Source organism: Macaca mulatta, chromosome 19, assembly GCF_049350105.2.
Source record: "Macaca mulatta isolate MMU2019108-1 chromosome 19, T2T-MMU8v2.0, whole genome shotgun sequence".
In the NCBI taxonomy this organism is placed as follows: Eukaryota; Metazoa; Chordata; class Mammalia; order Primates; family Cercopithecidae; genus Macaca; species Macaca mulatta.
Window position 1 is genome coordinate 1,497,307 of NC_133424.1, and position 66,347 is coordinate 1,563,653.

Here is a 66,347-nt window from a genome sequence, read left to right on the forward strand (position 1 = left end):
CCGTTTCCAATCGATGTTCACGCCCTGGGTTCGATCACGGCCTCAGAGTTGAGCAACAGGACAGAATTTAGGGAAGCTGGGGGAGGGAGTCCGGGGGGCGGAAGGGAGTCTGGTCCCTTTGGACTTCTGTAAGTGTGAAATCGTTTCCAAATGAAACGTTACAAAGGTTTTTTTTTTTTTTTTTTTTTTTTTTTTGTCTCCAAGTTCATTCAATGCTTCTCTCTATGTCACTGTAGGTTTAAACTGTTCAGTTATAAATAAATACTATTATCCTCTGTCCTGGGCTTTCCCCCGTTCCTGGCACCGCAGACATGGGGGCTCTATTGTTCTCTGGGGTGGGGCCATCCTGGCCATCGCAGGCCCTGCCAGGAGCTCCCTCCAAGTCGTGACAACCACAGATGTCTCCATACCTCACCCAGGGACCCCTGGGGGCAGAATCACCCCAGGCTTAGTGGATTCCACGGACGCCCTAGAGACTCTGCGTCCCATGATCCTCTGCCCTGCCGAGGTCCCAGGAGGCTGCACACATTGAAATCCGCGCCCTGAGTGGGGAGGGAGAGAGGAGGTGAATCCCAGGAGCTGGGGTCCCCCTGGTTTACGCCGTACGCCCCGTCAGGAGTTTATTCTGGTGTCTGGTGTGACCGGGGGCAGACTCCATTTTTTATTTTTATTTTTATTTATTTATGTTTTAAGATGGAGTCTTGCTCTGTCACCCAGTCTGGAGTGCAATGGCTCGATCTCGGCTCACTGCAACCTTCGCCTCCCAGGTTCAAGGGATTCTCCTGCCTCAGCCTCCAGAGTAACTGGGACTACAGGCGCCCGCCACCACGCTCGGCTAATTTTTGTATTTTTAGTAGAGATGGGGTTTCGCCATGTTGGTCAGGCTGGTCTTGAACTCCTGACCGCAGGTGATCCACCCACCTCAGCCTCCCAAAGTGCTGGGATTACAGGCGTGAGCCACCACACCTGGCCATTTTTTTTCCGCAAATAATGAACACAGGGTTTCTCCCCTGGGCACTGTGGACATCGGGGCCGGATCCTTCTCTGGGGCGCTGTGGACACTGGGTCCGGATCCTTCTCTGGGGCGCTGTGGACACTGGGTCCAGATCCTTCTCTGGGGTGGGCCCGTCCTGGACACTGCAGCGTGCTCGGCATCATCCTTGGCCTCCACCCACTCCATGCCCGGAGCCCCCGCTCGTCGTGACAGCCACAGGTGTCCCCAGACCTCGCCCAGGGTCCCCTTGGGGCAGAATCACCCCTTGATTGAGAATCGTGGCCTTAAAGGGGGAACAAAACCCCCAGACAAAAGCTGGCAGGAGGATGTTCGCTGGGGCTTCAGGCACTGAGGTCACACGTGGGCCCCTGCCCTCCCCAGCTCCGCATCCTGTCCCCTGCGCCTGTCGGTTTCCAGCTCACCCACCCACGGGACACGGCTGTCACGGCCCGCTTTGTGGGGGCCACAGGGACCTCATCAGGGAGGCATCTCCTTGTGGGTGGCACGTGGGTGTGTGTGGCGCTGAGGGCTGTGGCCATGTTGCCCACCTGGCCAGGGACCCCCGACTTGGGTGGGTGAGAGTCAGCCTCCCTGCCCCCACGAAGTTCAGGACCTTGAGTCCAAAGCCCCCGCGTCCTCCCTGGAGTCCGTTCTGACTCCCAGGCTCCCAAGGCAAAAGGAGGAAGTGGGGACCCAGCCTGGGCGTTGGGCAACCCAACAGCCTCTGCCATTGGGCTATAAGAGGAGCTTGACCGTGGGTGCACCCTGGACCCCACCATGGCTCCCAGCCACCAGCCCCCCAGCCCTGCCCTGGCGTCCGTGCTGCTGGCCTTGCTGCTGAGTGGTGAGTGAGCCACGTGCCCGCCCGTCCAGCCTCCGTGGCCTGGTGGATTCTGGGGAAATATCCACCACGAGGTCCATCCAAAGCCCTCCTGGCACAGCTGGGGAAACTGAGGCAGGGTCAGGGGAGACTCCACTCACTGCTCGGGACCACCGCTTGCAGGGGCGGGGAGGACAAGGGCAAGGGGGACCCCCGGCCGTTTGACTCAGTTGCCCATCTGTACAATGGTCTAAAGCCAGTCCTTTCCTCCTGGGGAGCTGTTTTGAGAATTACCTATAACAAGCGAATTCCTGGACAGCACCCGGCCTTCAGCAAACGCTCAGTGAATATGCATGAATGAATGAATGAGTGAGTGAGTGAGTGAAAGGGTCAAGGAGTTAGTGATGCCGGAATCAGGGGAAAAAGAGAGCATGGGGCCCCTCAGGTCCCTATCCTGAGGGCAATTTTCCTTTTTTCTTTCTTTCTTTTTTTTTTTTTTGAGACAAGAGTCTCACTCTGTCGCCCAGGCTGGAGTGTAGTGGCGCCATCTCAGCTCACTGAACCCGGGAGGTTCACGCCATTCTCCCGGGTTCACACCATTCTCCTGCCTCAGCCTCCCGAGTAGCTGGGACTACAGGCGCCCGCCACTATGCCCAGCTAATTTTTGTATTTTTAGTAGAGAAGGGGTTTCACTATGTTGGCCAGAATGGTCTCGATCTCCTGACCTCATGATCCACCTGCCTTAGCCTCCCAAAGTGCTGGGATTACAGGCATGAGCCACCGCGCCCGGCCTTTTTTCTGTTTTTTTTTTTTTTTTTTTTTTTTTTGAGACAGAGTCTCGCTCTCTCGCCCAGGCTGGAGCGCAGTGGCCGGATCTCAGCTCACTGCAAGCTCCGCCTCCCGGGTTCACGCCATTCTCCTGCCTCAGCCTCCCGAGTAGCTGGGACTACAGGCGCCCGCCACCTCGCCCGGCTAGTTTTTTGTATTTTTTTTAGTAGAGACGGGGTTTCACCGTGTTAGCCAGGATGGTCTCGATCTCCTGACCTTGTGATCCACCCGTCTCGGCCTCCCAAAGTGCTGGGATTACAGGCTTGAGCCACCGCGCCCGGCCCTTTTTTCTGTTTTTTGAGACGGAATCTCACTCTGTTGTCCAGGCTGGAGTGCGGTGGTGCGATCTCGGTTCACTGCAACCTCTGCCTCCTGGATTCAAGCGATTCTCCTGCCTCAGCCTCCCACACAGCTGAGATTACAGGTGTGAACCACCACACCTAACTTTTTTTTTCCTTGAGACGGAGTCTCACTCTGTCGTCCAGGCTGCAGTGCAGTGGCGCCATCTCGGCTCACTGCAAGCTCCGCCTCCCGGGTTCAGGCCATTCTCCTGCCTCAGCCTCCCGAGTAGCTGGGACCACAGGCGCCGCCACCACACCCTTCTAATTTTTTGTATTTTTAGTAGAGACGGGGTTTCACCGTGTTAGCCAGGCTGGTCTCGATCTCCTGACCTCATGATCCACCCGCCTCGGCCTCCCAAAGTGCTGGGATGACAGGCGTGAGCCACCGGCCTGGTCTGCGTCTTGGAAGCTTTCCTGACCCTCAGGACTGAAAACAGCCGCCTGTTTTTTGTTTTTTTTTTTTTTTGCGCCTTTGCAATAACCCCCGGCCCGGGCGCTGGGTCCTCCCCACCAGCCGGCAGGCGCTGAGAGGGTTGCAGACGGGGAGACCCCCGGGGCTGCTCTGCCATCCCCCCTTCCCCTGCAGCCTGGGGGCTCCCTGACGCCTGGACTCCCCCGCAGGTGCTGCCCGGGCTGCGGAGATCGTGGGCGGACGCGAGGCGCAGCCACACTCCAGGCCCTACATGGCCTCGCTGCAGATACAGAGGGTCCTGGGCAGCCACTTCTGCGGGGGCACCTTGATCCACCCCAGCTTCGTGCTGACGGCCGCGCACTGCCTGCAGGAAATGTGAGGGTCCCCTCCCCAGCGCCGTCCGTCCGCCCCGGCCTCTTCCTCCAGCCCCGGCCGGGCCGCTGTCCCTCTGCCCGGGGAGGACCCGGCTGAGTCCCGGCTGCTGACCCCAGGCCCCTCGCGCGTGGGCAGCTGTGGGAGCGGGGAGAGCCGGGGCAGCGCTCTGGGGGTCCCCGGGGACAGGGTCGCCGCGGGAGGGGGTCTGTGGCTGCTCCGCCGGCCTCGGGAAGGGCCCGGTGCGGGGCGCAGCGCGTGTCCAGGGCGCCGAGGAGTGACCGCGCCACCCCCGCAGCCCCCACCACCTGGTGAACGTGGTGCTCGGAGCCCACAACGTGCGCACGCAGGAGCCCGGCCAGCAGCACTTCTCGGTGGAGCAGGTGTTTCAGAACAACTACGACGCTGAGAACAAACTCAACGACGTTCTCCTCATCCAGGTGCGCGGGCAGGGCCGCCAGGGAGGGCTCCGGGGCCCCCATTCCTTCAGCAAGCATTCATTGAGCACCCACTGTATACTGGGCCACGACCGAGGCCGCTGCAGCCTGGGTCCGGTGGCACTGGGGGGAGAGACCGCTCTGTGGACACCAGGCCCCTCCTCCTCCCCGCCTCTCCCCTGGCTGTGCCTCTGCCCGGTGTGCTGTTCCCCCAGAAACCCAGGTACCCTTGCCTCCTCTGGCATCTCCCCTGACCCCACTTGAAGTGGCAAGGACAGCCACAGCCCTCCCCGATTCACTGTTCTCCACTGAACCGTGTGCTCCTCTCAGTCACCCAGCGCTCCTGGCCTCCTCTCACCCGGAAAGACCATCTCCCCAGGTCAGAGGATTTTTGTCTGTGTTGTTCACTATCAGACTCATATGGCTTAGAACAGGACCGGGCATACAGGTGGTGCTCAGTAAGTGCTTGGGGCTGGGCACTGTGGCTCATGCCTGTAATCCCAGTACTTTGGGAGGCCGGGATGGGAGGATCACTTGAAGCCAGGAGTTTGAGAGCAGCCTGACCAACCTAGTCAGACCCCATCTCTATAAAAGACTTTTTTTTATTTTTTTTATTTTTTTGAGACAGAGTCTCACTCTGTCATCCAGGCTGGAGTGCAATGGCTCGGTGTCGGCTCACAGCAACCTCTGCCTCCCAGGTTCAAGCGATTCTCGTGCCTCAGTTTCCTGAGTAGCTGGGATTACAGGCACGCACCACCACGCTTGGCTAATTTTTGTACTTTTAGTGGAGACGGTGTTTTGCCATGTTGGCCAGGCTGGTCTTGAACTCCTGACCTCAAGTGATCTGCCCTCCTGAGCCTCCCAAAGTGCTGGGATTGTAGGCGGGAGCCACCACGCCCGGACTACAAAAGAAAAATTTAAAAATCAACTGGTCATGGTAGCATGCGCCCAGCTACTCATGAGCTGAGACGGGAAGATCACTTGAGCCCAGGAGGTTGAGGCTGCAGTGAGCTGTGATCGCGCCACTACACTCCAGCCTGGGCGACAGAGCAAGACCCCAACTCACCAAAAAAAAGTGCTTTGAAGATGAATGAATGGGCTGGGTGTGGTGGCTCATGCCTGTAATTCCAGCACTTTGGGAGGCCAAGCCGGGCAGATCACCTGAGGTTGAGAGTTTGAGACCAGCCTGATCAACAAGGGAAACCCCATCTCTACTAAAAATACAAAAATTAGCCGGGCGTGGTGGCGCATGCCTGTAATCCCAGCTACTTGGGAGGCTGAGGCAGGAGAATTGCTTGAACCCAGGAGGCAGGGATTGCTGTGAGCCGAGATTGTGCCATTGCACTGTCGTCTGGGCAACAAGAGTGAAACTCTATCTCAAAAAAAAAAAAAAGAGAAAGAAAGAAAGTGAGTGAGTGAATGGCCGGGCACTATGGCTCACGTTTGTAATCCCAGCACTTTGGGAGGCTGAGGAGGGCAGATCACTTGAGGTTGGGAGTTTGAGACCAGGCTGGCCACCTCACCCAACGGGAGGGCTCCGGGAGGTTGCAGTGAGCCGAGATCGCGCCACTGCACTCCAGCCTGGGTGGCAGAGCAAGACTCCATCTCAAAAAAAAAAAAAAAGAAAAGAAAGAAAATGAATGAATACAAATCCCAGCACTTTGGGAGGCCGAGGCGGGCGGATCACGAGGTCAGGAGATCGAGACCATCCTGGCTAACACGGTGAAACCCTGTCTTTACTAAAAATACAAAAAGAAATTAGCCGGGCGTGGTGGCGGGCGCCTGTAGTCCCAGCTACTCCGGAGGCTGAGGCAGGAGAATGGCGTGAACCTGGGAGGCGGAGCTTGCAGTGAGTCGAGATCGCGCCACTGCACTCCAGTCTGGGTGACAGAGCTAGACTCCGTCTCAAAAAAAAAAAAAAAAAAAAAAAAGAAAATGAATGAATACAACAGTGACAACTGGGACAAAGGGGGTCGTGGGGCCCAGGCGGAGGGAGCGGCGTGCCGTGCGTGGCATTTTGAGGCGGTGGGTGTGTGGGAGGGTGGCCTGGGCGGCCACCGTGGCGTGGGAGCAGCGTCTCACTGCCATCTGCCTTCTGCCCCAGCTGAACCGTCCGGCCAACCTCAGTGCCTCCGTGGCCACAGTCCAGCTGCCACGGCAGGACCAGCCAGTGCCCCACGGCACCCAGTGCCTGGCCATGGGCTGGGGCCGAGTGGGCACCCACGACCCCCCAGCCCAGGTCCTGCAGGAGCTCAATGTCACTGTGGTCACCTTACTGTGCCGGACACACAACGTGTGCACTTTCGTCCCTCGCCGTAGTGCCGGCATCTGCTTTGTAAGTAACATCGCTCCCCGTGGCGATCCGGGCTGCCCTGAGGGGAGGAGGGCGGCGGTCAGGGTTCCACGCCACCTCCTAGCTGTGTGGCTTCATGCTGTGCCTGTCTCCGGACCTGGAAGGCAGGCACACCCAACACCCAACGGGCAGGCTCGGCGGGCTGGGGCACTCACATTGCACCTGGCTTCCTGGGTGGGTCTGGGGGTCCCTTGCCCCCCACTCCCCCCTAGGACCACAGGAAGGTGTGGGAGACCCATATGCCCTCACCTGGCGGCCCCTTCCAGAATCCAGGAGTCCAGGTATCCAGCGGGAGGCCCATAAATGCCCAGTTCCTACAAATGACCTCAGCCCCTCCCTGCTCACACTTTTTTTTTTGTTTGTTTTTGAGAGAGTGTCGCTCTGTTGTCCAGGCTGGAGTGCAGTGATGAGATCTTGGTTCACTGCAACCTCCATCTCCCGGGTTCAAGGTATTCTCCTGCCTCAGCCTCCTGAGTAGCTGGATGCATAGATGCCTGCCACTGTGCCTGGCTAATTTTTTGGTATTTTTAGTAGAGACGCAGTTTCTCCGTGTTGACCAGGCTGGTCTTGAACTCTAGGCCTCAAGTGATCCACCCATCTCGGCCTCCCAAAGTGCTGGGATTACAGGCGTGAGCCTCCGTGCCTGGCTGGTGCTCACACATGTTAAAGAAAATTCCAGAACAGCAGCGGCGGCTCACACCTGTAATCCCAGCACTTTGGGAGGCCGAAGTGGAAGGATCGCTTGAGTCCAGGAGTTTGAGACCAGCCTGGGGCAGGACGGCATCTCTACAGATAATTTAAATATTAGCCGGGTGTGGTGGTGTGAGCCTTTAGGCTCAGCTACTCAGGAGGCTAAGGCAGGAGGATCGCTTGAGCCAGGCAGTTAGAGGTTGAAGTGAGCTATGATTGTGCCACCGTGCTCCAGCCTGGGCGACAGAGCGAGACCCTGTCTTGAGAGACTCGGGGAGGCTGAGGCAGGAGAATCGCTTGAACCCGGGAGGCAGAGTTTGCAGTGAGCCAAGATCACGCCACTGCACTCCAGCCTGGATGACAGAGCGAGACTCTGTCTTAAACAAAACAGAACAAAACACAACAGAACAGGAGGAAGGAAGGGAGGGAGGGAGGGAGGGAGGGAGGGAGGGAAAGTTCCAGATTGGAAGCATTTGATTCTGAAACAGCTTGTGGTCACCCCAGCACCCGTCCTGGCTGCCTGGGGCCAGCCTGGGTGACTGACCATCCCCCATCCTCCAGGGAGACTCAGGTGGGCCCCTGATCTGTGATGGCGTCATCCAGGGAGTAGACTCCTTTGTGATCCGGGAATGTGCCACCGGCCAGTTCCCCGACTTCTTCGCGCGGGTAGCCCTCTACGTGGACTGGATCCGTTCCATACTGCGCCGCGTGGGGGCTGAGGGCCGCCCCTGAGCCGCCCCCACAGCGCTGGCCGGGACCCGAGCCCGGCTGCAAACCCTGGAGGGGGATCTTTGGACAGAAGCAGCTCTTCTCCGAACACTGCCTCCTCCACCCGGGTCCGGGACGGCCTCACCCGTCCCACCACACTGCCTCCCTCGGGGCTCCGGGAGACAGGCCGGCCCTGCACCTCTCCCCGCCGTGACCTCAATAAACGTTGAAACTCCCCCCGGCTCCTGTCTGTCCTTCCCACATAGGGAGGGGAGGGGAACTGCCCAGAGGTCCCCAGGGTTCAAGTCCCTGAGTCCCAAACTCAGGATGGGGGGAGTCGGAGGGGGGATGGGGGCCCAGCTTGCAGGGGGTCTCTCTCCTGGATGCTCGTGGCTGTGGGTTCTAACCCGGCCCCATCAGAGCGGCCCTGGCAGGTTGTTATTCATCTCCGTGCCTCGGTTTCCTCATCTGGAAAATGGAGTCACCCGGCTGTGGGTTCTAACCCGGCCCCATCAGAGTGGCTCTGGCAGGTTGTTATTCATCTCCGTGCCTCGGTTTCCTCATCTGGAAAATGGAGTCACCCCAGACGTTTTCTAGAACTGGCGAGAAGCCCATGTGGGCCCTCAGGGCTCCCACTGTGTCCCTGCCGGCTCAGGGGCTCCTTGAGGAGGCGGATGGGGATGGGGGAGCACCCTGGAGGGCTTCCTGGAGGAGGCGGCAGTGCCAGAGCTGCAGATCAAGGTGTGAACAGAAACATCCTAAGGGCCACCAGGCAGGGGGCACGGTCTGGGCAGAGGCCTGAGGGCGAGAGGCCAGGGAATGGGGAGGAGGGCAGGCAGGGGAGGGGTGTGGGTGCAGGGGAGGGGTGATGGGGTTGGAGCGCTATTTCTCCTAGGATGGGTAGGCAGGGGAGGAGTCCCCTGGTGGAAGCATGAGGAATAAACTGGGGGGTGGCCAGAGGGGCGGTCCGAGGCAGGGAAGAGGTGGGACTCACAGTCCAGCTCAGACGGACAAGTGGCCACGAGAAGGAGGCATTAACCACGGAGAGGGGACGACCTGCTTCAGGACACACATAGCTCCTTGCTGTCCTTTGTCTTTTTTTTCCTTTTTTTTTTTTTGAGACAGTCTTGCTCTGTCGCGCAGGCTGGAGTGCAGTGGCCTGATCTCGGCTCATTGCAACCTCCACCTCCCGGGTTCAAGCGATTCTCCTGCCTCAGCCTCCTGAGTAGCTGGGATTACAGGCATGCGCCACCAGACCTGGCTTATTTTTATATTTTTAGTAGAGACGGGGTTTCACCATGTTGGCCAGGCTGGTCTCGAACTCCCGACCTCAGGTGATCCACCCGCCTCGGCCTCCCAAACTGCTGGGATTACAGGCGTGAGACACTGCAGCCGGCCTACTTAATTATTTTTGAGACAGGGTCTCACTCTGTCACCTAGGCTGGAGTGCAGTGGTGCAGTCTTGGCTCACTGCAGCCTCAACCACCTGGGCTCGAGTGATCCTCCCACCTTAGCCTCCCAAGTAGCTGGGACCACAGGTGCCACCACACCCAGCTATTTTCTTATTTTTTTGTAGAGACGGAGTCTGGCTGTGTTGCCCAAGTGGGTCCTCAGTGACTCTTTACATATGAACACCTCCAGGTTGCTGTAATCTTAGCACGCTCCTGGCCTCCCGGAAGACCCCACGTCCCCCTTGGAGTCTATACCCGCTGTGACCATAACAACCCTACCTTCCCTGCCACAGTTAATGGTTAACAAGCTCTCAAAGGCAACATTTTCTTTTTTCTTTTTTCTTTTTTTGAGACGGAGTTTCGCTCTTGTCGCCCAGGTTGGAGTGCAGTGGTGCGATCTCGGCTCACTGCAACCTCCGACTCCCGGGTTCAAGTGATTCTCCTGCCTCAGTCTCCCGAGTCGCTGGGATTACAGGCATGCGCCATCAGGCCTGGCTAATTTTGTATTTTCAGTAGAGACGGGGTTTCTCCATGTTGGTCAGGCTGGTCTCGAACTCCCGACCTCAGGTGATCCACCCGCCTCAGCCTCCCAAACTGCTGGGATTACAGGTGTGAGCCACCGCGCCCGACCAGACAACACTTTCTTAGCTAAGAACTTTACGAACGTTAATTTATTTCACCCTCGTGATAGGTTTATGTGATGGATCCTATGATTATAATTTTACAGAGGAGGAAACTGAGTCGTGGAGTTTATTTCAGGGGCCTGAAGCTACACAGTGGCCAAAAGGCCACACCAGAACCAGGATATGAACCCAGCGTCAGCACACTTAACAATAACTGCACATGCGAATGTGGTATACAGCTGGTGCTCAATAAATGCAGCTGACGCCAAGTCTGATCTCCCTGCTTGAGGCCAAGCGCCCCCCCCCCAAGATATGGCCGCCCCCATCCCCGACTTGAAACAGGGCTGTGTATACAGCAGGTGCTTACTAAGTGCACCACGGTGATGTTAAGGCAGCAAGGTGGGAATCCTGCCAAAAGGGGAGGGGAGGAGGCAGGGTAGTGTGTGTCTGATTACGCTGAGGACAGGACAGACGTGGATGGAGTGCCTGCTGTGTGCCAGGCTCTGGGAGGGCAGGACCATTGTCCCTCTAACCTGAGAGCTATGGGAGTCCACTTGTCCTTGGTCACGTCAGGACTCCAGCCCGGCCCAGGCTCTGTGTGTCCCCGGGTGCCCTCGCCCCGCCTGTTCCTGGAGTCAGGCCCGTTGGTTCCCTTCCCCTCCCCTTGTCCCGGAGCCAGGAGGACGTTGGTTCTTGCAACAGCCTTGGCCCAGCCGTTGCAGCTGGAACATCGTGGGGGGGATGGGAAGAGGAACGGGACCCGGAGCCTGGGGCTGGGTCCTGGGAATCCCATCCCCGTGGCTGGGGCTCCAGCTCCCCTGCCAGTTCCTCCAGGCAGAAGCCCTCAGGCTTGGGTGAACATCCTCATTCCAGCCTCCCGGCCTGGGCAGGAATTCTCTCTCCAGCACCCCTGCCTGCCGGTCCCCTGCCTCAGGCGGGGAGGGCTTCGGGGAAGCTCACCAAGGCAGAAGGGCGGGAGAGACCGTCAGAGCCTCAGTTGCTGTCCAGGGACTGACCGTGAGCCTGGGTGAGAGTGAGTTCCCCGTTGTGGGTGACTGCCAAGGACGGGATGGAAGGCCCGGCCCTGAGAGTGAGCCCTGAGGTTCAGGGAGCAAGGCTGGAGTGAGCCAGCTCCAGATCTCCGTCCAGCTGTGGGTCCCAGAGACCTGGGTTAAACTTGCAGCTCCTGGGGAGGCCCTTGACATGCCTCAGTTTCCTCATCCCAAACAGGAACCCTGAGAAGGATCAGGGAGGTGCCTGTTGCACCGTGAGTGCCCGAAACAGCTGCATGTGGCTGGTATCACAGGGCCCTGGGTAAACCGAGGCAGGCGACACAGCTGCATGTGGCCGGTATCACAGGGCCCTGGGTAAACTGAGGCAGGCGACACAGCTGCATGTGGCCGGTATCACAGGGCCCTGGGTAAACTGAGGCAGGTGAGGCCACCCGCATTAAGCCCCACAGGTCTAGGTTTGGCAGGTTTGGCAAAAACACAGCAATGCTCAGTAAAACCTGGGCATTTCGGGTAAGTATATCCTTATACTTAAATTAAGACTTAAGTATTTAAGTCTTAATTTATTAAAGACTTACCGGGACAGACTTAAATTAAAAAAAAAAAAACCTCCGAGACCAGCCCGGCCAACACAGAGAAACCCGGTCTGTACTAAAAACACAAAAATCAGCCGCGTGTGGTGATTTCACCTGTAATCTCAGGTGGCTGAGGCAGGAGAATCACTTGAACCTGGGAGGCAGAGGTTGCAGTGGGCCAAGATTGTGCCACCGTACTCCAGCCTGGGCGACAAATCAAGACTCTGTCTCCAAAAAACTAAATAAAAGACCCACGTCGATTATTTGACATTCAAACGCGATTGTGCATCCTGAATTTTGTCTGGCGGCCCCACCGGAGCCAACCCCGGCCTCTTGCCCCCTTTCTCCCCCTTTTCATCAACGCCCTGTGCCAGGAGAGAGGAAGTGGGGGGCGCCGGCCAGCTGTGGGGCAATGTAACGGCCTCCTGGCACAGGGCTATAAGAGGAGCCGGGTGGGCACGGAGGGGCAGAGACCCCAGAGACCAGCCTCACCATGACCCTTGGCTGCCAACTCTCCTGCCTTTTCCTCGCTGGTGTCCTGCCGGCCTTGCTGCTGGAGGGTGAGTCCTTGTGTCCATCCTTCCGCTGCTCCCTCTGTCCCTGGGGTTCTGTTCCCACTTCTTCATGGTGGGCCCCACCAGTGTGGGTCCCTCATCCTCACTGGGGAGGTGCCATCTGGGACAAGGGGACCAGGAGAAGAGACTGAGGTTCTGAGTGGTGAAGCCACCACCAGGATCCCAGAGTTGGGGTTTGCAAACCGAGGCGGGGGGGTGGGGGGGAGGCTCGCAGGGCGCCCTCTGGGTTCGAGTCCAGGTCTGGCTGTGCCTTGGAGGGGCACCGTGGGGAGGTCCCTTTGCCTCTCCGTGCCTCAGTTTCCCTCATCTGAACAACAGGGGTGTGAATGGTCCTGATCCCGTGGGCTCCTGGTGGGGGATCCCGTGGGTTCCTGCCGGTGGGTCCCGCGGGTTCCTGGTGGGGTATCCAGGGGCCCCGTGGCCGGGAAGGCACGGGCTCCTTGTCAGGCACTCAGCACCCACACCCGGTGTGTCCCCAGGCCCCGCGCTGGCCTCGGAGATTGTGGGCGGTCGGCAAGCGCAGCCCCACGCGTGGCCCTTCATGGCGTCCCTGCAGCGGCGTGGAGGGCACTTCTGCGGCGCCACCCTGATTGCGCCCAACTTCGTCATGTCGGCCGCGCACTGCGTGGCGAACGTGTGAGTAGCCATGAGGGTGTGCGCCCGGCTCGGACCCGCGTCCCGGTCTGAGAACGGTCGGGGGAGGCCAGGGCCCCGGGGCGGCTCCGGCACCTTCCCCCGCAGGCCTCTCGGGTGGGGACCCCCTGACCCCCAGGGCGCCCCTCGCCACCGCCTCTCCTCCCAGCAGAAACTTCCGCTCCGTGCGCGTGGTCCTGGGAGCCCATAACCTGCAGCAGCAGGAGCGCACCCGGCAGGTGTTCGCCGTGCAGCGCGTCTTCGAAAACGGCTACGACCCCATCAACTTCCTCAACGACATCGTGGTTCTCCAGGTGCCGCGGGGCGCGGGGGGAAGGGACACCCGGGGCGGGGGGCGCAGGGGCAGAGGCCAGAGGCCTGGGGAGGGTGGAGGTGGCGACGCAGGGGCGCGTCGGGGCCGCTTGTGGGGACCTGGGGTGGAACCGTGGGCTGGGCGAGCCCCTCTCTGTGCTTCAGTCTTCACCTCTGGGAAACGGGAAAATACCCGCTATGGGCTGTTGACGGATGAAATGAGATTGTGCAGGCAAGCCCGGATTTGCTGTCAATCAACAAACTTCCGGTGATTCTTTGTGTCGCTCCCTTCACCAGCCCTGTGGCCGAGGGCAGGGGCCGCCTCTGTCTTTGGGAAATGGGGCCCGTGTATCCGGCTTACAGTTCTGATTCAATCCCTGGGGACCCGGCGCGGTGGCTCACGCCTGTCATCCCAGCACTTTGGGAGGCCGAGGCGGGTGGATCACAAGGTCAGGTGTTCAAGACCAGCCTGACCAACATGGTGAAACCCTGTCTCTACCAAAATACAAAAAAATGTAGCTGGGCATGGTGGCAGGCGCCTGTAATCCCAGCTGCTCGGGAGGCTGAGGCAGGAGAATGGCTTGAACTCGGAAGGCGGAGGTTGCAGTGAGCTGAGATCGTGCCATTGCACTCCAGGCTGGGTCTCAGGAAAAAAAAAAAAAAGTTACTCCCTGGGAAGGGTGAGGAGAGTTTCATGACATGTCACTCAATTTTCTCATAATTGTCACCCAGTTCAGTGACATGATCGAGACTCACTACAGCCTCCACCTCCTGGGCTCAAGCCATCCTCTCACCTTGGCCTTGGGGGTAGCTGGAACCACAGGTGCCACCAACATGTCCACCACGTCCACCACGGCTGGCTGATACACATATATATATATACACACATTTTTTTGGGGGGGGGATGGAGTCTCGCTCTGTTGCCCAGGCTGGAGTGCAGCAGTACAATCTTAGCTCACTGCAGCTTCCACCTCCTGGGTTCAAGCGATTCTCCTGCCTCAGCCTCCCAGGTAGCTGAGATTACAGGCGTGCACCACCACGCCGGGCTAATTTTTGGTATTTTTAGTAGAGACAGGGTTTCACCATGTTGGCCAGTCTGGTCTTGATCTCCTGACCTCGGCCTCCCAATGTGCTGGGACTACTGGTGTGAGCAACCACGCCTGGCAACATCTGGTTAATTTTTTATTTTAATTTTTTGAGACACAGTCTTGCTCTGTCGCCCAGGCTGGAGTGCAGTGGCTCAATCTGGGTCACTGCAATCTCCGCCTCCCAGGTTCAAGCAATTATCCTGCCTCAGCCTCCGGAGTAGCTGGGATTACAGGTGCCTGCCATCAAGCCTGGCTAATTGTTGGTATTTTTAGTAGAGACGGGGTTTCACCGTGTTAGCCAGGATGGTCTCGATCTCCTGACCTTGTGATCCACCCGCCTTGGCCTCCCAAAGTGCTGGGATTACAGGCGTGAGCCACCGCACCTGGCATTTTTTTTTATTGTTGTAGACATGGGGCTTTGCCAGCTTGCCCAGGCTGGTCTTGAACTACTGGCCTCAACTGATCCTCCTGCCTCGCCCTCTCAAAGTGCTGGGCTTACAAGCGTGAGCCACCGCGCCCGGCTGTAGTTTTTCTGTTAATTGAGCACCTACTGCTTCCTGCCACATCCAGGGACAACCTCCAACGCCCTGAGCCTTGGTGATGGCTCCCCTGCACAGATGGGGAAACTGAGGCTCGCCTTGGGGAGCAGATTGCAGGGTGGGTGTCCTGCTCTGCAGGATCCCAGAACCACAGTGGAACCTGAGATGGGGAAACTGAGGCCCGCAGAGGGGAGGGTCATCACCACTGCCCCGCGTGACGCACTGACGATCTGTCACCCCCACCACAGCTCAATGGGTCGGCCACCATCAACAACAATGTGCGGGTGGCCCAGCTGCCGGCCCAGGGCCGCCGCGTGGGTAACGGGGTGCAGTGCCTGGCCATGGGCTGGGGCCATCTGGGCGGGAACCGTGGGATCGCCAGTGTCCTGCAGGAGCTCAACGTGACGGTGGTGACGTCCCTCTGCCGCCGTGGCAACGTCTGCACTCTCGTGAGGCGTCGGCGGGCCGGCGTCTGCTTTGTACGTGCCCCGGGGGTCCCTCTGCTCCCCACCTGCTCCCAGCCCGGATTGCAGCAACAGGCACTGTGGCTAGACCCTAGGAGGGACTTCCCAACCCTGACAGGTGGCGGGCAGGTGGGCGGGGCCTCCCAGTCCAGCTTCCCCACCTTGTCTGCCTCCACAGGGGGACTCTGGCAGCCCCTTGGTCTGCAACGGGCTAATCCACGGAATTGCCTCGTTCGTCCGGGGAGGCTGTGCCTCGGGGCTCTACCCCGATGCCTTTGCCCCGGTGGCACTGTTTGTAAACTGGATCAACTCCATCATCCAACGCTCCGAGGACCACCCGTGTTCCCTGGACCCGGCCAGCAGGACCCACTGAGAAGGACCCCCTGGGTCACCTCAGCTGCCCACAGCCGCGTTCTCCAGCATCTGGTACAATAAACATCCCTCCGTTTTGTAGAATGTGTTTGATATTCATTGGCTGTGTGACTGGGTGTTGAAAATGGTCAGTAGGTCGGGTGTGGTGGCTCACACCTGTAATCCCAGCACTTTGAGAGGTTGAGGCCGGTGGATCCCTTGAGCTCAGGAGTTCAAGATCAGCCTGGGCAACATAGCAAGACCCCCTCTTTATTAATAAAATAAAATAGAATGGCCCAAGCCTGGCACAGTGGCTCACGCCGGTAATCCCAGCACTTTGGGAGGCCGAGACGGGCAAATCATCTGAGGTCTAAAGTTCGTGACCAGCCTGACCAACATGGAGAAACCCCGTTTCTACTAAAAATACAAAATGAGCTGGGCGTGGCAGCGCATGCCTGTAATCCCAGCTACTCGGGAGGCTGAGGCAGGAGAATCGCCTGAATTCCGGGAGGCGGAGGTTGCAGTGAGCTGAGATCGCTCCATTGCACTCCAGCCTGGGCAACAAGAGCGAAACTCCGTCTCAAAAATAAATAAATAACATAACATAATAATAGTAATAATAATAGTAATAATAATAATAATAATAGGCCGGGCGCGGTGGCTCAAGCCTGTAATCCCAGCACTTTGGGAGGCCGAGACGGGTGGATCACGAGGTCAGGAGATCGAGACCATCCTGGCTAACATGGTGAAACCTCGTCTCTACTTAAAAAAAATACAAAAAACTAGCCGGGCGAGGTGGCGGGCGCCTGTAGTCCCAGCTACTCAGGAGGCTGAGGCAGGAGAATGGCGTGAACCCGGAAGGCGGAGCTTGCAGTGAGCCGAGATCTGGCCACTGCACTCCAGCCTGGGTGACAGAGCGAGACTCCATCTCAAAAAAAATAAATAAATAAATTTAAAAAAAATAATAATCATCATCATCATCATCCAACTGAAATGTTCCAGAGCGTCTTGGGCATCGCTGGAGTAAGCCACCACCAGGGGGCAGCAGAGCCAGGGCAATGGAGCAAGAAGTGACTTCCCCACGTTCTATTTTTTTTTCTTTCTTTCTTTTTTTTTTAGATAGAGTCTCACTCTGTTGCCAGGCTGGAGTGCAGTGGGGCAATCTCGGCTCACTGCAACCTCCACCTCCCAGGTTCAAGCGATTCTCCTGCCTCAGCCTCCCGAATAGCTGGGATGACAGGTGCCCGACACCACGCCCGGCTAATTTTTGCATTTTTAGTAGAGACCGTGTTTTACCATATTGGTCAGGCTGGTCTCGAACTCCTGACCTCAGGCGATCCACCCACCTCGGCCTCCCAAAGTGCTGGGATTACAGGCATGAGCCACCACGCATGGCCCATTCTATTTTTTTCTGTTTTATTTTTGAGACAGGGTCTTGCTATGTTGCCCAGGCTGGTCTTGAACTCCTGGGCCCAAGCCATCTTCCCACCTCGGCCTCCCAAAGTGCTGGGATCACAGGCGTGAGCCACTGCGCCTGGCCTTGTTACATTATTTTCTATTCTCTGTGCATATGAAATAATCCACAGGGGGCCAGGCACAGTGGCTCATACCTGTAGTCCCAGCACTTTGGGAGGCTGAGGCAGGTGGATCACTGGAGGTCAGAAGTTCGAAACCAGCCTGGCCAACATGGCGAAACCCCATCTCTACTAAAAACACAAAATCTAGCCGAGTGTGGTTGCACATGCCTGTAATCCCAGCTACTCAGGAGACTGAGGCAGGAGAAGGGCGTGAACCCGGGAGATGGAGGTTGCAGTGAGCTGAGATCGCGCTCCTGCACTCCAGCCTGGGTGACAGAGCAAGACCCTGTCTCAGAAAAAAAAGAAGAAGAAGAAAGAAAGAGAAAGAAAGAAAAGAAGGAAGGAAGGAAGAAAGAAGGGAAAGGAAAGGAAAGGAAGAAAGGAAAAAAAGAAAAGAAAGAAAGGGAAAAGAAAGAAGTGAGGCCGGGCGCAGTGGCCTGTAATCCCAGCAATTTGGGAGGCCGAGGCGGACGGATCATGAGGTCAGGAGATCGAGACCATCCTGGCCAACATGATGAAACCCCGTCTCTACTAAAAATACACAAAATTAGCTGGGCGTGGTGGCGGATGCCTGTAGTCCCAGCTACTTGGGAGGCTGAGATAGGAGAATGGTGTGAACCTGGGAGGTGGACGTTACAGTGAGCAGACATCACGCCACTGCACTCCATCTTGGGTGACAGAGCAAGACTCCTTAAAAAAAAAAAAAAGAAAGAAAAGAAAGAAATGATCCACGGTGAAGAGAAAAGCTGGGTGAATCCCGTGTGCTGCTCCCCCTGGAGACGATGTCCGAGGTCCTCCCCACAAGGTACCCCCATCCTTCGGTCCCCGCACCATGGATTCACGCAACGTGAATCCCACTGGCCCCTGGGGGTAGATGTGAAAAATGGAGCTACACCATGAGCAGGCCTGCAGTCCCAGCCCTTCCGGAGGCTGAGGTAGGAGGATCAGTTGAGCCCGGGAGGTCGAGGAGGCTGCAGGGAGCTATGATCGCACCACTGCACTCGAGCCTGGACAAAGAGCAGGACCCTGTCTGTAATAAAACAAAAACAACACACACAAATCCCCACTTCACAGAAGGCCCCATGGCCCAGATTCTGAAAAGTATTTTATTTTAATTTTTTTTGTAGAGAGGGGGTCTCACCATGTTCCCCAAGCTGGCCTCGAATTCCTGGGCTCAAGAGATCCTCCTATCTTGTTTCCCAACGTGCTAGGATGGTAGGTGGGAGCCACTGTGCCCAGCCAGCCCTGACTGTGTTCATCAGAACCTGCCCTCAGTGAGCAGTTTGGGAGGGGGCGTGTGATCCAGGCTCCGCCAACCCAAGGCAACCTTGAGACTTGGCTGGAGTGATGAAGAATTTTAGGAGGGGCCCATTGAGCCACTGGGTTGAGTATGGGGTCCCTGGAAGCACACCAGGGGAGCCTGGTTAGGAGAGACGCCATCAGAGAAGAAAGGAGAAGCCAGAGGCAGACACTGGATATTCTTCAGGCACCTGGATCAAGCCACACCTGAAGGTGGCCTCCCTGAACTTTCCATATAACTTTCATGATTCAGGCTCCACCCAGTTTGTTTTGGTTTTCCTGTCCTTTGTAGCCAGTCTTCCCAGCTGCCTCTGCCTTGGCCTTTCCAACATTCTATTTGTCAGGACGTCAAGCCCCAGAGGTCACAGAGACAGAAACAAGGGTGTCAAGTGACCTTTCTATCCCCATCAGACCTTCTCTCTAATTTGGAGGAGGAAGAGAAGAAGCGGGGGGTAGCAGGACAAGGAAGTGGGTTGTTTACATGCTGAGGCCTCCAACTAGGATTGTGAAACAAGGCTCAGAGACTCTGTGTCTGGTGAAGTTGGGGCCAGGGGGCTGGGGTGGGTGCAGTCCCCCTCTCTGCCTCCCACCCATCTGAGGGACTGCCCTCCACCCAGGGCCAGCAGGCCGTCAGGCTTACAGAGGCCGGAGGGTCTCCCAGCGACTTGTGGACTCCGGTGTGAGTCTGGCAGGAGGTAACCCAGTCCCCGGGAGGGCGGAGGCTGGGCGGGCGGGTTCCCCTTTCCCCAGCTGGGCCGCTGCCCACCCCGTGGACAGGGCCCCTGGGAGCCTCCCGCCCCCTCCACCCTTATAAAAGCAGCCCCAGGGTCCCGCCTGGGTCAGTGTCTCAGCCACAGCGGCTTCACCATGCACAGCTGGGAGCACCTGGCAGTTCTGGTCCTCCTGGGAGTGGCCGCCTGCGGTGAGGGGGCCTGGGCCTGGGGTGAGGGGCGGGGTGTGTAGGGGCGTGGGCCAGGTGCTCCCCTTGGTCACACAGACGATCCTCCAGCCCCTCCAGGTGGGCAGGAAGGGGGTGTCTCTCCTCACCAATGGAAGGCTCTGAACGCTGAGAAATTCTAGAAGATTCTTTTGGAAATTGGCACTTTCTGGAATCAGCTTTTCTTGCAGACAGAGTCTGATGTCTGTGTGGAAAATGGTTCTGCCTAGGCACTGGTTAGCTCAGCCCTATTTCTCTTATGTCCAACTGGAAGGCATTGTGCCCAGGGTGGGGAGCTGGGATCTGCCCCCCATCCCCGGCCCACTGTGGGTTCCGCACTCTGGGGCATTCTGGCCCACGCATATCTGAGTTTGCAATGCCAAGGGGCCCCAAGACGGAGATGGAATTCTTTCTTTTCTTTCTTTTTTTTTTTTTGAGAGGGAGTCTGGCTCCGTCGCCCGGGCTGGAGTGCAGTGGTGTGATCTCGGCTCACTGCAACCTCCGACTCCCGGGTTCAAGCGATTCTCCTGCCTCAGTTTCCCGAGTAACTGGGATTATAGGCCACACCGGCTAATTTTTTGTATTTCTTTTTATAGTAGTGACGGGCGTTTCACCGTATTGGCCAGGCTGGTCTCGAACTCCTGACCTCGTGATCTGCCCGCCCCCCGCCCCCACTGCCCCTTCGGCTTCCCAAAGTGCTGGAAACAGCGACCTGAGATGGGATTCTTCGGGGGAGCGGCCTGCGGGGGTGAAAGCTGGGATCCCGCCAGGCGGCCTCGCCCGGGGGTGGAGTCCACCCCGCGGCCCTCACATGCCCGCCCACCCACAGCGGCGCAGCCCCGCGGTCGGATCCTGGGCGGCAGAGAGGCCGAGGCCCACGCGCGGCCCTACATGGCGTCGGTGCAGGTGAACGGCGAGCACCTGTGCGGCGGCGTCCTGGTGGCCGAGCAGTGGGTGCTGAGCGCGGCGCACTGCCTGGAGGACGCGTGAGTGCCCGCGCCGCGCGGGGGAAGAGCCCGGGTGGGGTGGGGGGACTCGGCTGGCACCGACCGCGGACTCCGCCCGGTCCCCAGGGCCGACGGGAAGGTGCAGGTTCTCCTGGGCGCGCACTCCCTGTCGCAGCCGGAGCCCTCCAAGCGCCTGTACGACGTGCTCCGCGCAGTGCCGCACCCGGACAGCCGGCCCGACACCATCGACCACGACCTCCTCCTGCTGCAGGTCGGCCCGGTGTAGCGCAGTCCCTGCTGAGGCGCTGGGACCCCCGGCCCACCCTCACTCCACCCCGCCCCGGGTCCAGGGTCCAGCCTCGACCTCTCCTGCTGCATGCGGACCCCGCCCCACAACCCCCGCACCCTCACCCCGGGTCCAGCCTCGACCTCTGCGGCTGCACTGGGAGCCCCCCCATCCCCTGCATCCCCACCCCAGGTCCAGCCTCGACCTCTGCGGCTGCACTGGGGACGCTTGCACCCACCCCACCCCCACCTGCACCCCACCCAGGGTCTAGCCTAGATCTCTCCTGCTGCAGAGACCCCCGTCCCTGCCCTGATGCCCACCTCTCCCCCTGCCCTGATGCCCACCTCCCCCTTCCCGTCTCCCCGAGCCTCGCGGCATCCTCCCCGGCCTCGCACCCCAGCACCCCAACCTTGACGTCCGCCTCCATCCCTAGCTGTCCGAGAAGGCCACGCTGGGCCCTGCTGTGCGCCCCCTGCCCTGGCAGCGCGTGGACCGCGACGTGGAGCCGGGCACTCTCTGCGACGTGGCCGGCTGGGGCATAGTCAGCCACGCGGGCCGCCGCCCGGACCGCCTGCAGCACGTGCTCTTGCCAGTGCTGGACCGCGCCACCTGCAACCGGCGCACGCACCACGACGGCGCCATCACCCAGCGTATGATGTGCGCGGAGAGCAACCGCCGGGACAGCTGCAAAGTGAGCCTTCAGGAGGAACGGGCGGGCCTGGGAGGAAACGCGGGGCCCGCAGGACGGGGGCAGGTCCCGAAGAGGGGAAGGGAAGCGGGGGGGCAAGTATGAACGGGGCCCAGGCAAGGGGCGGGGCGCGTGGAGGGGCGGGACCCGAAGGGGCGGGGCATGAGGGCGGCATATGGGCGGGGCCTGGATGGGGGCGGGGCCTGTGGGATGAGGTGGGGTCATGGCGGCGGGGCATGAGGGCGGCCTGTGGGCGGGGCCTGGACGAGGGGCGGGGCCTGTGGGATGAGGCGGGGCTGTGGGGGCGGGGCCTGGAGAAGGTGCAGGGCCTGTGGAGAGGGTGGGGCTGAAGAAAGGTCAGGGCGGGCAAAATGGGCAGGAACGGGTGGGATGTGGAAGGACTTGTGGGTTAGGGTTGGGATAGAGGGTGGGCCTCGAGGAGGGGGCGGAGTCCAGTAACAGAGGGACTACAAGGGGGCGAGGCCAGGAAGCGGGGTGGGGCATGAGAGGCGGGGCCTGGAGGAAGGGGCGGGGCAGGTGGATGGGGCGGGGCAGGTGGACGGGGCGGGGCAGGTGGACGGGGCGGGAACCTCTGAAGGGGCTGAGCTGGTGCAGAGTGGAATCCCTGCTGCGGCGGGGAAGAGAAGGGGTCCTGAGCAGGGCCGAGGCCTAGGACAAGTCGAGGGTTGCGTGGTAGCCAGGGCCAAGATTGTGTGGGGCTCTAAGGAAGGGGCGTGCCTGAGGTGAGTGGGGATTGAGCAGAGCAGGTGGCCACTGAGACGGGTTAGGGCAGAAGTGGCATCTGCGGTAAGTCGAAGCCTGGAAGAGCAGGGATGAGGTGTGGGACCCCATCCTGGAAAGGGCCTGGAGTGGGGTGGGGTAGGGGGAACACGTGGTGAGATTGAGGCCAGAGGGGGTGTGGCCAGGAGCTGGGGGCGGGCATAGAGGGGCGTGGCTTGTAGGTGCGGCCTATGCGATGGGCGTGGCAGGGGATATTGACCAGTGAAGACCAAATTAAGGCGGGAGGGAGGAGCGAGAATTGTGGGGCGGGAACTGCAGCCAGGTGAGGGGGTCGGGCGTGTGGGGCCGGGGTGGACGCGGGCCGTCCCTCACGGCCCCGTCCTGTCCCCACAGGGCGACTCCGGGGGCCCGCTGGTGTGCGGGGGCGTGCTCGAGGGCGTGGTCACCTCGGGCTCGCGAGTTTGCGGCAACCGCAAGAAGCCCGGGATCTACACGCGCGTGGCGAGCTATGCGGCCTGGATCGACAGCGTCCTGGCCTAGGACGCTGGGGCCTGAAGATCGGGGTCACCGGAGCAATAAAGTCGTGAGCAATAAAATCATCCACTCCTGCATCTGGTTGGTCTTTATTGAGCACCTACTATATGCAGAGGGGTAGACCGAGGTGGGAGGATCACTGGATCTCAGGAGTTCGAGATAAGCCTGGGCCACATAGCGCGACTCCATCTCTACAAAAAAATAAAAAATTAGCTGGGCAGTTGGGGGGCATGGAGGTGGGCACTTGTGGTTGCAGCTACTCAGGAGGCTGAGGATGACTTGAGCCCGGGAAGTCGAGGCTGCAGTGAGCTGTGACCTGGGAAACAGTGAAATCTTGTCTCTCTCTCTTAAAAAAAAAAAAAAAAAAAAAAAAGACGTGGTGGCTCATGCCTGTAATCCTAGCACTTTGGGAGGCTGAGGCGGGTGGATCATTTGAGGTCAGGAGTTTGAGACCAGCCTGGCCAACATGGTGAAACCCCGTCTCTACTAAAAAAAAAAAAAAAAAAAAAAACCAGGCTGGCGGTGGGCACCTGTAATCCCAGCTACTCAGGAGGCTGAGGCAGGAGAATCACTTGAACCCGGGAGGCGGAGGTTGCAGTGAGCTGAGATCACGCCATTGCACTACAACCTGGGTGACGGCGCGAGACTCTGTCTCAAAACAAAAACAAAAACAAAAACAGAAACATTAAAAAGAGAGGAAGGCAGGAAGCTGCAGATAAAAAGCCCAAGAACTGAAAATACAGCGCAGAAGTTTGGAGTTCCAGCACCTCCGCGGGGCTGCCGCGGCCACACGGCGGCGCCCTTGCTCCCCCCTGCAAGTCGGAGAAGGGTCACCCCCACCCTCAAACACACACACACACAGAGGGGAAGGCCCGCCAGGCAGGGGTGTCCCCTCCTCGTCTGGCTCGTGTCGCTTCCCTTTGCTTACTAAGGGGAACGTGAGCGTCCACTGCGCGCAAGGCTGAGACTCAGGTGCACAGAAACGCTGCGAGGCCGTGTTCCTTTGACCCATGTCCCAGAAGGGAAAACGGAGGCTCACAGAGGCTATGAGACTCTCCTGACGTCATACAGAAGCTCCAGGACACAGCCTGGACTTGAACCCAGAGCCGTGGGGCCTGCCTTCACAAACCACCCTGGGTGCGGCCAGACCCACAGCAGGAAGACGCGCAGCGGCGCTTGCTGGGGGCCCCGGACCTCAGGTTACCCTTCTCGGCAAGGCCAGGGAGGACACCTGAGGCCCTGAGCCCTTTCTCCCCCCTGGAGGAGGGGCCAGCCAGGTGCTATCGTAGAAAAAGAGACTGATGGGCTGGACGGGGTGGCTCACGCCTGTAATCCCAGCACTTTGGGAGGCTGAGGTGGGTGGATCACGAGGTCAGGAGATCGAGACCATCCTGGCTAACATGATGAAACCCGGTCTCTACTAAAAATACAAAAAATTAGCCGGGTGCGGTGGCGGCGCCTGTAGTCCCAGCTACTCGGGAGGCTGAGGCAGGAGAATCGCTTGAAACAGCAGGTGGAGCTTGCAGTGAGCAAAGATTGCGCCACCGCACTCCAGCCTGGGCGACAGAGATTCCGTCTCAAAAAAAAAAAAAAAAAAAAAGAGAAAGAGAAACTGATGGTCTGAGAGGTGGGGGCCACTGGGAAGAGGAGGAGGGATGGAATTGAAAATCGTGCTTGGGTGTTTTTCGGGGCTATGGAGCACTCACCTAGGAATCACGCTGACATGCAAGCATGTATTGAGCACTTACTGTGTGCACAGCCCTGGGCCAGGCACGGTTAGACACGTCGAAGCCCCAGCTCTGTTCTTAGGAATTTGGTAAATACTGCACTGCATGGAATGGGGTCCATTCAGCCATCTGGTGACCACCACGAAGTTGTAGCTCACTGTGTGAATTTCACGGGTTTGTTTTTGTTTTTTGAGATGGAGTCTCGCTGTGTCCACCAGGCTGGAGGGCAATGGCACGATCTCAGCTCACTGCAACCTCTGCCTGCTGGTTCAAGCAATTTTCCTGCCTCAGCCTTCCGAGAAGCTGGGATTACAAGGCCCACCACCATGCCTGGGTAATTTTTCTATTTGTAGTAGAGACAGGGTTTCACCACGCTGACCACACTGGTCTCGAATGCCTGACTTCAGGTTATCCGCCCGCCTTGGCCTCCCAAAGTGCTGGGATGACAGGCATGAGCCACTGTACCCGGCCTCATGTGTATTTAAAAATTTTTTTTTTTGTAGACACAAGGACCTCACTGTTGTCCAGGTTGGTCTGGAACCCCTGGGCTCAAGTAATCTTCCCACCTCAGCCTCCTGAGTAGCTGGGACTGCAGGTGAAAGCCACTGTGCCGAGTTAATTTTTGTATTTAATGTAGAGACGAGGTCTTGTTATGTTGCCCAGGCTGGTCTAAAACTGAGCTCAAGCCATTCTCCTGCCTTGGCCTCCCAAAGTGCTGGGATCACAGGTGGGAGCCAGGGCCCAGCCTTCACGTGTAACTTTTGACTGTTGCCCAGGCTGGAGTGCAGTGACGGGACCTTGGCTCACTGCAACCTCCGCTTCTCGGGTTCAAATATTCTCCCTCAACCTCTCGAGTGGCTGGGATTACAGGTGCCCACCACCACTCACGGCTAATTTTTATAGTTTTGTGGAGATAGGGTTTCACCATATTGGCCAGGATGGTCTCGATCTCCTGACCTCAGGTGATCCACCCGCCTCGGCCTCCCAAAGTTCTGGGACTGTAGGCGTGAGGCACCTTGCCTGGCCCGCACATAATTTTTAAAGCCCTACAACATTTAAATGGGGCGGGGGGGGGGGGACCTGGAAACATAACTGTTGGTAACTCAGTCAGATTCATTCAGTAGCTATTTCCTGAGTGAAATGACGCCAGGGAACCAGTTCATGGTGATTCACTTTGGGGCAGGGCAGTAGAGGTGAGCACACTTGGCAAACACTAACGCCCGGTTAAACAGGAATTTCAAATAAACAACGAATGCTTTTTTTTTTTTTTTTTTTTGAGACACGGTTTCACTCTGTCGCCCCAGGCTTGGGTGCAGTAATGCCATCACAGCTCACTGAAGCTTCAACCTTCTGGGCTCAAGTGATCCTCCTGCCTCAGCCTCCTGAGTAGCTGGAACCACAGGCATGTGCCACCACGCCCAGCTAATTTTTTTTTTTTTTGAGATGTAGTTTCGCTCGTTGCCCAGGCTGGAGTGCAATGGTGCAATCTCGGCTCACTGCACCCTCCGCCTCCCAGGTTCAAGTGATTCTCGTGCCTCAGCCTCCCGAATAGCTGGGATTACAGGTGCCCGCCACCACGCCCGGCTAATTTTGTATTTTTAGTAGAGACAGGGTTTCTCCATGTTGTTGAGGCTGGTCTCGAACTCCCGACCCCAGGTGATCTGCCCGCCTCGACCTCCCAAAATGCTGGGATTACAGGCATGAGCCACCGCACCCAGCCACCCGGCTAATTTTTAAGACTTTTGTAGAGATGAGGTCTCGCCATGTTGCCCAGGCTGGTCTTGAACTCCTGGGCTCAAGTGATCCTCCCGCCTGGGTCTCCCACGATGCTGCGACGTGAGCTGCCGCGTCCGGCCTGTCTAGGCATCTTTGCATCTTTTGGTCAGCAGGAGCTACAGAGGGTTCCGGAGGAGGAGACGGTTTAGAGGCAGTGGAGCAGGAGTGGTAGGGAGGACGCAGGCTGGGAATATCTGGGCACCACACAGTCCTGAGCTGAGACGCGGTCCAGTTTCCGTGCTGCCGTATGGCCTCCGTTTCCTCATCTGTAACTTGGGTCCCCAAGGTCCCTGGCTCTTAGGGAGATTCTGAGGACCCCTGGGGGAACCGTGTGGCGATGAGGACCTCGGGAAGCTGGGGGCAGGGACAGCAGAGCTTCGGGGCCACAGGTCTCCTCTTGGCACCCCCATGCCCTGCCCACCTCACTATACTTGCGTGAGGCAGGAGCTCATGACAGCCAGCTTGTGACAGCAGTCTGAGGGACAGACCCCCCCAAACCTACTGACGCAAAGCCCACCCCGCTCACGTGGTCAGGAACTGACAGGACCAGCGGGCGGCCTGTCCCCACTCCACGCGTCCAGGCTTCAACCAGGTCACCTAGAGGCGTCATCACTCACGAGTCAGGCGCTGGGCGACTCTGATCTGCCGGCTCCTGAAGCTGCCCGCGAGCCTGCGCCCCAAAATCCGTGGGCACCCCTCGCCAGCGCTCCCATCTCCTCTCCAGCCACCCGCCACGGGCCCGCACCCCTCGCCAGCGCTCCCGTCTCCTCTCCAGCCACCCGCCACGGGCCCGCACCCCTCGCCAGCGCTCCCGTCTCCTCTCCACCCACCCGCCACGGGCCCGCACCCCTCGCCAGCGCTCCCGTCGCCTCTCCAGCCACCCGCCACGGGCCCGCACCCCTCGCCAGCGCTCCCGTCTCCTCTCCAGCCACCCGCCGCGAGCCTGCGCCCCAAAATGCGTGGGCACCCCTCGCCAGCGCTCCCGTCTCCTCTCCACCCACCCGCCACGGGCCCGCACCCCTCGCCAGTGCTCCTGCACTCTGGTCTCTGCAGAGCCACATGGAAACACCGCAGAGGCACCCAGACAAAAGCCGCCCTGTAGCAGCTGGGCCCCCAACCACCCGCCAGGGCCCACTGTGCTCTGTCCGTCACTCACTTTGGACACCCCTGGCATCTACCAGGTGCCCTGCACATGCTGAGTGACTCGAGGAGATGGAGACCCACACACGCCCCAGCACAAGAGGAGGTCGCAGGAGTGGGGCCGGGGGCTGCCCTCGGGTCTGCCATTTCCCTCAGAGGGTGGCCAGGTGTGCGGTGAGACGGGGCCGCGTGTCCAGCAGAGCTTGGAGTCTGCAGCGGTGGGCAGGCGGGCTTTAAAGTGGGGGTGCCTCGGCCAGGTGATGGGGCGCGTGAGCTCCCGCTTCGCAAGCCAGCACTGGGCACTCACCCCACCCTCGCTGCCCGCCCCGGAGCCGCAGAAAGGAGTCCATCGGCACACAGCAGGGCGCCTCTGTGCCGGGAAGGCCTCTCGCCGCGGGAACGCAGCCTAATTGGAAGAAGTGCTTGCCGGAGGCGGAAGGCGGGACCCCTGGGGACAGTGGCAGAAATGGCAGAAACTTTGGCCCAGGGACTAAGCAGCCTCCAGCAGAGCGCAGCCGGAGAAACACGACAGGGACAGAGCCAGGCAGAGCCAGAGAAACAGCACGCAGACACACACAGTTCACAGAGAAGTGCAGAGATCCCAGAGACATGCAGAGACAGTGGAGATGCGCAGACACACCACACGGAGCCAGGCAGATGCCAGAGACACGCAGACATACGGAGACGGTAGACAGACAGGCAGAAACACCACACACAGGCAGAGACGCCAGAGATATGTAGAGACAGTATACAGACAGGCAAAGACACCGCACTGACATAGGCAGATGCAGGCCTGGACAAAAGCCACCCTGACGACAGCCCCGTCCCACCCACCCGGCCTGCTGTGTCCTGTCCCCACTGCTCACTTTGGACGCCCGGGCCTGGCATCCACTAGGTGCCCCATAAATACTGATTTAAAGACAGGCCAAGAGGACACAGGCTCCCGGGCACCACACCGAGGCTGTGGGCGGGGCCTGAGCGTTTATTGGGCGCCGCACCGAGGTTGTGGGCGCAGAGGGCGTTTATTGGACCCGCCCTTCCCAGCTGCAGCTTGTCCAGGTTCAGCGCTCTCGGCAGGAGAGGCGAGGAAACCGAGGCAGGCGAGCCGGGTCACCCCAAGGTCCGCGGGGACCCCCGGCCGTCACAGACGGTCCTCTGGATGCGGATGGTCCAGGGATCGGGGGGTCCCGGGAGGGCGGTGTGTGGGCCACGGGCCCAGCTGGACAAAGGCAGGGGCTTCCCCAGCAGCTCTGCTGGTCACGCAGGCGTCCGGCCCATGGCCTTCGACAGCCCTGCCAGGTGGGCTGAGGTTAACTGCGCCAAGGAGCGTCCAGGGAGAGCGGTGGCTCTCGCAGCAGCCGGACTCAGGGGTAGCTGAGGGGCACCCGCCACCAGAGCCCGCCGCACAGGCAGTTCTTGATCCAGCGCTGTTCCCACTGCTTCACCGCTGTGGTCCTGTTGGGCGACTTGAGCATGGTGACGCAGCCGCACCTGCGGGGAGGCAGGCGCTGGGCGGGCTCCTACTTCTGGGCGGGCCTCCCTCACGCCTGCTCCCCGTGCTCCCACCTGCCACAAGGCCTCTGCCCACGCTGCTGCACCCACCGGGAAGAACTACTGCTCTCTGAAGTAGCCCCGCCATGCCAAGTTAACTGTTCCACATCCTGGGATCCCGGCTCCAGCACTCCCTCTGGGACACGCTCCCCTACCACGCTCGACTGTCTGGAGCCTTGGCTGGAATCAGCTGGGCCATCCCGGGCGGCAGAGCTCTGGGAGTCAGCAGGCTCAGGGCCCCTCACCTGGTGCAGGCCTTGCACTCCTCCGTGGGGCAGGCGCCAAGGTGCAGCCTCCGCAGGTGGTCGATCTTGGGCTGGCCTGGGGCCCTGGCGGGAGAGGGGAGAGCGTGAGGAAGGGCTGGGCACCATGAGGCCAGGTTCCGGAAGGGGCATCTGTCCACAGGCGTGGGTGGAGGGGGTGGCCGGCTTCACACCATCTGCCAGGTGGGCCCAGGTGTCTGTGAACAGTTAGGTGGGAGGTGCGGGACCACGTGAGACAAGCCCAGTAAAGGGTGTGGGGCCCCCCACACACGGAGGAGGGTCGGTCTCCCAGATGCCTGGGAAGCCCAAGGCTCAGGGGCCCAGTAAAGGGGACGGGGCCCACACAGGGCACCTGGGAAGCGGAGAAGGTGCTTGCGACCCTCCCATTTGAGACTTTACAGAAGGGGGTATGTGAGGCTTCCACACCACCTCAGCCCAGACCCCCAGCCTGGGGGCACCGGGACCTCTGTACAACAACAGATTCTGGTGGCAAAAGCTGCCCTTGGTGGTGGGTGGGGGGCCTGGGTCTGGGTAGGGGTGAGCTGGCTTATTCTGCTCTCATTAAATATTTGAAATTTTCCCAGTTTACAAGCCTCTGACGTAACCGTCCTCTTTCCATCAAGTCTTTTCCTGAAACCCAAACCCTCGTGCGTGACTCACTAGCAGGACCCTCCCACAGTGAGCACGAGGAAGAGAATGCTGGAGGTCCCGGAGCCAGGCCAGGCCCAGAGCCAGGCTACTGGGGGTTCACTTCATTTTCTTCTTTTTGCTCATCTGTGTTTTCTAAAATTCCAGCCATGAGCCATCAGCGGCTCAGGGGGTTTGGGTGTGCTCCTGGTCAAACGCATGTTGGATATGGGCTGGGGGTCTGACGGGCCTGGGTTCAAATCTGGACTTGACCACTTCCTGACCACGTGACCCCAGACGAGTGGGGTGACAAGGTCCCACCCTTTCCAGGCTGGGTTTCCTCACAGTGAAGTGGGTGACAAGGTCCCACCCCACAGGGCTGCTGGGTGGCCGGGGTGAGCTCAGCAGGCTTGGGTTGTCCAAACCCTGCATGTTCCAGAGGAAGGCCAGCCCCGAGCCCTGCAGCTGACCTCGTAACCCCGGGAGAGCCTTCTGGTGAGGTGTTTGTGCTCAGCGGTGCCCTGGGCCATGCTATGGCGTCTCTCTCCATCAATAAGGGGATTGACGGTGAGGCCTCACATCCAGAGAGACCAGAGACTAAGGGCAGAAACTAAGGGCACCCTGCACAGCAAGGCTAGCACACAATCAGTAAAAACCAAGGCAAGGCCGGCGCGGTGGCTCACGCCTGTAACCCCAGCACTTTGGCAGGGCGAGACGGGTAGATCACCTGAGGTCAGGAGTTCAAGACCAGCGTGGCCAACATGGCGAAACCACGTCTCTACCAAAAATACAAAAAATACCTGGGTGTGGTGGTGACGCCTGTAATCCCAGCTACTCAGGAGGCTGAGGCAGGAGAATCATTTGAACCTGGGAAGCAGAGGTTGCAGTGAGCCAAGATGGCACCACTGCACTCCAGCCTGGGCGACAGAGCAAGACCGTCGGGGCGGGGGCAGTGGGGAAAGCGAGAGGGTGAATGGAAGGACTGGGTGCCCGCATGGGTGGTGGTTCATGGAAGAGCAGGGACGCCACTAGGGTATGGCGTTAAGGGCACCTGGAAGGAAGCAGCAGTTATGGCCGTGTGGATTCAGGGGCCCTGGGGCAGGACATAGAGGGAGGGAGCTGTGTGGATTCAGGGGTCTTGGGGCAGGACATGGAGGGAGAGAGCCGTGTGGATTCGGGGGGGCCCTGGGGCAGGACATGGAGGGAGGGAGCTGTGTGGATTCAGGGGTCTTGGGGCAGTACAGGGAGGGAGGGAGCCGTGTAGATTCAGGGGGGCCCTGGGGCAGGACATGGAGGGAGGGAGCTGTGTGGATTGGGGGGCTCTGGGGCAGGACACGGAGGGAGGGAGCTGTGTGGATTCGGGGGGCCTTGGGGCAGGGCATGGAGGGAGGTGTGTTTGGGGACCAATGCAGGGACACACGCACCTTGCAAGGCCATCGAGCTGCAGGGTGGCAGCACTGCCAGGCAGTGTGGGCGCCCGGCCGAACTGCAGACGTAGGGGCTGTTTGGGCTGCAGGCGGCTGACCAGGCCGTCGCTGGCGGGCAGCCAGTCCAGGCTGGGGATAAGCAGCTGGCTGGGCAGCAGGCAGCACTCGTCCACCAGCGCCTCGTCTGGCTCGCTCGCTGGGCCCTCATCGCGACCTGCAGAGAGGGGTGGCCAAGGTCTCGGCAACTCTGCCTGGGGCAACCCTGCCCGGGGCACCACCCGGCCACCCGGGACGCACGGGGAGCCCCTCCAGTTCAGGAGCACCAGGTCGGGGCCCCGGCTCTGTCTGCCTGGCTGGGTGACCCCAGGGTTCTCTCACCCTCTCTGGCCTCAATAATGAGACTCCCTCATTCACTTAAAAAGTATGTAGGAAGCTGGCCGGGCGCGGTGACTCACGCCTATAATCCCAGCACTTTGGGAGGCCAAGGCGGGTGGATCACGAGGTCAGGAGATGGAGATCATCCTGGCAAACACTGTGAAACCCCGTCTCTACTAAAAATACAGAAAGTTAGCCAGGCGCAGTGGCGGGCGCCTGTAGTTCCAGCTACTCCGGAGGCTGAGGCAGGAGAATGGCGTGAACCTGGAAGGTGGAGCTTGCAGTGAGCCGAGATTGCGCCACTGCGCTCCAGCCCGGGTAACGGAGCAAGACTCCATCTCAAAAAAAGAAAAAAAAAGTATGTGGGAAGCACTGTGCCTTTCCCAGACACTGAGACATAAGAACGATCCAACCCACCCTCCTCACATACACACAACCTGACAAGGAGAGACAGCAAATAGGAGCCTGGGAGTGGCTGCCATCCCAATGGCACCCACACCGAGCATGGACCTGTGCTGCGAACCGAGGAAATGGCAGAGATCAAGGCAGAGCCATTGCCACCTGCAGGGGCTTATGTTCTGGCGGGGGGCTCGGACACGGTGCATTCTGGTAGGAGAGGGGAGCAGAGGGCTTATGTTCTGGCGGGGGGCTCGGACACGGTATGTTCTGGTAGGGAGAGGAGAGCAGAGGGCTTATGTTCTGGCAGGGGGCTCGGACGCGGTGTGTTCTGGTAGGGAGAGGGGAGCAGAGGGCAGGGGGCCTCACAGCAGATCCAGAGCTTGGTGAGCAAGCGGAAGAGCAGCGACATGCTGTCCTGGGTGTCCGAGGTGGCTGTGTACACAGGCAGGCAGCTGGGCTTCAGCAGGCCCCAGATGCGGATGACCACCATCAGCTCCCGAAGCATGCCCAGCGAGGTGCCATCCCGCAGGAAGCTGTGGCCCGGCCTCAGCAGCGAGCCCTGCCGGAAAGAGGCATCGGAGTAGCTGGGCGGCGGGGGGGCAGATGGTGATGGGATGAGGTCTCTCGGGTCCGGTGGAACCCCGACCTGGAGGCAATGGACAGGGTCTGGGACGTTTGTGGTGGTCAGGACTGGGGAGCTCCTGGCACGGAGTGGGTGGATGCCGGGGACACTGCTCAGCGCCCTGCAGGGCCCAGGACAGCCCCGTCTGGAGAGCTGTCCCATCCCTGAGCCGCCACAGGACTAAGAAGCGGCTCTGGCTGAGGCCAACGTCCCCACCGGCACATGGAGGAGCAGCCGCCCCCCACAGCTGAGTGGCCCTGGTGGCTGTACTGGGAGCCGAGAGAACCTGGCAGCCTCAAGTCCCACAAGGAGCAGACAGGGACTTCAAACCGTGCCTGATGGGCGCGGGTGGAGAGACAGAGGCCCCAGGGCAGAATGAAACTTGGGGAGAGAAGTCACGGTTTGGGCAGGACAGAGTGTGTGGGCGGGGGGAGGCTGGAGCCCTGCTCGGGGCACACAGGCCGCATACTTGAAGGTGGGGGTGTGGATGGAGACTTGATGATTTCAAAGCTGCCAACTCCCCCCAACCGCCTCCTGCACCGGGAGCTGGGGAGAGTAAAGGGTGGGACCGAGAAGGGGCAGGGTCTGGGAGGCGGGGCTTCGAGAATGGGCAGAAAGTGTGTGGTCAAGGAAGGGTTTTTTGCAGAAGCTTCATGGAGGTGAGGGCTCTGAGGTGGGGCAGCGCTTCAGGACGGGCGGGATAGGCAGTGGAGCTTTGAGAATAGACAGTGTCAGGAGGTGGGGCTCCAAGTAGGGGCGGGGCTGAAGTGGTTTTCAGGGGCAGGGCCAAGGAGGCAGGGCCCAGATGAGGGGCGGGGCCAGGGAGTCAGGGCTCAGATGAGAGGCGGGGCCAGGGAGGCAGGGCCCTGATGTGGGGCGGGGCCAGGGAGTCAGGGCCCAGATGAGGGGCGGGGCCAGGAGTCAGGGCCCAGATGAGGGGCGGGGCCAGGGAGGCAGGTCCCTGATGAGGGGCGGGGCCAGGGAGTCAGGGCCCAGATGAGGGGCGGGGCCAGGAGTCAGGGCCCAGATGAGGGGCGGGGCCAGGAGTCAGGGCCCCGATGAGGGGCGGGGCCTCGGGGAGGGCAGCCTCAGGGGCGAGGGCAGCCTCAGGGGCGAGCGCAGCGCACCTGGTTGGGCAGGCTGGCCAGCAGGTAGAGCACGAAGTCGCCCACCCACTGCAAGAGCTGCTGCAGCGCCTGCAGCGTGTTCATGTCCAGGACAAACTCCTCCGTCTTGAGGTTGATCATGACCTTGTCAATGTCTGCAAGGAGACACGGGTCGGGTCAGCTCGGGCTTCTTGTACACGGTGACCTAACTGCACCCCTCGGTCCTTCGACCTGCACCGAGCGCCCAGCCGCTGCCAGGACACAAGGGGACCCACGGCGGGAAGGAGAAGGGGGCGATGGCGTTGCCAGGGAGGAACCGGGAGCCCACTGCCCGCCCACCTGGGGGCCGCTTCTCTCGGCCTGCAGGCCTTGGCGCGGGCAGGTCCCCATGCCAGGGCCACCACTGCTCAGGCCCGGCCCGCTGGTGCACATCTGCCCCTGCTCCGAGGTGAACTCTGTGAACACAGCAGTGTGTCCACACTGCAGCTGCAGCCACGCAGGACCGGCACCTGGCGCCGGTTACACACCCAACAGATGCCTGTTGGATGGTGACTAGGGTGGCCCCACAGAAATAATGACTGTGCACACAGCTCCTAGATACCACGAGCGCCACACGCCCACAGTGAGCTGGGTACTCCAGACAAACAATAACCCTAATTTTTAAATTTTTTGAGACTGAGTCTCACGCCGCCCAGGCTGGAGTACAATGGCACGATCTCAGCTCACTGCAAGCTCTGCCTCCCGGGTTCAAGCAATTCTCCTGCCTCAGCCTCCAGAGTAGCTGGGACTACAGGCACCTTCCAACGTGCCCTGCTCATTTTTGTATTTTTACTAGAGATGGGGTTTCACTGTGTTAGCCAGGATGGTCTCGATCTGACCTCTGACCTCATGATCCGCTCACCTCGGCCTCCCAAAGTGCTGGGATTACAGGCCTGAGCCACTGCGCCCGGCAACCCTAATTTTTAAGAGACAACCTGCCAAGCACAGCGGCTCACGCCTATAATCCCAGCGCTTTAGGAGGCCGAGGCGAGTGGGACACCACGTGCTGGGTGAGCTGCTTAGCCTCTCTGCCTCAGTCCCCTTATAGCAAAATGGGAGAAGGAGCAGACCTGCCACACAGGACCCGGGTGCCGCGTCTCGGCCTGGGAGTAGCATCTCAGCCCCCAGGTGGAAGGATCGCTTGAGCTCAGGAGGTCAAGACCAGTCTGGGCATCACAGTGAGACCTTGTCTCTGCGAATAATTAAAAACTGCGTGTGTGGCGCACGCTTGTAATCCCAGCTACTCCAGAGGCTGAGACGAGAAGACTGCTTGAGCCTGGAAGGCAGAGGCTGCACTGAGCTGTAACTGTGCCACCGTGCTGCAACCTGGATGACACAGTGAGACCCTGTCTCTAAAAGGCTGGGTGTGGTGTAATCCCAGCCTTTAGGCTGTATCCCAGGACTTTAGGAGGCTGAGGCAGGTGGGTCATTTGAGGTCAGGAGTTCGAGACCAGCCTGGCCAACATGGTGAAACCCCATCTCTACTAAAAATACAAAAATCAGCCGGGCGTGGTGGTGCAGGCCTGTAATCCCAGCTACTTGGGAGGCTGAGGCAGGAGAATCACTTGAACCAGGGAGGCGGAGGCTGAGGCTGCAATGAGCTGAGTGTGACACTGCACTCCAGCTAAGACCCTATCTCAAGAGTAAAAACAATAAATAAATAAAAAAAAAAAAAATGAAAAGAGCCTCAAGGCCCTGGGCGCGGGACAGGACCCACCGACGTCAGTGATCTTGGCGCAGATCTCGGTCAGCCGGTCGCCGGGGCTCTTGTCGGGCGTGTTGAGGAAGTGGGGGCGCAGCAGCGACTTCAGGGTGGAGCTGATGGCGATGAGGAAGAGCTTGGTGTGGTAGTCGCACACGCGGGTCACCGTGCAGGGCGACAGCTTGCAGAGCGAGGCCTTCATGGCCAGGATCCGGGTGGAGAGAACCTGGGGGCAGGAAGCCGGGTCACCCCAAAGGGCTGTGGCAGAGGCGCCCGCCAAGGCTCCAGTGGGGAGAAGAGCAGTCCGACCCTGAGCCCAGGTGTTCTGTGAGCTGGGAAAGCTGCTTCACCTCTGCACCTCAGCAACCTCGTGGCTAAACGGGCGCAGAGGACCGGCCACACAGGACCAGGTGCCGGATCTCAGCTGGGAGCAGCTCTGCCCCGGCGGGGGCGTCCTGGTGATGTCTGCAGACATTTCTAGTTCTCACCACTGGGGGTGCCCCTGACAACTGGAGGCCAGGGAGGCTGCTCAACAGGATGCCCCCCACCCCAGAGGCTGCTCCAGCCCCCGATGTCCGCGGTGCCTGCAGGGAGACCCTGGTCTAGCAGGACAGAATTAATGAGTTGAAGCATTTTGGGAGGCTGAGGTTGGAGGATTCCTGGAGGCTGGGAGTTGCAGAGCCTGTGTAACACAGAAGACCTCATCTCTACAAAAAATAGAAATAACTAAAAAACAAAAATGAAACACTTGGCACGCAGTGAGGGCCCAAGGAGGGAGAGAGTGAGGCCTCGCCATCACAAGCCCCGTCACTGGCTACGGATCCCAGCCATGCCGGGGTTTAGCATCACAGCCCCCTGCCTGGGTCTCCCGTGTCTCTCAGCAGGCTGTGCTGTGAGTGGGATATTTTTCCCATTTTATCTTCGTATTGGTTCTTGGCGGCATAGAGGAACACGACTAAGGTTTAGAGGGCTGGTCCCATGTGCAGCTGCCAGATGAGCTCGTTAGATCTGAGGTCTTTCGCAGACACTCTGAGATTGCAGGCGCATGACGACATCACTGCAAGAGACCTTTCTGATGGGCGGGCCTCTCTGTCCCCTCCTCTCCTTCCAACGGCCAGGCCTCCGTGTCCGCCCTCTCCTCTCCTTCCAACGGCCAGGCCTCCGTGTCCGCCCTCTCCTCTCCTTCCAACGGCCAGGCCTCCGTGTCCGCTCTCTGCTCTCCTTCCAATGGGCGGGTCTCTGTGTGTTCATCTTCTGACTGTGCTAGCTGAGGCCTCACACCACGGGCCTGCCTGGTGTGCACCCTGGAACCCTCTCTCACTCTGAGAGGACGACTTAGAAAGACACCCCCAGACTGGGAACACTGGAGAAGGGAGTCATCCAGGGAGCATCAGGCCTTACCTGTGAGGCTTAACGTGTTACAGAGGAAACTTCCCAAGTGAGGAGGGAAACAAAGTGCTCCTCTGAGGTGCAGCTTTACTGGACGGGCCTCTGGGTGCACACCCCACGCACAGCCTCACCTGCTGCAGGCTACCTGCCCCTCCTGCCCTCCGCCTGCCACAGAGCCCCTGATCTGCCGCAGGGACCCACCACAGCTGCCACAACCCCGTCTGCCGCTGGGACCCCCACGTCTGCCGCAGAGACCTCCACAACTAATGCGGGGACCCCCCTCCCTGCTGCTGGCCCCTCACTGACCACGGGGCCCCTGCCTGCTGCAGGGCCGCCCCCACCTGCCACGGGGCCCCACCTGCCACATGACCTCACCTGCTGCAGGGCAGCGGTCTGGCGCGTGTACTCCTCATGCAGCTTCTCCACCAGGCTCTGCACCATGCTGGGCTGCACGTGCAGCAGGATGTCCCACCAGTCATAGCCGGTTACCATGCAGTACTCCAGCAGGAAAAGCAGGTGCCGCAGTGCCAGTCCCACCTCCAGCGGGTGGCCCATGGAGGGCGAGAGGCGGAGCACGCTCAGCTGCCAGAGACAGAGCCCAGGGAGAGCCGGGTGAGACGTGGGGCTGCAACCTCAGCCAGGAGGGGCATGGGGCCCTGGGGCTGAGGTGCGTGTTGTCGGGGGCGGGGAAGGGACCTGCAGCTCCTCTCCAGGTGGCTCTGGGCCCACCCTGGAAGCAATGAGGCAAGCGAGGCCCTTTATTGAGCCTACTTTGAAGGCTCCAGATGGACCCATGGGCCAGTGGACCGGTGGGCCAGCCATGCTTGTGGGCCTGTATGTGCACGCCCCCATGTGCCGGCCCGTGTGCGTGCATGTGTCTGTACTGCCTGCACCTTTCTGTCAGGGTCATGGACAACGCCTCTGGGAACAGGGAAGGAAAACTTCCCGAGCCCTGACTGCGCTGGACGCGGAGCCAGGCTTACACTCGTCTCCTTTAACTGAGGAGTCCACCTCGTGAAAGGCGGTCCTCTCAACAGCTCCTAGCTAGGAAGCTCCTAATATGCGCTGTGAGCCACCCCAGTGACCTCGCTCATCGAGATGAACCCATGGCACAGACGAGGCAGCCCAGGCAGGGGCTGGCGAGGGGCTTGCACCTGCAGTCCCTTCCCCAGGGGGGCACCTCCCTCTGGCACCCCATCAGTTCCAGCCCCACACACACAAGCAGCTCACCTTCCCCTGGTTGTCAATGCCCACGAGGGCCAGTGAGGTCCAGGAGAGCTGCATGGCCTTAAAGTGGACGGCAGGGCCTGCGGTGCGGGGGCGCTTGATGGCCGGCTCGTCCACGGGCCTCGGGGTTGCGGAGCTGTAGAAGACGGCCATGGTCTGCAGTGAGAGCCGATGCACGATGTGGACGCTGCCGTCGTGGAAGGCCAAGGCCAGCCCTGCGGGGCACGGGCACTCCTTAGGCATGGGCAGGGCCCTGGACACGCCCACCTGAGGAGGGCCAAGGCTACCCATTTAGGGGATGAGCCCTCCCCGGCATCCAGTACCCGTGCCCCCAGCTGCTCCTTCTTCAGTTACAAAGCCCCTGAGCACCAGGGGACCAGGAGTCAGCAGCCTTGGCCACACTGCTCCCAGCCCCTCACAGCTGGGGCCATGTCCTTGCTGACATACCACTCAAGGAGCACAGGGGACGAGGGCGCTACAGGTGGGGGACCAAGGGGTGGGGGACCAAGGGGTGGGGCTCCTGGCATCCCAAAGAGAGGCATCTTAGGGTGGTGGGCTGGGGCTGTCAGTCACACTGGGGTCTGCCTCTGTACGAAGGCCAGGGGGAGGTGGGGTCCAGAGCCCAAAGCTCATGGAAAAGAGGACACAAAAGGAGTCGCTGCAGTAGAGAGGCTGGAAAATGGAGCATAAACCGAGGGCTTTGGAGCACAGAACCGCATCCCCTGAACCTCTCTGCAGGCTCCGAGAACAGTCCTGAACCCTGAGCAGGTTTTGATCAACGCTCTTTCCAGGGAACCAGGGGAGAATGGGAGCTGGGGGAAGGGAGGGACCTGAGCTAGAGCGGACTTGTCCCCACTTCACAGCTGAGCAAACAGGGTCAGCAGTGAAGAGCGCACAGACTCACTCAGGGGCATGACGCCACGGTTTGAGCTCAGGACCCACATTACAGCTGCTGCAGCGCGGAGAGGAGCAGCCTACCCGGAAAGGAGTTCCGCCCCCAAGTTCCCCCGGCTCCCTTGTTGATTTGCTCCCTTTACAAATTAAAGAGCACTGAATCTGTCTGCCAGCCTCACAGATCCCGAAAGATGACGTCTGCCTCCTAATCGGGAACCCATCAGAGCCCAGGAGGCCGAGCTCCCACGGCCCCGCGGCCTGGGCTCAGGGCCCACCTCCCCCCCTATGAGCTCCCACGGCCCCGCGGCCTGGGCTCAGGGCCCGCCTCCCTTGGTGTGAGCTCCCACGGCCCCATGGCCTGCGCTCAGGGCCCACCTCCCCCGCTGTGAGCTCCCACGGCCCCGTGGCCTGCGCTCAGGGCCCACCTCCCCCGGTGTGAGCTGAGGCCGAGTGGCTGCCGCTGGCTCCACCGTACCGAGGCCAGGGTAGAACTGCGTGTCGCTGGCCACCTTGAGGTCGGTGTTGGTGAGCGAGATGGGCAGCTTGGGCAGCGCCACGGCCGACACACGGTCCAGATCGTTGGTGGCCGACAGGATCCGCCATTTGAGAATCGTGGGCTGTTTGTCGCCAACTGAAAAAGCAGGGGCAGGAAAACAGGAAGGTAACGGAGTGAAGACAGGCTGAGGAGCAGCCGCAGGAGCCCAGCAGGACCCGGCTTGCAACCGCCCAGGGCCCCTCCCGGGTCTCCTTTTTTTTTTTTTTTTTGTATTTTTTTTTTTTTTTAGTAGAGGCGGGGTTTCACGTGTTAGCCAGGATGGTCTCGATCTCCTGACCTCGTGATCCACCCACCTCGGCCTCCCAAAGTGCTGGGATTACAGGATTGAGCCACCGCGCCCGGCCCCCTCCCGGGTCTCACGCAGCCCGGCTCCCACGCCCGGAAGACGAGGCCCGGCCAATCCGAGCGCTCCGTGCCTCGGCCACTGATTGGTTCCGGGACGGGCACGTGACCCACGCCGGGCCAACGGGATGCGGCCCCGGGATTTCGTGGACACCTGTGGGGTGGCGCCGTCTCGCCCCCTCGCTGGAGCGGACAGTGGGGAGACGACGCCCCCCCAGACCTGCGGCCATGCAAACCCTAACACTCTCTCGGCCTCAGTCAGCTGAGCTGGGACTTCCATCCCTCCTCAACTACAGTTCCACGCTCCCCACACAATAAAGCCACGCAGGACGGTCGCACCCACAGATCTGCTGCCTGGCAGCCTCTGTGTGAAGACGCAGCTCCTCCCAGCAGGGCAGAGGCTTCTGCTACCATCTCGGGCCGAGTGGTAGCCAGTGTGACACGGCCGGGCACCTGGGCTCACGCCTGCCGTCCCAGCACTTTGGGAAGCCAAGGCCAGAGGATGGCTTGAGCCCAGGAGTTCAAGACCAGCCTGGGCAACACAGCAAGACCCCATCTCTACAAAAAGTACAACAAACGTTAGCTGGGTGTGGTGGTGCACGCCTGCGCGTGCCTGTAGTCCCAGCAACTCAGGAGGCTGAGGTAGGAGGATTGCTCGAGCCCAGGAGGATGAGGCTGCAGTGGGCGGAGATCAAGCCACTGCATTCCAGCCTGGGCTACATAGGGAGAGCCCAAGTCAAAAACAAAACAACGGCCGGGTGCGGTGGCTCAAGCCTGTAATCCCAGCACTTTGGGAGGCCGAGACGGGCGGATCACGAGGTCAGGAGATCGAGACCATCCTGGTTAACACGGTGAAACCCCGTCTCTACTAAAAAATACAAAAAACTAGCCGGGCGAGGTGGCGGGCGCCTGTAGTCCCAGCTACTCGGGAGGCTGAGGCAGGAGAATGGCGGGAACCCGGGAGGCGGAGCTTGCAGTGAGCTGAGATCCGGCCACTGCACTCCAGCCTGGGTGACAGAGCGAGACTCCGTCTCAAAAAAAAAAAAAACAAAAAAAAAACAAAACAACAACAACAAAAAACGGAGACCCAGAGAGCATGTGCGGGGGGGTCCTGCTCTTGCTGCTTGTGGGACACTGAGGGCAGCCAGAGCCGGCCTGCTGGGGCATGTGGGGCCAGTGGACGGGCGACGCCACCTCGGCTGCTGACCGCAGACACAGAGGAACCAGGACGGAGCAGCTGAGGCAGCCCAGCCACAGAACCAGAGCAGGGCTGCTGGTCTGAGCTGCTCGGTTTGGGGCTGGCTTGTTACTTGGCTGAAGCCGACGACCACACGGCTGCTCTGTGCCATCCGCGTCATGAGGTCTCTGCTCTGGACAGGGTATCACGGTCACAGAGCCTTGGCCTCCTGCAAACCTGTACAGGGGTCCCATGAGCAGCATTCCCCTGGGGAAACTGAGGCCCAGAGAGTGGCTGAGATGTCCGGAGGGCACACAGTGGTCAGGGTGGCTGGCCCTGTGGAATTGAGCCTCTCACAGGAAAGACAGGGTTAGCACTGAGTGAAGCAGCTGCCATGATGAGCACACGCCCAGCTGGTGCCCGGGGCGCCCTCACAGCCCGATTTACGTCCCCTCCTCCATCCAACTGACGGCTGCGGTCAGCATTTCTTTTTTTTTTTTTTTGAGACGGAGTCTCACGCTGTTGCCCAGGCTGGAGTGAGCGGCGCGATCTCGGCTCACTGCAAGCTCCGCCTCCCGGGTTCACGCCATTCTCCTGCCTCAGCCTCCTGAGTAGCTGGGACTACAGGCGCCCGCCACCGCGCCCGGCTAATTTTTTGTATTTTTAGTAGAGACGGGGTTTCACTGTGGTCTCGATCTCCTGACCTTGTGATCTGCCCGCCTCGGCCTCCCAAAGTGCTGGGATTACAGGCTTGAGCCACCGCGCCCGGCCTGCGGTCAGCATTTCTAAATGACAGGGGACTTGAAGCAGGGGGAGGCTAAGCTGCTAAGTGCGGACGTGGGGCAGTGGGTGAAGAGCTGGGTGCCGCAGGGACTGAAGCCTGGCATGGTGGGGACGTGGGGTGGTGGGGGAAGAGATGGGTGTGGCAGGGACTGTGTCTCAGTGGCCCCCAGCTGCAGGGACGTGAGACCCAAGAAAGGCTGTGGCGTGCGTGTGAGACGTGGCTCTTAGGGACGAGTAGGAGCTGGGCCAGCAGGTGAGGACGGCTGCAGGAGACGAGGAGGAGCGTTGGAGCCCGGGACTACCCGGTGGTCTGGTTGTGGGCAGACAGTGGACACAGATGTGCCCAGCGGGGGTACCAGGCAGTGAAGCTGAGGGTCCTTGCAGCCCTGCCTGCCACGCGGGGTGGCGCCAGGTGCTGCCATAGGAACCAGCGCAGCTCAAACTGCAGGGTGACTCACCACAAGGCCCGGGGGAAGGAACGAGGCCTGGGGGAAGGAACGGCAGTGGCCCTCTTCAGCTGCCCGGTGACTCACGACGAGGCCCGGGGGAAGGAACGGGCAGCCGCCCTCTTTACCTTTACCGCCCCTGCGGCCACAATGGGCAGTTGACGTAAACACCTGCAGGCCCCAGGAGCCATCGGGGCCTCTGGACACGGGCTCATTAGTGGCTTCTGAGGAGCACCAGCCCACACGTCCGGCCGCTCCAGGGTCCATTCGCGCTCGTCGGCAAATGCCTGGGCTCTTGTCTGCCAGGAAAACACTTCCCTTCTCCAGGGCGGAGGCCGGAAACCGGGCCCGCAGCCGCCGAGGCTCTGAGCACCAAGTGGCTGTTCTGGCCACGGTCATGGCAGGCGGGCGTCCCTGCTTCGCTCCAGCCCCAGGTTTTGTGCCGGAGGTGGGGGTGGCGGGCTTGGCTCCGTGGGTGCGGGGGCCCATCGGGCAGATAGAGATGGGAATGGGGGCCCCAGAAGAGGCTGCTGGGGAGGTGGGTGGGGGCGGGGGTGGGGTGAGGGGCGTGTTCTCAGTGGCCTCAGCTGACCCGCTGAGCCGTGGCTTCCTCTCCCTGAACCAGCTTCTGGAGGATTCCGTGCACTGCCCCCGCCCGGTCTGGCCTGTGCCCTGCTGCCTGACGGCCCCACCCACAGACCCACACTCCACAGCCGCCTGCACGCCTGCAGCCCCTCACGGTGTCCCTGCTGGGTGAGCTCGGGCGAGCAACGCCGCCTCTGAGCCCCGGCTCCGCGTAGGATGGTGGCAGCCGCTGCGGCGGGAGTGGAAGGATGGAAGAGTCTACACGCCTAACACACTCAGAAGGCCGGCAGGCACGGGGTCACGCCCCAGATCCTAGCACTACTGGAGGTCAAGGCAAGAGGATCGCTTAGGGGTGGGGTTCAGGACCACCCTGGGTGACAGAGCGAGACCCGCCTCCAAATTAAAACCAGCTGCCCCCAAGGGCAGGCCCAGGGCCTCCCGCAGCCGGCCGGAGACTCACCCACGGGGGAGATCTGCTGGAAGATGTTGTTCACGGGAAGCCCCTCCTTGCGCAGGGACCAGCATTCCACGATGCTGCTGGTCTGGCTGGACGCGCACAAAAGCACCTACGGGGGAGGTGGGGGTGAGGGCAGACCCGGCACTGCTGTGCTGGCCACGCGACCAGAGCCTGAGCCATGGGACCCTGGGGCCACGCCTGCCCCTCGAGGCCCTCCTGGATTCCAGCCCAGGCCTGCCTGTCCCCAGAGCCCAACGTCCACTCACAGGAACCCAGATGTCCCCAGATGGTGCCCCCCACAGGGAGAGCAACGGGACAGGGAACCAAGTCGGGGGCTTCTAGGAGTTTGGGGCGTTACTGATTCCGAATTACAACGGATATCCAGGCGACCTGGTGTGGTCGGCTGGACAGTGGTCCCCAGAACATCCCATCCTCAGCTCTAGGACCTGTGGCTGGGCCGCCTCTCACACAGAAGGAACCTGTGGGTGGGATTTGGTTCAGGACGCTGAGACGGGAGAGCATGTTGGGGGGGTCCAGGGGCCCCATTGTCTTCACAGAGTCCTCACGAGAGGATGTGGGAGGGCGAGATTCAGAGAGAGACAGGAAGAGGCTGTGCTGTGGCCGTGAAGCGGGAGGAAGCGGCCCCGAGCCGAGGGACTGGGCGCCCCCAGATGCTGGGAAAGGTAGGAAATGGGTTCTCCCCTGGAGCCCCCAGGAGGGACCGGCCCTGCCCACACCTTGGTTTAGCCCACGGCCCCTGTGGGTCTCCACCTCCAGGACCCTGAGAAGCAGAGTTCCATTCCAAGCCTGCCAGCCTGCGTGACAGCCCGTGTCCGCTCACCTGCTCTGACATGTCCCGGGCCAGGAACTTGAGATGGGTGATGGCGGGGAACTTGTCCTTGCGGTTCAGGTCGGTGGTGCAACGCATGAACAGGGAGGGCAGGATCTCCGTGTCGATGCGGCACTTCTCGCTCACCACGCTCACGCACACCTTGTAGAACTGCACGGGCGACGCGCTGCTGCCGTCTGCCGTGGCCACCACGATGTTGCCGCCGCCTGTGAAGGCGATGTCCGCCAGGGCCACACGGCCGCGCAGCCGGCACAGGCTCTCGGTGGACGTCAGCACCTGCCCGCTGGGCTTCAGCAGGGACACGGTGACCAGGCCGCTGACCGTCACTGCGATCCAGCCCTCCATGGGCTTGCCGCCGAACAGCGTGAGCGACGGTGAGAACTTCACTCGGGAGAACTTCTCCCCGAAGCTGGAGGCGCCTGACTGTGGAGAAGGGAGGGAGGAGGGGCCGCTCAGGCTCACGGGGGTTCCCCCTGTGACCCCGAGAAACACTCACACAGAACCACGCAGAAGCCAGGGGAGTGTGCACCTGGGTTCAGATCCTGACTCGGCCACCTGAGCCGTGTGGGATGTGGTCCCCTCCGACCCTCCGTCTCCTCATCTGAAAGGTGGAAGGAATGGCACCTTTGCTTTGGAGGACAGCGGGGAGGATTAAATGGTGAACGTGTGTGCAATAGGAGTCACCTCCTCTTTCTGTAAAGGGACCAAAACCGGCATGCTCGGTTCTGGGAGCCAGGTGGTCCCTGTTGCAATGACTTGACTCTGGCTCTGCCATGCGGCACACAAGCAGCCGGGCAGCTGGTGCCAACGTGCCCCACTCACAAACCCAGGTGGGGTCTGTGTGGCTCTGGGCCGCACCGTGCAGACCTGAGTTGCAGCACTCAGGAAATGGTGTGTAAGCACCAGCAGCTGCTGTGGGCACTATTTGGTTTCAAATCAAATTTGTCAAGTTATTATTTACATACAAAAACATCCACCCTTCTTTCAACAAGAGTCTTTTAAGAGATGGGGTCTCGGCCGGGGAGGTAGCTCATACCTGTAATCCCAGCACTTTGGGAGGCTGAGGTGGGTGGATCCCCTGAGGTCAGGAGTTCAAGACCAGCCTGGCCAACATAGTGAAACCCTGTCGCTACTAAAAAATACAAAAAAATTAGCTGGGCGTGGTGGTGGGCGCCTGTAATCCCAGCTAGTCAGGAGGCTGAGGCAGGAGAATCGTTTGAATCCAGGAGATGGAGATTGCAATGAGCCGAGATCGCACCATTGCACTCTGGCCTGGGCAACAAGAGCGAAACTCTGTCTTAAAAACAAAAAACAGGCCGGGCGCGGTGGCTCAAGCCTGTAATCCCAGCACTTTGGGAGGCCGAGACGGGCGGATCACTAGGTCAGGAGATCGAGACCATCCTGGCTAACACGGTGAAACCCCGTCTCTACTAAAAAATACAAAAAACTGGCCGGGCGAGGTGGCGGGCGCCTGTAGTCCCAGCTACTCAGGAGGCTGAGACAGGAGAATGGCCCGAACCCGGGAGGCGGAGCTTGCAGTGAGCTGAGATCCGGCCACTGCACTCCAGCCTGGGCGACAGAGCGAGACTCCGTCTCAAAAAAAAACAAAAAACAAAAAAACAAAAAACAAAACAAAACAAGAAAAATGTCGCTATGTTGTGAAAAGATGCGAGGGAGAGAAAAGTGTGTGTCATACTTATCATACAGATCCACTCTAGGTTACAAGTTTAAAAAAAACACTTTTTATAGCAAGAAGCAGGTCCAGAGGTCCAGGCAGTGAGCCAGGCCTGGCGGTCAGTGGTTACTGTGGCGACGAGGCAAGCATCTGGTGTCCGCACCGCACACGTCTGTGTGGGTCGCAGGCCGGCCTGTTTGACGGTATTTTAAAGGAGCACATGTGCCTGTTATTAATATAATTAAAAAACAAAAATTTGGCTGGGTGCAGTGGCTCACGCCAGTAATCCCAGCACTTTGTGAGGCTGAGGCGGGTGGATCACGAGGTCAGGAGTTCGAGACCAGCCTGGCCAAGATGGTGAAACCCCATCTCTACTAAAAATACAAAAATTAGCCGGGCATGGTGGTGGGCACCAGTAATTGCAGCTACTTGGGAGGCTGAGGCAGGAGAATCGCTTGAACCCGGGAGGTGGAGGTTGCAGTGAGCCGAGATCACGCCACTGCACTCCAGCCTGGGTGACAGAGCAAGACTCTGTCTCAAAAAAAAAAAAAAAAAAAAAAGAAAAAAAAAAGAATAAAATGTATTTGGTTATTTTAAAAAGCGAGGCTGTGACTCAGGCCACAGCGGGGATGCACCTTGAGGACGTCACACTCAGTGAGAGACGCCAGACACAGAAGGCCACGCAGTGTGTGGTCCTATTTCTATGAAATGTCCAGGACAGGCAGGTCCGCAGAGACAGCTGGGTCCTGGGGGCTGGGGTGGGGGAGGGATCGGGGTGACGCAGGATGGGGACCAGGTTTCCTTTTGGGGTGATGAGAATGGTCTGAAGCTGGGCACAGTGACTCATGCCTGTCATCCCAGCACTTTGGGAGGCAGAGGCAGGCAGAGCACCTGAGGTCAGGAGTTCAAGACCATCCTGACCAACATGGAGAAACCCCATCTCTACTAAAAATACAAAAAATTTGCCAGGTGCGGTGGCGCATGCCTGTAATCCCAGCTACTTGGGAGGCTGAGGCAGGAGAATCGCCGGAGCCCAGGAGGGAGAGGCTGCAGCGAACCAAGATCGCACCACTACACTCCAGCCTGGTCACAGAGCAAGACCCTGTCTCAAAAAACAAACAAGATAAAGGTCTGGCCGGGCACACTGATTCACACCTCTAATCCCAGCACTTTGGGAGGCTGAGGCAAACAGATCACCTGAGGTCAGAAGTTCGAGACCAGGCCGGGCGCGGTGGCTCAAGCCTGTAATCCCAGCACTTTGGGAGGCCGAGGCGGGCGGATCACAAGGTCAGGAGATCGAGACCACAGTGAAACCCCGTCTCTACTAAAAATACAAAAAATTAGCCGGGCGCGGTGGCGGGCGCCTGTAGTCCTAGCTACTCAGGAGGCTGAGGCAGGAGAATGGTGTGAACCCAGGAGGCGGAGCTTGCAGTGAGCCGAGATCACGCCACTGCACTCCAGCCTGGGCAACAGCGTGAGACTCCGTCTCAAAAAAAAAAAAAAAAAAAAAAAAAAAAAAAAAAAAAAAGAAGTTCGAGACCAGCCTGGCCAACATGGTGAAACCCCATCTCTACTAAAAAAACACAAAAATTAGCCAGGCGTGGTAGGTGCCTATAATCCCAGTTACTCAGGAAGCTGAGGCAGGAGAATCGCTTGAACCCAGGAGGCAGAGGTTGCAGTGAGCCAAAATCACACCACTGTACTCCAGCCTGGGGGAAAGAGTGAAACTCAGTCTCAAAAAAACAAACAAACAAACAAAAAAAGGATAAAGGTCTGAGGTTAGCTGTGGTGGTGGCTGCACAGCACGGTGAGTTACACGAAGCCTCTGGACCGTGTGGGCTGTGCACTCTCAGTGGGTTAGTTCTGTGGTCTTTGAACTCTATCCCAATAAAACTGTTACCAAAAACAGGAAACACAGACAAACGGGACAGCAGGATGAGGAGTACGCCCTGGAGGGCCCCCGTGGCATGAAGCGGGTGCTGTGTGCACTGCAGCCATGCGGTGACAACGGCGGTCCCTGGGGAGAGACTCAGGAAGGGACGAGAGAAAAGATCTGGTCCACTGCATCCCTCCAGGAGGGCCTCCTAGTTCCTGCAAGAGCCCCAGCGCAAGCAGACGCAGAGGCACGCACCGGGGTGGCTGTGGGGCCTTTGCCAGGAACGTCACCGAGACCCCGCCGTCAGTGAGGACACTGACACACGGAGGTGTGGAGTCAGAGCCTGAACCCAGGTGCCCCCCGCCAACCCTGGCCGTGTCTACTCTGAACTGTGGGGCTGAATCACAGGGCGCAGAGAGAGGGACTCCGGGATGTTACTAAATCGGAGGGTGGGCTGCATTCGGAAGACAGCGGCCACCAGTGATACAAGCAGCTAGCTGAGGACAGTAGCCTCCAGTGAAAGAGACGACTCACTGAGAACGGCCATCCTCAGTTGAAGGAGGAGCCCCCTGAAAACACAGGTGCTAATGACAGCCTGACTGCAGGTGGGAGCCAAGTGCAAGGTTCAAAAAACCAGGGGATGCTGCTGATGGAGAGGAGACGGGCCGGTGGGTGGCTGGGCGGGGTAACATCTCATCCATCTCATCCGCCTCACCCGCTCACTCGGGCGGGACACTCACCTTCTCCACGTGCAGGGCCAGCTTCACACCGTTGTGCAGCCAGGACAGGGCCACAATGGGGTCCCCCTCCACCAGGCTGCCCACCGAGCTCTCCCAGCTATTGGCCAGGTGGTCCGCCATGCTCCAGCACTTGATCTGCCCGTCGGCGTCTGCTGACAGGAGCCGGGAGCCTGAGGGCAAGAAGCCATCATTGGGAACCTTCCGGGGATGGGCAGAGCGCCTGGGGGAGCCAGCCCGGTGGAGAGGTCTCGGCCCAGGTAGGGCAGAGCGGCAGGTGGCATGAGGCGCACTCCAGAGACGCCCTGAGACACCCTGAACAAGAATGATTCAGGGCACTGCGGGAAGAGCAGCACCCGCAAAGCCGCAGACCAGGGGCTCCAGACCCAGCGCCGGACTCCAGACTGACTGGGGAACACGGGCCCCCTGCTCCGGGATCCGGGTCGCCGCCCCCAGCCACGTGGGACCGGGGCCTCACCTGACTGATCCCACTCCAGGCAGGTGATGGCCTCGCGGTGGTCTGAGGGGATGGAGTGCAGGTCCCAGGGGTGCTCCGTGTCCAGGATGTGGATCATACGGGTCAGATCTGTGGGGACGGGACATGGTCATCACGGCCTGGCGCCATGGCCTGGAGGCGAGGACGATGACCCCGGGCAGGCTCCAGGGAAGCCAGTGCGTGTCCCACCCCAGGGAGGTCACAGAGCTGCTGTCAGTCGGGTCGACAGCTCAGGGAACGGGCTGTCCCCCCGCAGGAACTGAGCAGGCCCGTGAGGCGCCATGACCGCGTCTTTAAAACCAGATTAGAAGAAAATGACCCCAAAACATGAACAGTGGGAGCCTCTCCACAGCAGGTAATGGGGGCCTTTTATCGCCCTGATTTGATTCCAATTTTCTGTGGTTTTCTAATTTTCTCTAATGACCACCTATTATGAGTGCCTATTACTCGAACAATGGAGAGAAGATGGGCATAGCCACCACGTACCTTTCAAAAACCAAACAGTGACACATGCTGTCTGGAAAACTGGGGCACGTGTCTCCAACAAGCCTCCGTCAACCACCGCCCCAGCCCCACTCGATCCCACACACGGGGCGATCTCATGTCTCCCGGCCCCAGGTTTGGGGAGCACTGAATCCACCCTCTGTACCCCCAGAAGGCTGAGGCTCTCACCCAAGTTACAGAGGAGGGCTGGGGAAGAGTGAGGGGAGGCCTGAGAGACCGAGTCCCCGCATGGCAGCGTGCCGGGCACCTGGGGAACAGGGCAGGACACCGTGAGGCCGGGAGGGGAAGCGGGTGGCGGGGGGGACACACCCTGGTCGTCGCTGCGCAGGTCCATGGTGAAGGCGATGAGATTTCGGCAAGACCAGGCGCAGGCCAGGGGCACCGATGGGCAGTGGGTGCTCTTGGACCATTTCTCCCACTCACAGACGTAGGCCAAGTCCATCATCCCACCTGCCGCTGGCCGCCGCAAGTCACACATGAGGGCAGTCACCAGCTCCTGCGGGAGGGAGGTGTGGCGGGTCAGCTATGTTGGCTGAGCACCCAGGGCATGCCAGGCCGGAAGTGGGTAAACGATGGAGGCCTGCAGTGGAGGGAACGGCCAATGCAAAGGCCCAGAGGCGAGACAGAGCCTGGGCGTTCCCGGCTGTCCATGGGGCTGGGGCCGAGGGGGAACGTGGAGAGGTCAGGGCCAGTCCTGGGCTGGTGGGCTTCTACCGTCAGCAAGGTGGGAGCCCGGGAGGGCTGGGACCTATTTGGGTTTCACCAGGACCCCTCTGGCTGTCTGGGGAAGGGACCATGGGGGCCAAGGGCACAGCTGACAGATGCGGCGGAGGGTCTGCACTGGCCCAGGTGAGTGATGATGGGGGCGGCAGGCGGACCCTGGGTCTCTCCCGAAGGAAGAACCCACAGACAGGCAAGCAGTAGGGTGGTTCCCTGTGGCCACGGCGGGGCAGGCGTGCTGGGGCTAAGGGGCTTGCTGAGTGTGACAGGGAATGCCTGTGGCCGAGGCGGGGGCTGAGTGTGACAGGGAACAGAGGGAGCATTTCCTCGGGGTTTTCTAAGCACCTGACATCTGGACAGGCTGTTTTGCTTCAGAGGCAAAAGCCCAGTGAGACTGGAATGACCACCAGCCCCATTTTCCTCAGGCCCTAACTCCAGCCCCCTACTTCTTCAGGGTCTGCCCCAGACCCCCAAGGATCCGCCGCAAGCCCCTAAAAGTCTTTCAGCCCCGCCGCTGATACTCTTTGCTTCCCACACTTCAATTCACCCCTTGAGCCTACGGCCTCACCCGAAATTCTCTGGCTTCACCGTAGGGGTCCCATGTACTGTTCAGGTCCAGCCTCCAATGCCCCCAGCTCTCCAGGCCTCACCCCTAAGACTCCCCAGTCCCCAGACTCCACTCCGGGGACCCCATGTACTCTCCAGGCCCTTCCCCTACCGCCTCCAAACACCAGGCTTCATCCTAGGGACCCGTAGCCTCTCCCGGCCCCGCCCCCATAACCCCAAATCTCCGGGTTCCACCCTAGGGACCCCAGAACCTCTCCAGGTCCTGCCCCTATAACCCCAACTACCAGGCTTCATCCCAGGGACGCCTCAGCCTCTCCAGGAACCGCCCCTATAACCCCCGATCTCCAGAGACCCTATACCCTCTCCAGACCCCTATAAATCCGCAGTCCCCAGTCTCCACCCCAGGGACCCTATTCCCTCTCCAGGCCCCGTACCGATAACCCCCAGTCTCCAGGCCCTGCCTCTACAGACCCCCAGTCCCCAGGCTCCACCCCAGGGACACTATTCCCTCTCCAGGCCCCCCCCCAACAATCCAACCAAGCGCCTTCAACCCCGCCCCAAACTCTCCTTAGGCCCCGCCCCGACCCCCGCCCCGCGGGCCTCAGGCCTCCCGCGAGTTTCCGCCGCAAACCCGGAGCCCCGGGCCGCCTACCCAGCAGCCTTTGCTCCCGGCCACGCCCCCTGACCCCGCAGGGCCCGCCACGCCCGCGCCGCGTTCCCTGGGGTCCAGTGACACGGTAAGGGGTCCGTCCGCCCTCGCCGGGCCCCCGCAGCCCCGCACTCACCTGGCCGGCCCGTGCACCAAGCCCAGCGGGCGTCCGCTATGCGAACTTCCCTAGCGCCTCGGCTGCGGCGCGGCCATCTTCCCCGGCACCAACCAGTCGCCTGAGTCGCGCCGCCGCCTCCCAAAGACTTCTGGGAGGGCGGTGCGGCTCAGGCTCCGCCCCGCTTCCGGGTATATTTGCATACGAGCATTTCCAGTAATTCCCAGCAGCCACTGTAGCTATATTTGGTAGAATAACGAGCACTTTCTCAACTCCAGTTAATAACTGCGTTAGTTGCGTGACACATTGGACTAATACAAATAGAGGTTGAATCTCTAGAGCAGTGGAGACAAGTCGTCGTATGTGTAAAGAAATGTCCTCCGGGGACTATAAATAGCTGGTGGTAGAACCAATGTGTCGTGCTCGCTTCGGCAGCACATATACTAAAATTGGAACGATACAGAGAAGATTAGCATGGCCCCTGCGCAAGGATGACACGCAAATTCGTGAAGCGTTCCATATTTTTGTCCTTTATTTCTTCCCCCCAAAACGGAGTCTCGCTCTGTTGCCCAGGCTGGAATGCAATGGCGCGATCTTGGCTCGTTGTAACCTCCGCCTCCTGGGTTCAAGCAATCCTCCTGCCTCAGCCTCCCGGGTAACTGGGACTACAGGCTCCCGCCACCACGCCCGGCTAATTTTTGTATTTTTGGTATAGACGGGGTTTCACCACGTTGGCCAGGGTGGTGTCGATCTCCTGACCTCCTGATCCGCCCGTCTCGGCCTCCCAGAGAGCTGGGATTACAAGCGTGAGCCCCCTTGCCCAGGCTTTCTTCCATTTTCTTTCTTTCTTTCTTTTTTTTTTTTTTTTTTTTTGAGACGGAGTCTCGCTGTGTCTCCCAGGCTGGAGTGCAGTGGCGTGATCTCGGCTCACTGCAAGCTCCACCTCCCGGGTTCACGCCATTCTCCCGCCTCAGCCTCCCAAGTAGCTGAGACTATAGGCGCCCGCCACCTCGCCCCGCTAGTTTTTTTTTGTATTTTTAGTAGAGACGGGGTTTCACCATGTTAGCCAGGATAGTCTCGATCTCCTGACCTCGTGATCCACCCGCCTCGGCCTCCCAAAGTGCTGGGATTACAGGCTTGAGCCACCGCGCCCGGCCTCTTTTTTTTTTTTTAATTAATTTATTTATTTTTATTGTACTTTAAGTTCTGGGGTACATGTGCATAACGTGCAGGTTTGTTACATATGTATACTTGTGCCATGTTGGCGTGCTGCACCCATCAACTCGTCAGCACCCATCAACTCGTCATTTACATCAAGTATAACTCCCAATGCAATCCCTCCCCCTCTTCCATTTTCTAATGTCCGAGAGTGGGGAAACTGAGGCTCCTGTAAGCGAAGTCACGGACCCCGTTGAGTATTCCTACTTCCAACCCCATTCCCACCTCCTCCTCCAAAAGCCAGTTTAATGCAATGGATGTTGTGCTCTTCCGTTTTTATTTTTATTTTTTTTGAGACAGGATTTCGCTCTGTGGCCCAGGCTGGAGTGCAGTAGCGCGATCTTGGCTCACTGCAACCTCTGCCTTCCAGGCTCAAGGGATTCTCCTGCCTCAGCCTCCCGAGTAACTGGCACTACAGGCACGCACCACCACGCCCAACTAATTCTTGTATTTTTAGTAGAGACAGGGTTTCACCATGTTGGCCAGAATGGTCTCAATCTCTGACCTCGTCATCTGCCTGCCTCAGTCTCCCGAAGTGCCGGGATTACAGGCGTGAGCCACTGCGCCCGGCCTGTTTTTTAAATTTTTTTTTTTTTTTTTTTTTTTTTTTTGAGGCGGAGTCTCGCTCTGTCGCCCAGGCTGGAGTGCAGTGGCGCCATCTCGGCTCACTGCAAGCTCCGCCTCCCGGGTTCCCGCCATTCTCCTGCCTCAGCCTCCCGAGTAGCTGGGACTACAGGCGCCGCCACCACGCCCGGCTAATTTTTTTGTATTTTTAGTGGAGACGGGGTTTCATTGTGTTAGCCAGGATGGTCTCGATCTCCTGACCTCGTGATCCGCCTGTCTCGGCCTCCCAAAGTGCTGGGATTACAGGCTTGAGCCACCGCGCCCAGCCGTTTTTTAAAATTTTAATAGAGATGGGGTCTCACTATGTTGCCCAGGCTGATCTCAAACTCCATCTCTCAAGTTGTCCTGCCACCCTGGCCTCCCAAAGTGCTGGGATTATAGGTGTGAGCCACCGCGGCCTCACTGCATGATTTTTGCAAGAATTCTGCAAATATAAAACTGTTCTAAAATTACAAGTTAACAATCGCCCAAATATCAGTCTTTTTTCTGGATCAGGGTTCAGTTCCCCAAGAGGGCCACACAGTGACCTTACAGAAAATCCCCATTCCCAGGCAGCAGGGAGGGGTTTAGCGTTCTCAGGGGCCCAGGTGTGGTGGCACACACCTGTAATCCCAGAACTTTGGGAAGACGAGGTCGGAGGACAGCTTGAGTTCGAGACCAGCCTGGAAAACATAGCCAGACCCCCGTCTCTACAAAAAAATTAAAAATTAGTGGGGCTGGGGAGGGGGAGCGCTGGGCGAGGTGGCTCAGGCCTGTAATCCCTGAACTTTGGGAGGCTGAGGCAGGCGGATCACCTGAGAACAGGAGTTCAACGCCAGTCTGGCCAACATGGTGAAACCCCATCTCTACTAAAAATACAAAAAAATTAGCTGGGCATGGTGACACATGCCTGTAGTCCCAGCTACTTGGGAGGCTGAGGCAGGAGAATCACTTGAACCCAGGAAGTGGAGGTTGCACTGAGCTGAGATCGCACCACTGCGCTCCAGCCTGGGCCACAGAGCAAAATAGCCAGGTGGGGTGATGCACACTTGTAGGCCCAATTACTCGGGAGGCAAAAGTGGGAGAATCACTTGAGTCCGGGAGGTCGAGGCTGCAGTGAGCTGGGATCGCTCCACTCCACTCCAGCCAGGGCAACAGAGCCAGACCCTGTCTAAAAAAAATAAACAAACAAAAGGCCGGGTGTGTTGGCTCATGCCTGTAATCCCAGCACTTTGGGAGGCCTAGGTGGGCAGATCATGAGGTCAGGAGATCAACACCATCCTGGCTAACATGATGAAACTCTGTCTCTACTAAAAAATATACAAAATTAGGCCGGGCGCGGTGGCTCAAGCCTGTAATCCCAGCACTTTGGGAGGCCGAGACGGGTGGATCACGAGGTCAGGAGATCGAGACCATCCTGGTGAACACAGTGAAACCCCGTCTCTACTAAAACTGCAAAAAAACTAGCCGGGCGAGGTGGCGGGCGCCTGTAGTCCCAGCTACTCGGGAGGCTGAGGCAGGAGAATGGCGTGAACCCGGGAGGCGGAGCTTGCAGTGAGCTGAGATCCGGCCACTGCACTCCAGCCTGGGCGACAGAGCGAGACTCTGTCTCAAAAAAAAAAAAAAAAAAATATATACAAAATTAGCCCGGCGTGGTGGCGGGCGCCTGTAGTCCCAGCTACTCCAGAGGCTGAGGCAGGAGAATGGCGCGAACCTGGGAGGCGGAGCTTGCAGTGAGCTGAGATCTTACCACTGCACTCCAGCCTGGGCGACAGAGCGAGACACCGTCTCAAAAAAAAAAAAAAAAAAAAAAGAGGTTGAACTCAGAATGTGACCTTATTTGAAAACAGGGTCGGCCGGGCGCGGTGGCTCAAGCCTGTAATCCCAGCACTTTGGGAGGCCGAGACGGGTGGATCACGAGGTCAGGAGATCGAGACCATCCTGGCTAACACGGTGAAACCCCGTCTCTACTAAAAAATACAAAAAACTAGCCAGGCGAGGTGGCGGCGCCTGTGGTCCCAGCTACTCGGGAGGCTGAGGCAGGAGAATGGCGTGAACCTGGGAGGCGGAGCTTGCAGTGAGCTGAGATCCGGCCACTGCACTCCAGCCTGGGCGACAGAGCGAGACTCCGTCTCAAAAAAAAAAAAAAAAAAAAAAACAGGGTCTTTCCAGAGGTAATCAGGTTAAAAGGAGGTGATTAGCGTGGGCCTAACTCAATGACGGGGGTGATCGAGAGGGATATTTGGGCACAGACACGAGGGAAGGGCAATGTCAAGACAAGACATAACACACAGGGAAAATGGCCAGTTGGAGACGAGACCGCAGCAATGTGGCCACAAGCCATGGACACACGAAGTCCCCAGAAACCGGGAGAGGCAGGAAGGCTCCTCCCCTCGAGACTCCGGAGGGAGCACTGCCCTGCAGACACCTTCACCTCAGGCTTCTACCTCCAGCATTGTGAGAGGGCAGATTTCCCTTTTGTTTTTCTTTGACATACGGTCTTCCTCCGTACCTAGGCTGCAGTGCAGCGGCACAGTCTCAGCTCACTGCAGCCTCAGCCTCCCAGACTCGAGTGATCCTCCCACCTCAGCCTCCCAAGTAGCTGGGACTACAGGCACACACCACACCCTGCTAATTTTTTTTGTGTGTGTGACAAGAGTTTTGCTCTTGTTGCCCAGGCTGGAGTGCAATGGTGAGATCTCAGCTCACTGCAGCCTCCACCACCTGGGTTCAAGCGATTCTCCTGCCTCAGCCTCCTGAGTAGCTGGCATTACAGGCTCACACCACCACGCCCGGTTAATTTTGCATTTTTAGTAGAGAAGGAGTTTCTCCATGTTGGTCGGGGTGCTCTTGAACTCCTGACCTCGTGATCCACCCGCCTCGGTGTCCCCGAAGTGCTGGGATTAGAGGTGTGAGCCACCGCGCCCGGCCAACCCTGCTAATTTCTCTCATGTTTTGTAGAGACAGGGTCTTGCTATGTTGCCCTGGCTGGTTTCAAACTCCTGGGCTCAAGCGATCCTCCTGCCTTGGTCTTCCAAGGTGCTGGGATCACAGGCGTGAGCGACTCGCTGGCCTTCTGTCGTTTCAAGCCCCCTGTGTGATACCCTCCATTACAGGGGCCCCAAGGCACTCATACGAGCCACTCACCCAAGGTCACACAGCAGGCGTGTGGCAGAAACGGGATTTGAACCCAGGCATCCGAGGGCGGAGGAGCCAGGGAGGCACCTGCAGCCCTTGGTGGCCAGGACCTACTGAGCGCCCGGCCCTGTCCCGAAGAAAAACTCGCACACCCCGAGGCCAGAGCACCAGAAATTTATTAAATTGCCCACTTTCCCCCAAAACACAATTACCCACACGCAGCGAGGGGGTAGGAGGCCTCCCCAGGCTGGCTCCTGCAGCCTGGGCCAGGAGGACCAGCATGGGGACACAGGAGCTATCAGGCAGGTGCCAGGCTGTGGGACGGGGGGCACGGGACGGGGGGACAGACAAAGTAGTGCAAGGGCAGAGGCTTCTGGCTGGAAGTCCTGGATCCCCAGTATGAAGGAGGGGAGGAAAGGAGAGGGGCTCGTATAAAGCAGGCAACCCTGAGCCCTGGCACAGGCGGTGTGTGGGAGGGCACGCAGAATGACGAGGATAAAACCAGCTCTTAGGACTGCAGCTTCTGTCCTGGGTCTCAGGGCATACGTGCGCGCACACACACACACACACACAACACAAGATGCTTCTGGCATGAGGGGCAGGGTCCCAGAGACCCCGCCCTCATTCAAGCTAAAAACTGGGAGGGGCTGAGCAGGGGCTTGGACCAAGACCCATGCTTTACCAGTGGGGACGAGTTTTTTTGGTTTTTCTCTCCAAAAGGGAAATTTAAAAATCTACAACAAATCACACCAAATTCATTAAAAGTGATAAAAACCCAGCCTCGCCCTCCTCACTTGAGCTTCAGACTGGGCCAGAAAAGCTAAACGATGAAGAAACAGAACATGCCCAGATCAGGTCTCTCCACCCAAATACAAGTCCCAGAGCGGGAAGCTTGGAGCTGGGATGGCATGGGCAGCCCCAGCCGCCAGCGTCTGTTGACTGCCAAGAGCTTCATGAGGAGGGGGCAGAGTGAGAGAGACCACCCCAAGCGAAAAAGGTTTCCAAGGACCAATTCTAAAAATATGAAAGATATTTCAGCCGAAGGTATCGGAGGGCTTGGTGGCTGGGCGAGGCAGCGGCGGGGTCTCCGCGGGGCCACCATCAGCTGTGCTGCTCCAGGTAGGCGGACAGGAGCAACCCTGGAGGCAGGAAATCCAGGTGCCGATTACTGACCTTCATCTGCCGCTTCCCCTCCAGGTCGGCACCTGCAGAAGAAACCAACGGGACAAGAATGGGAGGAATTCGGGAGCCGAGGCAGGTAGAGGTGACTCGGACCCGGACCGCCCTCCGCCCTCATTTCTTCCCCAGGAGGTCACCGCCAGCTGGTGTGTGCTGGTCACTGTGGCCTGGCTGGCCCCAAGCCCCCGGGGTCCTGGAGCCTGACTCACAAGAACACCTAAGCCTCCCTACAGGACCGCTCTCATCGGGCCCATCTCACTCTCCACTGTCACTCATTCCACTGTGGGGATGAGGACCCTGAAAAACACCGGGCCTGAGGCCATATGGCCACTCACACGCCTGCCTGGCGGAGTGTGCGGCCTCCCCGCAGGCTCCCTGCCCTGCAGAGGTGGCTTTGAGGCACCCAGGCCCTGAGTGGTCCAGCTCCCACCAGCCTCCCCTTCCCCATCTCCCCCTCACTGAAAAAAATGAATGACCTGGCTAGGCGCAGTGGCTCACACCTGTAATCCCAGCACTGTGGGAGGCCAAGGCAGATGGATCATCTGAGGTCAGGAGTTCGAGATCAGCCTGACTAACATGGTGAAACCCCGTCTCTAGGGCCGGGCACGGTGGCTCAAGCCTGTAATCCCAGCACTTTGGGAGGCCGAGAAGGGCGGATCACGAGGTCAGGAGATCGAGACCATCCTGGCCAACACGGTGAAACCCCATCTCTACTAAAACTACAAAAAACTAGCCGGGCGTGGTGGCGGGCGCCTGTAGTCCCAGCTACTCGGGAGGCTGAGGCAGGAGAATGGCGTGAACCCGAGAAGCGGATCTTGCAATGAGCTGAGATTGCGCCACTGCACTCCAGCCTGGGCAACAGAGCAAGACTCTGTTAAAAAAAAAAAAAAAAAAAAAAAAAGAAACCCTGTCTTTACTAAAAATACAAAATTGTCCGGGCGCGGTGGCTCAAGCCTGTAATCCCAGCACTTTGGGAGGCCGAGACGGGCGGATCATGAGGTCAGGAGATCGAGACCATCCTGGCTAACACGGTGAAACCCCGTCTCTACTAAAAAAATACAAAAAACTAACAGGGTGTGGTGGCGGGCACCTGTAGTCTCAGCTACTCAGGAGGCTGAGGCAGGAGAATGGCGTGAACCCGGGAGGCGGAGCTTGCAGTGAGCTGAGATCCGGCCACTGCACTCCAGCCCGGGCGACAGAGCGAGACTCCGTCTCAAAAAAAAAAAAAAAAAAAAATTAGCCGGGCGTGGTGGTGTGCACCTGTGATCCCAGCCACTCAGGAGGCTGAGGCAGGAGAACTGCTTGAACCAGAGGTGGAGGTTGCAGTGGGCAAAGATCACGCCACTGCACTCCAGCCTGGGCAACAGAGTGAGACTCTGTCTCAAAAAAAAACCAAAAAAACCAACCAACACAAACAACAAAAACAAGCCATGTCCCATGTGAGCTCCGTACCTCAGCAGTCCCCTTTGCCTGGGACCCCCATCCTCTACTCCCCATCTTGCTGGGACCCCTCCTCTTCTGCGTCAGGACCCACCAAGCTCCAAGCCCCGCACCCCCAGCCAAGGCCCGATGTTCTGAACAGAGGCAGGCATGGGGGATGCATCTCCCACAGAGGGAACAGGGGGAGGCATCCTCAGGTTGCCATGGAAACCGTCACCTCAGCAACTCCAGGCGGGTGGCAGAGACAGGTGTGAAAGGCTCAGGACCAGATGGGGTGCCTGGGGCCAGCAGGCGCCTGCACAGACCCTCACTAGGGGGGTGAGTTCTGAGACCGTCCCTCATTGGAAAAGTGGAATCCAGGGGCCAGTAGGGGATCTCGCCTGAGGTCCCATGTGTGGTATAGGGGAGGCCCCAGGACTAAATGCAAACCTTCCAGACACTGTGCCCTCCCATCTTATCTCTGGCTCTGTGAGGTCCCTCAAAGCCAGGCTTCATCACCCCCACCCCAGGCCCCGAAGATGTAGATGGGGGGTGTCTGCGTCCACCAGCCTGCTTGTGTCTGCAGTCCCCTGCGTGGGGCCAGATATGCAGGGAGCTTCTGGTGAATTCAAGGCAGGGTCCCACTGCCACCCTTGAGTTCACAGCATCCCCACTCCAGCCCCCTTCCCCACCTCCCCACCAAGCCCCACTCTGAGGAACCAGGACCCTGGGACCCTGGCCACTTTCCCAGGTTGAGCTGCTGGCCAACTTGGGGTCTTGGGGGCCACTGGCGCTTACTGGCCGAGATGAGGTCCATGTACTGGCAGACGGCGTGCAGCAGGAGCCTCTCAAAGCTGTGGGAAACGGGCAGTGAGCGCCGTGCAGGGGCCGCAGCGTGGGGTGTCCGCCCACCTGGCCGCAGCCTGGGAGGGTCTGCCCACCTGGCCACGCCCCCTTACCTGTTGTCCAGCATGGCTGTGTACACGGCCTGGGGGGACACGGAGAAGAACCGAAGCAGCCGCTCCTCCCAGGTCTCCAGCGTTTCCTGGGGAGGGTGGTCCAGTGGTTAGGGCACTGCGGGGCCTTCGGGTGGGGGCCAGGGAGGTCCAAGCCCCCCAGGAGACCACAGTGCTGGGCTCGAATATGATCTCTGATCCACCACGTGAGGCTGCTTAACTGTCTCTGAGGCCACCATGCCACCTCCTGCCTGTGCCTTCTGCGGAGGGAACTCCTACACACCGCGCAGTGCCCGCCTTCGTTGCCCCCGCCCTCCTATCTAGCGCCCTGGTCCGGTTGCCTGTATCCTGCCCTGTTTCCCCTGACACGACCTGCACCGGGTGAGAACCTGTGCCTGAGAAAGGGGCCTTCAAAAAAGACCACGCGGGTAGAAAGGCAAGGCCCGGCACTCCGGCACTCACCATGGGGATGCGGCTGCGCTTGAGGACGGCTCGCAGACGCCGGCTGATGCGCTGGAAGCACTCACGGGGCGTATAGGCGGGGTCCTCTGCAGTAGTCGGGGAACGGGGCAGTCTTGGGGCGCTCGTTCTGGCCCTGCCCACCTGCCAGACCACGCCCACCCGAGGAAGACCACGCCCATCTGTGCCTTGGCCTCTCCTGTCCACCAAACCACACCTTCACCGATACTGTGGCCCCACGCAGACAGCCAGCAGGCCCTACCCACACGAGGCCCTGACCCCAACCCATCCAGCTGGCCCTACCCTCACTTGTATGTTTGCCCCAGCTATACGTGAGGCCCCACCCATTCTAGGACCACACAAGCCAGCCAGCCCCACCCCCATCCATCTCCAGGCCCCACCCCTACCCACTGCCACCCAGATCCTGCCCCCGCATCCTGGCCACACCCACCCCATGTGCCACCCTATCCATATCCTACCCCCGCCATCCTGGCCCCTCGCACCCCATTGCCCTGTTCCTATCCATACTCTGGCCCCACCCACACACTAGGGCCTACCCACCCCAGGCCCCGCCCACACCCCATCCGTATCCTGCCCCCATCCCAGCCCCACCCACCCCAGGCACCGCCCCATCCATACCCTGGCCCCACCCACACACTAGGTCCAACTCACCCCAGGCCCCACCCACACCCCATCTGTATCCTGCCCCCATCCCAGCCCCACCCACTCCAAGCCCCACCCCCATCCATACCCTGGCCCCACCCACACCCTAGGTCCAAACCACCCCAGGCCCCGCCCACACCCCATCCATATCCTGCCCCCCTCCCGGCCCCACCCACCCCAGGCACTGCCCCATCCATACCCTGGCCCCACCCACACACTAGGTCCAACCCACCCCAGGCCCCACCCACACCCCATCTGTATCCTGCCCCCATCCCAGCCCCACCCACTCCAAGCCCCACCCCCATCCGTACCCTGGCCCCACCCACACCCTAGGTCCAAACCACCCCAGGCCCCGCCCACACCCCATCCATATCCTGCCCCCCTCCCGGCCCTACCTGCCCCAGGCCCCGCCCCATCCATGTCATGGCCCCACCCACAACCGCCCCAGCCTGGCCGCACCTCTCCTGCGGTCCTCCCCGCGGCCAGGGCCTCTCCTCCGCGTCTTGCTCCTGCCCTCATCCTCCAGGTAGCGAAGAACCCGCTCCTGCTCCTCCCCGGAGCGGTTCATGAAATCGTTCCAGACCTGGAAGAGAGGCAGGGAGGCAGGCTTGCTAGGAGACACCAAGCTGGGCTGACGGCTGACATCCCCGGGCAAATGGGCACAGAAGGCCGCCAAGCACGTGGACGTGCTCCTGCGGTCACCTCTGTCCACTGAGGGGCTAATGCTTGTGTTGGGCCCTGAGCTGAGCGCAGGGAAGCGAGGAGCCGGAATGGGCCCAGCTGTCTCGGGCTGGGGGGGATTGAGGTGAAACGCTCTCACAATCGATGGAGGGTTCCCAAACGTGTTGGGCAGATGAATCCAGGAGCTCGAAGGTTCCAGGGGTGGGGTGGGGATTCTCGCCTGATCTGGGGACCCCGAAGGAGACAGAGGGGCCTTCATTAGGAGACCAGAAGTGGGCGGGTGCTCCTGGAGGGGGAACGGGCACAGGCGATGGCCTGGCCGTAGGAGAACCAATGAGCTGCCGGGGTCCCCGCGTGGAGGGAGCCAGGGGGTCGGGGGCCGCACCTCCACGTAGGTGGCATTGTTGCAGGCCTCAGCAAAGATGCCCGGTGATGCAGGCGGTGCCAAGTCCCCATCGTCCAGGCCAGGTGGGCTCCCGTCTGTCTCCAGCAGGGTCAGGAGGTACTGGGCTAGGTGGAAACAGATGCTGTCTGGGCCGGGGTGGCATTCGGGACCTCCAGGCACCATGGGGACCCAATAACTAGCCTTCCTCCCTCTCTATCATATCAGCCTCCCCACCTCCATGCTCCAATTGTCTTCCCCAGAAGGTACAGAAACCAGCTAGAGTCCAGGTTCTGGCTTGTCAAACTCCTACATATCCTTTAAAGCCCCAGCTCCAATGTCCGGGGCGCCCTCCCACCCAGCCCTGATCCAAGAGTCCAGGGGGCACCTGTGTCTGGCTCTATTTATATACGGTCCCCTGGCCTACAGCTGACACCTCTTTGGGTCCCCAGCCCTGCCCAGGCCCAGCTCATGGGAGGGGTATCAGATAACACCAACACGCACGCCATTCTACAAGGCCCAGGAGCCCCCAGGAGGCGCCTCCCGACCACTGCTCACTGTTCTCCAGGCGCTGGAGGCTCTTCCGGCCCTTGGCCTTGGGCACGAGGTCTGAGTTCCGCACGGCTTGGTTGATGAAGTGCTGTTTCCGCCTGGAAGCCGAGAGTCTCTTCACTTGGGAGCTGGCTAGGGCAGGCAGGCAGCCGGGCAGGGGCCTGTGGGCCGGGGCAGGGGTGGTCCTCAGGGTCAAGGTCAGCCAGGATCTCCGAGAAGAGCCCTACCACAGCCATAGCCCGCTTAGTTTCTCCCAGCGATGGAGAGCTCACCCCTACGGTGTGTGGAGTCCTGAGCCCTTAAAATCCTATTTTGTTTCATCCTCATGTCACCCAGGAGGCAGATACAATGGTGGTGACGCGTCAGGTGGGGTGGCTCACGCCTGTGATCCCAGCACTGTGGGAGGCTGAGGCCGGCGGATCGCTTGAGCTCAGGAGTTCAAGACCAGCCTGAGCAACATAGCGAGACTGTGAACAAAAATAAAACTATTTTTTTTCTGTCTCTACAAAATAATAATAATAATAATAATTTAAAAATTAACCAGGCCGGGCGCGGTGGCTCAAGCCTGTAATCCCAGCACTTTGGGAGGCCGAGACGGGCGGATCACGAGGTCAGGAGTTCGAGACCATCCTGGCTAACACGGTGAAACCCCGTCTCTACTAAAAAATACAAAAAACTAGCCGGGCGAGGTGGCGGGCGCCTGTAGTCCCGGCTACTCGGGAGGCTGAGGCAGGAGAATGGCGTAAAAACCCGGGAGGCAGAGCTTGCAGTGAGCTGAGATCTGGCCACTGCACTCCAGCCTGGGCGACACAGCGAGACTCTGTCTCAAAAAAAAAAAAAAAAAAAAAAAATTAACCAGTGTGCTGGTACATGCCTGTAGTCCCAGCTACTCGGGCCTGAGGCAGGAGGATCACTTAAGTCCAGGAGGTCGAGTTTGGCGTTATGGCACCACTGCACTCCAGCCTGGGCAACAGAGCAAGACTCTGTCCCCAAAAAAAAAAAAAAAAAAAATTTGGTCAGGCACATTGGCTCATGCCTGGAATCCCAGCACTTTGGGAGGCCGAGGTGGGCGGATCACTTGAGGTCAGGAGTTCCAGACCAGCCTGGCCAACACGGTGAAACCCCGTCTCTACCAAAAAAATACAAAAATTAACCAGGGGTGGTGGCGCGCGTCTGTAATCTCAGCTTACTCAGGAGGCTGAGGTGAGAGAATCGCTTGAACTCAGGAGGCAGAGGTTGCCGTGAGCTGAGATCACGCCACTGTACTCCAGCCTGGGCGACAGAGTGAGACCCTGTATCCAAACAAAACAAAAGAAAACAAAAAAACCTGTGATGACAGATTAGTAAACTGAGGCTCAGAAAAGTGAAGGCACTCGCCCAAAGTCACGCAGCAGGTAAATGACCAAGAAAAGCTGCCGTCCACCGGTGACCCCAGTGTGCGAGGTGTTGGGTCTAAGCCAGCAAGGCCCACAGCCTTTGGAATGTGAACTGCCTCCTTCAGAAACACAGTCAAGACACTTGATTTTATCCGCATCCCCCACCCCCAGCAGAAGAGGAGCCAGAAAACAGCCCCAGAAGCTCAGGTGATGCCTGGGCCCCCCCACCTCTCCCTTAATGTCCCCCGTCCCCAGGGCCAGGATGAGAGGGGGGCTGGAGCGGCCCCCCCAGAGCTAATCGGCCTGGCCAGAGCAAATGGCATTAATTGTGGAGATGGATTAGCTGTCACAGCTGGACCTCCCGCGGAGGATCCAAGGGCCCAGCCACTCAGCGTGGGGGGATTAGGCAGCCACCTGGGAAGCGGGCGGTGGTTGGGGGGGGGCGGGGGGCGAGGTAGGCGAGCACAGCAGCCACCCGGCACCTGGGAAGCGGGCTGGGGGAGGGGCTCTTGGATGGGGACTTTTCTGGCAAGGAAAAACACAGGCCGGGCACAGGGACTCATGTAATCCCAGCACTTTAAGAGCCCAAGGTGGGTGGATCCCTTGAGCCTGGGCAGTTTGAGGCTGCAGTGAGCTGTGACTGCAATACCGCACTCCAGCCTGGACAACAGAGCAAGACCGTGTCCCAAAACAAACAGGACGGGTGCGGTGGCTCACGCCTGTAATCCCAGCACTTTGGGAGGCCGAGGGGGGCGGATCGCGAGGTCAGGAGATCGAGACCATCCTGGCTAACACGGTGAAACTTCATCTCATCTAAAAATACAAAAAGATTAGCCGGGCGAGGTGGTGGGCGCCTGTAGTCCCAGCTACATGGGAGGCTGAGGCAGGAGAATGGCGTGAACCTGGGAGGCGGAGCTTGCAGTGAGCTGAGATTCGGCCACTGCACTCCAGCCTGGGCGACAGAGCGAGGCTCCATCTCAAAAAACAAACAAACGAAAAACCGTAACGCTTGCTTGGTCAAGCCCCAGACCGTGGGCCGCAGAGCGCCACTGAGCTCAGAAACCCCCATACCACAGGGCTGGCCATGGACTCCAGGGTCTGGGGGTTCCAGGATCGGCTCCACCCTTATCTCCTAACTCCACCCCGCCCGAAGCACATTCTGTTCCAACCCCACAGAGGCACCTCCTGGCTGCTGCTGCTTCCAAATCACGATTTCCAGTCCCTCCTCCGACCTTTGCACAGGTGGCCTGGGTTTGCTGGCTGGCCGTAACCCCCACCCCCGGCACTCACAGCCATGCCTGGTACACAGGAGACACTTAAAAAATAACCACCAAATCAATCCTTAATAAAATTCCGTGATTCCAAGGGAGCCCACAGTCCAAAATCCCTAATAGCATCCAGAGTTCCCAACACAAAAATTAAAAGTGACCCACCCCACCCCTGCAACCCCCAAAAGACTGGAAAACGCTTGGAAACTCCAGGCCAGTTGAGACAAGATTCACTTGAGGGAAGCCGGGCGCAGTGGCTCACGCCTGTAATCCCAGAGCTTTGGGAAGCCAAAGAGGAAGGATAGCTTGAGGCCAGGAGTTCAAGACCAGCCTGGGCAACACAGTGGTCCCCGCTACTCAAGGACGCTGAGGCGGGAGCATCACTTGAGCCCAGGAGGTGGAGGCTGCGGTAAGCCGAGATCACACCACTGCACTCCAGCCTGGGTGACAGAGCAAGACTCTGTCTCAAAAAAAAAAAAAAAAAAAAAAAAAAAAAATGCAGTCAAGGGGGTCAGAAATGAGACCAGTGCTTGCCAGGGTCCACACGCATGTAAAGAGTCCTCAAGCCTTAAGTCTAGGCACTTTACAGACCAGCTGTTACATCTCAATCAAAAGTACACGAGCTGATTGGCCAGGCGTGGTGGCTCATGCCTGTGTTCCCAGCACTTTGGGAGGCCGAGACGGGTGGATCACAAGATCAGGAGATCGAGACCATCCTGGCTAACATGGTGAAACCCCGTCTCTATTAAAAAATACAAAAAACTAGCCAGGTGAGGTGGCGGGCACCTGTAGTCCCAGCTACTCGGGAGGCTGAGGCAGGAGAATGGTGTGAACCCGGGAGGCGGAGCTTGCAGTGAGCTGGGATCTGGCCACTGCACTCCAGCCTGGGGGACAGAGCGAGACTCCATCTCAAAAAAAAAAAAAAAGTACACAAGCTGATTGGCTGGGCTTGGTGGCTCACGCCTGTGTTCCCAGCACTTTGGGAGGCCGGGGCGGGTGGATCAGTTGAGGTCAGGAGTTCGAGACCACCCTGGCCAACATGGTGAAACCCCACCTCTACTAAAAATAC

General features: G+C 59.5%; 5 protein-coding genes and 1 non-coding gene across 20 annotated transcripts in view; 4 read left to right on the forward strand and 2 right to left on the reverse strand.

Annotated features, from left to right (window-relative positions):
• Positions 1 to 1,737: 1,737 nt before the first annotated feature.
• PRTN3 (proteinase 3) lies at positions 1,738 to 8,191 on the forward strand. The gene is made up of 5 exons (XM_015122292.3): positions 1,738 to 1,838; positions 3,605 to 3,770; positions 4,066 to 4,207; positions 6,309 to 6,539; positions 7,809 to 8,191. Exons 1-5 carry the CDS (start codon positions 1,772 to 1,774, stop codon positions 7,977 to 7,979), a joined length of 777 nt encoding a protein of 258 aa, XP_014977778.3. The 5' UTR covers positions 1,738 to 1,771; the 3' UTR covers positions 7,980 to 8,191.
• Positions 8,192 to 10,729: 2,538 nt separating this feature from the next.
• On the forward strand, positions 10,730 to 15,678 carry ELANE (elastase, neutrophil expressed). Of its 4 annotated transcripts, none has more exons than XM_015122309.3 (6): positions 10,730 to 11,056; positions 11,741 to 12,174; positions 12,669 to 12,825; positions 12,995 to 13,136; positions 15,010 to 15,240; positions 15,404 to 15,678. In XM_015122309.3, the coding sequence occupies exons 2-6, from the start codon at positions 12,108 to 12,110 to the stop codon at positions 15,596 to 15,598; spliced, it is 792 nt and encodes a 263-aa protein (XP_014977795.3). In that variant the 5' UTR covers positions 10,730 to 11,056; positions 11,741 to 12,107; the 3' UTR covers positions 15,599 to 15,678. The 4 variants fall into 4 exon arrangements, with proteins under 4 accessions (XP_014977795.3, XP_077835026.1, XP_077835027.1 ...); XM_077978900.1 differs by having other exon boundaries at positions 10,742 to 11,056; positions 12,992 to 13,136; XM_077978901.1 differs by having other exon boundaries at positions 10,762 to 11,442; positions 12,049 to 12,174; positions 12,992 to 13,136.
• Positions 15,679 to 18,892: 3,214 nt separating this feature from the next.
• Positions 18,893 to 22,662, forward strand: CFD (complement factor D). Of its 4 annotated transcripts, none has more exons than XM_077978887.1 (5): positions 18,893 to 19,147; positions 20,219 to 20,375; positions 20,463 to 20,607; positions 21,056 to 21,313; positions 22,445 to 22,662. In XM_077978887.1, exons 2-5 carry the CDS (start codon positions 20,281 to 20,283, stop codon positions 22,589 to 22,591), a joined length of 645 nt encoding a protein of 214 aa, XP_077835013.1. In that variant the 5' UTR covers positions 18,893 to 19,147; positions 20,219 to 20,280; the 3' UTR covers positions 22,592 to 22,662. The 4 variants fall into 4 exon arrangements, with proteins under 4 accessions (XP_077835013.1, XP_077835011.1, XP_077835012.1 ...); XM_077978885.1 differs by having other exon boundaries at positions 18,975 to 19,147; positions 19,986 to 20,375; XM_077978886.1 differs by lacking the exon at positions 18,893 to 19,147 and adding an exon at positions 19,294 to 19,395.
• On the reverse strand, positions 22,659 to 51,507 carry MED16 (mediator complex subunit 16). 3 transcript variants are annotated; one of them, XM_077978719.1, is made up of 16 exons: positions 51,406 to 51,507; positions 49,643 to 49,829; positions 48,812 to 48,919; positions 48,337 to 48,506; positions 44,037 to 44,468; positions 43,199 to 43,304; positions 39,325 to 39,480; positions 37,959 to 38,170; positions 37,104 to 37,310; positions 35,355 to 35,565; positions 33,620 to 33,753; positions 32,237 to 32,429; positions 31,094 to 31,310; positions 29,025 to 29,108; positions 27,536 to 27,676; positions 22,659 to 22,776 (listed from the first exon to the last, which is right to left on the reverse strand). In XM_077978719.1, exons 2-16 carry the CDS (start codon positions 49,809 to 49,811, stop codon positions 22,722 to 22,724), a joined length of 2,595 nt encoding a protein of 864 aa, XP_077834845.1. In that variant the 5' UTR covers positions 49,812 to 49,829; positions 51,406 to 51,507; the 3' UTR covers positions 22,659 to 22,721. The 3 variants fall into 3 exon arrangements, with proteins under 3 accessions (XP_077834845.1, XP_077834843.1, XP_077834844.1); XM_077978717.1 differs by lacking the exon at positions 22,659 to 22,776 and adding an exon at positions 25,739 to 26,204 and having other exon boundaries at positions 32,237 to 32,516; positions 37,959 to 38,222; positions 39,275 to 39,480; XM_077978718.1 differs by lacking the exons at positions 22,659 to 22,776; positions 27,536 to 27,676 and adding an exon at positions 28,155 to 28,719 and having other exon boundaries at positions 32,237 to 32,516.
• Positions 51,508 to 51,803: 296 nt separating this feature from the next.
• LOC114674229 (U6 spliceosomal RNA) lies at positions 51,804 to 51,910 on the forward strand. Its single transcript, XR_003725246.1, has one exon. It is a non-coding gene; the product is annotated as a U6 spliceosomal RNA (small nuclear RNA).
• Positions 51,911 to 56,501: 4,591 nt separating this feature from the next.
• R3HDM4 (R3H domain containing 4) overlaps positions 56,502 to 66,347 on the reverse strand; it is a 17,007-nt gene continuing 7,161 nt past the window's right edge. For 2 of the 7 annotated variants that reach the window (XM_077976201.1, XM_077976197.1), the window contains 7 exons: positions 62,641 to 62,795; positions 62,086 to 62,210; positions 61,479 to 61,602; positions 60,360 to 60,445; positions 59,901 to 59,986; positions 59,740 to 59,795; positions 56,502 to 57,548 (listed from right to left, as the gene is read on the reverse strand). In XM_077976201.1, coding sequence (XP_077832327.1) covers positions 57,445 to 57,548; positions 59,740 to 59,795; positions 59,901 to 59,986; positions 60,360 to 60,445; positions 61,479 to 61,602; positions 62,086 to 62,210; positions 62,641 to 62,795 — 736 coding nt within the window. In that variant the 3' untranslated portion in view covers positions 56,502 to 57,444. 7 annotated transcript variants of the gene reach the window in all.

Bases quoted from the DNA above. Each gene is read 5' to 3' on its own strand.
- MED16 (XM_077978717.1), bottom strand. From the start codon at position 49,811: ATGTGTGACTTGCGGCGGCCAGCGGCAGGTGGGATGATGGACTTGGCC. The intron at 38,223-39,274 runs GTGGGCCCTGAG...GGCCCTCCTCAG, and splicing joins CTCAGCTCACACCGGGGGAG to GTGGGCGTGTCCAGGGCCCT. The intron at 37,311-37,958 runs GTGAGCTGCTTG...TGTCTCTGGCAG, and splicing joins GCATTGACAACCAGGGGAAG to CTGAGCGTGCTCCGCCTCTC.
- ELANE (XM_077978900.1), top strand. From the start codon at position 12,108: ATGACCCTTGGCTGCCAACTCTCCTGCCTTTTCCTCGCTGGTGTCCTG. The intron at 12,175-12,668 runs GTGAGTCCTTGT...GTGTGTCCCCAG, and splicing joins GCCGGCCTTGCTGCTGGAGG to GCCCCGCGCTGGCCTCGGAG. The intron at 15,241-15,403 runs GTACGTGCCCCG...CTGCCTCCACAG, and splicing joins GGCGGGCCGGCGTCTGCTTT to GGGGACTCTGGCAGCCCCTT.
- PRTN3 (XM_015122292.3), top strand. From the start codon at position 1,772: ATGGCTCCCAGCCACCAGCCCCCCAGCCCTGCCCTGGCGTCCGTGCTG. The intron at 1,839-3,604 runs GTGAGTGAGCCA...ACTCCCCCGCAG, and splicing joins GCTGGCCTTGCTGCTGAGTG to GTGCTGCCCGGGCTGCGGAG. The intron at 6,540-7,808 runs GTAAGTAACATC...CCCATCCTCCAG, and splicing joins GTAGTGCCGGCATCTGCTTT to GGAGACTCAGGTGGGCCCCT.
- CFD (XM_077978885.1), top strand. From the start codon at position 20,107: ATGGGATTCTTCGGGGGAGCGGCCTGCGGGGGTGAAAGCTGGGATCCC. The intron at 20,608-21,055 runs GTCGGCCCGGTG...CTCCATCCCTAG, and splicing joins ACGACCTCCTCCTGCTGCAG to CTGTCCGAGAAGGCCACGCT. The intron at 21,314-22,444 runs GTGAGCCTTCAG...CTGTCCCCACAG, and splicing joins ACCGCCGGGACAGCTGCAAA to GGCGACTCCGGGGGCCCGCT.